The sequence below is a fragment of the Talpa europaea genome (assembly GCF_964194135.1).
Source record: "Talpa europaea genome assembly, chromosome: 6".
Classification (NCBI taxonomy): domain Eukaryota; kingdom Metazoa; phylum Chordata; class Mammalia; order Eulipotyphla; family Talpidae; genus Talpa; species Talpa europaea.
The window spans coordinates 29,334,328-29,406,416 of NC_140072.1; the positions used below are offsets into that span (position 1 = coordinate 29,334,328).

At 36.3% G+C, this 72,089-nt stretch overlaps 1 protein-coding gene across 3 annotated transcripts; it reads left to right on the forward strand.

Moving 5' to 3' along the window:
* Nucleotides 1-39,059: 39,059 nt before the first annotated feature.
* FOXN2 (forkhead box N2) lies at nt 39,060-59,091 on the forward strand (the record flags this gene model as incomplete). Of its 3 annotated transcripts, XM_084234533.1 has the most annotated exons (5): nt 39,060-39,596; nt 46,046-46,170; nt 47,916-47,980; nt 56,127-56,195; nt 58,568-59,091. In XM_084234533.1, the coding sequence occupies 5 exons, from the start codon at nt 39,060-39,062 to the stop codon at nt 59,089-59,091; spliced, it is 1,320 nt and encodes a 439-aa protein (XP_084090659.1). The 3 variants fall into 3 exon arrangements, with proteins under 3 accessions (XP_084090659.1, XP_084090660.1, XP_084090661.1); XM_084234534.1 differs by lacking the exon at nt 56,127-56,195; XM_084234535.1 differs by lacking the exon at nt 58,568-59,091 and having other exon boundaries at nt 47,916-47,964; nt 56,127-56,156.
* Nucleotides 59,092-72,089: the final 12,998 nt, after the last annotated feature.

The following is a 72,089-nucleotide window of genomic DNA, read 5'->3' on the forward strand; positions in this document are numbered from 1 at the left end:
CCTTCCTCTGAGAAGTAGTGGTACACCACTACTCTTATTCTCTCCATTCTTTATTGCAATAGCCCCAGCCTAGACTATTAAGCTGAGGATAAATGCCTCCCAGTCAATATATAAGTACAGACAGTCCTAAAAAAAGTGTGTTAGAAATGGCATAAATATACATTAAACAACATGAAGAATATGGATTTTTAGGTGAAGAAAAGTGCATATTAGCTTAGCATGTTTAGTGCATGACCACAGGGTGCCCAAGTACCTGAAACTGTTAAGGGGTGCATACTTTAAAAAGGGATTTGGCCATCTGCATGCACCAAAGCAAAGGAAGTATACTCTTAATGTAAATGTCTTTTAATAGAACTGGCATAGAGAGAAAGTCAGAGAGAAGAAAGGATTTCAAATAATAATTTGCCAATAAAACTCCCAAAATTACCCATCCCCCTCATGGGCAAATGCCCAGCCAAACAGGCTTGACCTGAAATCTTGCCACAAGTCTATGGTTTCTTCTGGCAAGAACCACAAGAAAGTGGGTCACCCATACACAGTTGTGGCAGGTCCCAGAAAGCTGGGACAGGAGAGACTCAACATTTAAAACACACCACATAATCCATCATGAAGTAAAGATAACAACTGCCACTGTCTCTGCCAAGGACTAGTTGAAGCCTCCCCATGTGTCTCTCACCCATGTATCACTTCCAAGTATCTCTTCTAAATGTCTCTACACATCTCTCCTCCATGTGTTTACAGCTCCCTTTATACAGTCACCTTGCACCTTCCTGGCTGTCCCCCATTCGGAAGGCTGGTTTAATGGCCTTCTGGGAGTTCCTGTCCAAGGCAGCTGTGTATAAGTGGAGGCAGGAAAAATTACTACTGCCCAATGCTCCTCCCATCTTTCACAGCGATGTATCTGCAACAAACATAGTTGTATTTAGGATATTGGGGGGGGGGGGTATGACAGCATAAAGAACTTGAAACCAAAGAGAAGTAGAAAGAAAATGGAAAATACCCAATTGTTCGAATAAGACAGAGCTACAACCATCCAAAAACTGGTAACTACAAAACTAATTAGACAAATATTTATTTTCTGCTATATGCAAACTAGTATTCTAGATGCTTGCAGTACATTTGTAAAAAATACCAGACTGCGTCCCTGTGAAGTTTACATTCTAATGGGGAAGCCAGAATTACACTAAACATAACATAATAAAGGAAACATCTAGCATGTTAGAAGATGATGATTACTATGGGGGGAAAAGTACAATAGGGAAAGGGGTTTGGGACTCTAGGACTCTGTTTGGGGGTAATTTGCAATATTAAATAAGGAGGAAAGTAAAATTTAAGCAGAGACACAGAGATGAGAAAGTTAATGAAGCACTTATTTGGGAGAAGAATATTCCAGGCAGAGAACAAAGGTCACATGGCAGGGTGTGTCTGGTATCATCATGAAAGAGTAGGTGTGTGGTGTGGTTAGATCATGTAAGACTTTGTGGGCTATTACAAGGACTTTGGCATTATTCTGTGTGAAATGCAGAAGCCATTGAGAAGTTTTGAGCTGAGAAGTAACATGAACTGAGAGATTATAAGAGGATCACTCAGGCTTGCTATCATAAGAAAATACTGCCTGGCGACAAGATTAGAAACAAGAAGTTAGGAAGCTCTTAAAAGTCATTTAGGTGAAAGATGACCATGGTTTTGGCCAGGGTGGTGGGAGTAGAAGGTGTAGAAGGGGGCAGATATTAGACATATTTGAAGATATAAGAGAAAGGGAGAAGTCAAAGATGACTGCAAGGTTTGAGGCTTGCACAATCAAAAATAGAATGAAGCAATTTCATGACATTGAGATTTGTAACAAATATACATTTTGGTCATTCAGGTTACCAAAACATACAGTCCTCATATGTATATTTGGTTTTCACCCAAAGTTCTGGCTCATAGCTTCCCAAAGCTCTGGAATTTCTTTAAGTGTTATTATTGATAAAGGTGTCTCTTGTGCTGTTAATAAAGGTTGCTTTGGGAAACAACTGAGGTTAGGGCTTGGTTACCAGGGAAACCAACTTGAATAGAGGGTGGGCTTTGGTCCCAACTCTGGATTTATTAGAAGGGGATTGGATGTAGAGGCTGAGTTCAATTGCCAACTGTCAATGAGTTGATCAGTTATGCCTTTGTAATGAAGCTTCCATAAAAACCCCAAAAGAAGGGATTTTGGAGAAGTTACTGGTTGGTAAGCATGTAAAGACTTTGGGTGAATGGTGCACCTGGTGAGGTATGGTGCCCCATACCTTACCCTATGCATTATTTTGATCTGGCTCTTCCTGAGTTAGATCATTATAGGTTGTAAGCAACATATAACCTAGTGAGAAAAAGGGGCTTTTCAGTTCTGTGAATTGCTTTAGCAAATTAACCAAACCTGAGAGGGCATCCTGGGAACCTCTGATCTACAGGCAGTCATTCAGAAGCACAGGTAATAACCTGGCTTTGTGACTGCCACCTGAAGTCACAGAGAGGGGAGTGGGGACCTCTAATCTATAACTGTATGGTCAGAAGCACAGGTAACATCTTAGGGTTTGCTACCAGTATCTGAAGTGGAGGGTGGTTTTGGGACACTGGTGGAATCAGATGCTATTTCTGGGAGACAGATACTGTAAATTTGAGCTGAATTCTTGCACACCCTGATGGTGTCTGAGAATTGTGTGTGTGTATACATACACACATGTGTATGTATATGGGTGTGCACACACACTCTTATTGGAACTGGGTCTAGGAACCCTACACAGATTGACCATAGTTACTAAAAATGGCTAACTCTATTGTAACAATACTATAGAACAAAAAGTTGCATTTGCTTTAATATTTGAAATTGCTTTAATACTCACTACCTTTCCTAAGCATTTACCTCATTTATCAAAAACCATTTTCACAACAGCAGTATTTAATTTTAAGTGAACTCTATTTACTAGATGGCCTAGTGCTTCAGATATGATTTATTTTACTCTTTCAGCAATGGAGAACAAAACAGTTTTCTTTTGCTTCATACATGCAGTCCTTTCAGAGAATTTCTAAAATTGAAGTAGGTTGACTTTTAAGTTACTATTTATTTAAAAATATTAGTAGCAGCTAACATTTATTTAACACTTATTCACCAGGCCAGGTGCTGAATTACTTTACATACTTCTGCCTCACAGTACTCCTCTCAGGCTGGAATTATTCTCTACTTTAGACTTGAAAAGGTTTAGAAAACATTGAAATATTTTACCTGAGCTAGTAAGTAGCAGAGAGCCAGGATTCAAACCTGAATCCATCTAAAACGAAGACTTCTAAAAACTGCTAACATTGTCACTCCACTTGAATACTAAGTAGAGAAGAGCTGCCAAAGGGATATAGAATTTTGGCACTTTCTGTCCTTAACAATTGTTGTAGCTTTAGGTTTCTTCCTTAGTCCATTCTGGCTGCTATGACAAAATACATATACTAGGTAGCTTATAAGCAAATATGTATTTCCCACAATTCTGGAGCTGGGAAGTCCCAAAATTTGAATCTGGTGAGGGCCCATCCTGGTTCATAAACTGCGATCTCACTGTTCACTCACATGTAGGAAGGGGAGGTAGATCTGTCAGGTCTCTTTTATCAGGGCACTAATCCCATTTATGAGAGTGATGTAATCATCCCAAAGATGTCTAGTACCATCATTTGGGCATTCAGAGTCAACATTTGAATTCTGAGAGAAAAAAGCATTCCATCTACAGCTGCCGTTTGTTACTGATCGGAATTGTTTTAAATGTGGCTGTATTTTAATAGAATTTCATTGGTCACATTATTAGCCCTAGTTTGTCCATGTTTAAGCAAAGAGAAGGAATCTAGATCAGTGATTTCCAGGTCTTTAAAAGTTCCAACTCTCTGAAAGCAGGACATATCTCATCATTAACAGGCAGAAGTTCTCAATGAGAAGGAAGTAGAAGATGATCTGAGAATTTGACAGATTCTGACATTACTTCCACTCATTTTATTAGATCCATGGCTTTCAAATTGTGTTCCACAGGAATAGTGGGTAGAAATGCCAGAGCTTTTCTAGCCATTCTCTGCCTTTTAGCATTTGCCTATTTCCAACCAGGGCAGGTCAGCTTCGATTTGTTTTATAATGTTGGGTTCCATTTAAGGTTTCTTCAAATAAAGCAAAAATCACAACTGTTCTACTTTGAAGGGCCTGAAAACTACTGTTCTCATTCAGTATTTCTCGTATTTTAGTAAGAATATGAATCATTTATGGGATCTTTTAAAATGCAGATTTTTAGGCTGTGGTTCTGGGTAAGGTCTGAGATTCTGCATTTCTAGTATACTCCCTGGCGATGTCCATGTTGATGAGTGTGCTTAGACCATACTTTAGGTAGAAAGGACTAGGATGATCTTTAAGGTTTTTAAAACTAATAGCTTTTCTACTCACCTCCAAAAGACTGCTTATGAAAGAGTTTCCCACAATAATCTTAAAAGTTTACTAAAGTGGTAAATTCTAGATTCTGTCTTCCTCCAAGTCTCACTCTATTGCTCTTTGATTTTCCATCTATCTTTCTCTCAGTGCCTCTTTTCACTCTCTCTCTCTAGGGACATGCATTTAAAAGTCTTTGTACAGGGCCTCCCCGGTGGCGCAGCAGTTGAGCGCTGGGTTGCAAAGCTGCCCTCAGCCTCTGCAGCGCCGGTTCGATCCCCGGCTGCTCCCCGGCCACCGGAGGAGGGTCCCACATGGCGCGCAGACCTCTCCTGCCGCCCGCTGCTCCCCTCAGCAGTGTACTTCGGTCCTTCTGCCTGCTCTGCTCCCCGCTCTGGCTCTGGTGAATTCTCTCACCCTCCCACGCTTCTGACTGTACCCAGTGCCTGTATGTATGTATGTATAAATCAATCAATCAATCAATCAATCAATCTTAAAAAAATAAATAAAAATAAATAAATAAAAGTCTTTGTGCATAGAGTGAACATTATATACATCAGCCAGTTCATCTCAGCAAGAGCTAACTACGGAGGGTCTGGGAAATTTGCCACAAGTGAGGTATTTAAAGGTAGTTACAGTGACACACTCTCCTAAATTTAGCATCTTAATGAACTTCTCCAGATTAAGGAGTAACTGTCTTGCACTCTTCCATTCTCTGAGTAAAAAAAAAAAAAAAAAAAAAAAAAAAAAAAAAATTAGTGCATACTTGAGAATGATTTTTTTTCCTATGTTAGAACCTACAAAGAGTTAGTTCCTTCCTCAAAATACTTCCTCAGCTGCCTTTTCCCCACATTATTGTTTTTCTACAGAGAAGGGGGATAGGCTATCCATTCTCAGAGTTTCTATTATCAGAGCTTACCCCCAAAGCCTTTACAAATCCCTACATCGCCACACCGAACGTCAATTGCAGGGATCAGCAAACTCTCTGCAAGGGTTTGGATAGTAAGTAGTTTTGATTTCTGGTCTACAGGTTTTATGTTGCAATTACTCTGTCCCTGTAATGCCAAAGCATTACAATGCAACTGCATTTTTAAATTTTATTTTTATTGAGATATAATTGAAATATAACATAAACAATATGCAAATAAATGTGTGTGCCTGGGCTCTGTTCAAATTTTATTTACAAAAGCAGAAGGCAGGACAGATTTGTTCCTCCCACATCCAGCCCAGATCATAGTTTGCTGACCCCTGATCTACATGCATGTTGAAACAGGACCAGTCAGATGACAGCTACTGAGAATTTGGAATTGGGACCCTGAGACTGAGTTAAGTAATAACTGTGGGCTGCTAAATGGGATAGTTTGGCAAACTGGGTGTGGGCAGAGGTGGAAAGCTAGGGCTACTCTTTGGAACAGCAGGCCACACAGCAGATAAGTGAGCAGAGAACCCAGATTGTAGAGAGAATGAAAGAGACATAAAAAGTCAAGAATAGAGACCAGATAATGACAGGAAGAGAGAAGGAGGGTTCTTGTAATGTTGACTGTGCTTCCCACAGTTCTGTCTCACATAATCCCTGACTATTTTTATATTTGTTCCTCCTTCACTTTAGCCAGCTGGCATGAATTTCTGTTTCTTGCAACCAGATAACACCCAACTCAAGCAACCTTTTATACTTCAGACATTCCAAGTAGACTGACAATTCTCCGACTTGAATACTCATGCTCTCACACAACTATGCTTTGCTAGTGTGGGCCCCACAACTATGCTTTGCTAGGTGTGGGCCCCACCACACATTACCATTTCTATGCCATAGTCTTTTCTTCAAATTTTGTCAACCACCATCTCCTATGGCTGTTGGGAGTTGGCTCCGATTGCTCCTTATGTAAAATTCCACCCCTGTACTTCCATTACTACAGTGTATTTTAAAAATTTTTTATTTTAATTGATCTATAACATTGTGTTCATTTAAACACACTACATTGTATTATCTGATTTTTTTGTTTGATATTTTAACTGTAGCTTTCATCTTTGTGCTAAGTACAGGGCTTGATACATAGTAGGAACTTAATATGTTTATTTAAATAAATGAAAAGGTACGCAACAGTAAATGTATCAGTATAACAGGAAGAAGTTCCAACCAGCCTGAAGGCTCAGGATCCTTAGATGTCCTTTTAGCTTCATGAGCCAAAACAAATATGCACTGATTAATTTGTTCATATATAAAGGACTATAGATATATACTCAATTTCCCTTTACAGTCAACTTTACTAATAGTATTGTTCAAACCTATATTCTTACTGAGTACTTTGCCTATTTTATCAGTAATTGAGCATGTTAACATCTCCCAGAAAAATTAATTTTTATTTCTCCTTGTATTTCTATAATTTTTGCTTCATGTATATTGAGGTTACGTTATTAGAGAAATATAAATGAAGAATTTTAAAAAATATTTCTGGCAAATTAAATCTTTATCATTATGAAAAGTCTGTCTCCCTTTATCTCAGTTAGAGCTTTTTGTCTGAGGTTTTTTTTTAAAGATTTATTTATTTATGCATACAAGAACTGGGGTACAGGCCAGAGGTGCGGGGCGGGGTGTGTGTGAGAGAGAGGATTCACCAGAGACAGAGTAGGGAACAGAACAGGCAGAGAGACTGAAATACTCTGCTGAGGGGAGCAGCAGGTGAGTCAGGAGAGGTCTGTTGCACTAAATGGGTAGCTCCCTGGCTGGCCGGGGGATTGAACTCGTGCTTCAGAGGCTGTGGATAGCTTCATAGTGCTGCACTCAACCCCTTGAGCCACCAGGGAGGCCCTTTTTGTCTGAGTTTAATCTAGTATTTATATAACTATACCAGCTTTCTTTTGGTAGAATTGAATGGCTTAATTTATTCTATTTCTTTAGTTTCATCTTTCTGCATTTTTGTCTTCAAGGTATACCCCTTGTAAACAGCATGTTGCTGAGTTTTGATTTTTTGTCCAGGCTATCTGCACTAACTGGTTACATTGACTGGTAGCCAGATTTATCAGACCTCCTAGTATTTATGTCCTTCTGTAGTTCCTGCCCCTTGAATCTGGGATGGGCCTGTAATTTGCATTTTCTAATGGAATATGACAGAAGTGACAATATGCTAATTCCAATTCTAATCCTCTTGGGTGGGACCCCAACCTTGAGTTTAAGAAGTATGCCTATCCCCCTGGAAAGACTACAAGGAGTGGCTGTTGGGGGAAAAGGATGTCCTAAAGCTAATTCCATACAGGCTTTGTGGACTCGCTTCCACTCCAGACCAAAGCCAAAAGACACTGGGAACTACAAATCCTATCACCACCAAAGGACAGGTTGCTGGAACCTGAGGGTGGGGTTAAGCAGCCAGGTTTGGTATAAAACCAGACATATGAGCTTTGGGGATTCCCCATTTTGGCTCCCCACCAGCTCGAAGCCGGGGCCAGCTCTGAGAGTGCCTTTGGGTTTCCGTGTCGGTGGATCGGGTATGACACATTAAAGACTTAATTTCCCTATTTTCTCCCTGAGTTGTACATTTCCTCAATTCCTTTCCCCTTGTAAATAAATCTTTTATTAACCTTTTGTGTGTGCCTGTAGTGGAGTATTAATAAGTCCCTTTTTAAGCGCGCAGGTGAGGACCCACAGCCAGGCAACCCGTTTTATATCAGGGCTGCTCCGTAACATGGCCATTTAGAGAAGTCCTAAAACTACTTTTACAAAAACCAAAGAACCCAATCAACAGTGAGGCTCCAAACACAGGATCTCAGTGAAAGCGTTCTAGTTCACATCCAGCTATAAGAGCCATCCTAGCTGAGGTGCCAGACACACCAGTAAAAGAAGTTTTCTGGGATGGCTCAGCCCCAGCAGATATCACCCACAGATGACAATGAGCTATTCCCTTTGTGTCCTATCTAAATTTCTGACCCACAGAATCATGGTATGTAAGAAAAGGAAATGACCTCAAGGGGCTTGCAGTATAGATTTCTTATTAATAAACTTGTTACAGTTAGACTAATCCATGATCAAAAAGTCTGTTAATACATATTATACAATAAACTCTTAAAATATAAATATCTATGTTTGAGTTCCTCTCATTTTTCAATCTAAACATGAAGACATTTTTTTTTTTTTTAAAGATTTATTTATTTATATTATACAAGCACTGGGTACAGTCAGAAGCGTGGGAGGGTGAGAGAATTCACCAGAGCCAGAGCGGGGAGCAGAGCAGGCAGAAGGACCGAAGTACACTGCTGAGGGGAGCAGCGGGCGGCAGGAGAGGTCTGCGCGCCATGCGGGACCCTCCTCCGGTGGCCGGGGAGCAGCTGGGGATCGAACCGGCGCTGCAAAAGCCGCGGGCAGCTTCGCAACCCAGCGCTCAACCGCTGTGCCACCAGGGGAGGCCCTAAACATGAAGACATTTTAAGTAACATATTTTCTAATGCATATTTTCCAGTAAAGTTTACTATTGAATATTTTTCTTTAAAGTTGTTTGAAAAAAGAAGAATACAAGCTTCACAAGAGACTTGGATCCTCCTTTTCCTAATGTTAAGCTCCAATTTTGTAGCGTTTTTATGCTTATAAACTTTCGAGAAAAGCTATTCACTTTGAATCATCATTATTTTTAATCACAGCTTTTTCTTGATAGGTGTTCAAAGTCCTCTAAAATGGCCTCTAAGTATAGTGTAAGTATGTATGCACTCTAAACTCAGGAGTGTGACAGATTTCTTAACAGACCTGAGCCACACACACAAAGATTATTTAAACTTGCTCAGTCTCTCTGGGGTGAGTCAATCAATAGAAAAAAAGAGCAGAGAGAACTTAGTGGATGAAGATGCAGTAGATTCCTCATTTGACTGTGCATTAGTTAGATAACGTTTCTGGATTTGTTTTCTTATGCATGATAGCTTGGGCTAGGGGATGACATCTCCCTGAAATATACATATATAACCTCCAGCTCTCAAATTCTGATTGTTCTAAGTACTGAGGAGGACCATTTGGTCATCTGATTTTAAAATAGATTAAATGAAAAATAGAAACTGAGGTTCAACATATCAAGTATAAAACAAGACTCAGGTCTAAGAAGGCTATGGATTTCCAGAAGCCACATTCTCTCAATAGTGCCTTCTTTCTTCCCTCTACCCACTTTCTGTTGTACTCCTCTAGGAACTTGCTTCAATTTGTCCACATGAGGGGGCAACAATGGTTGCTTCGAAGAGAGAAAGTGAAATAACATTTGGTTCATTGATGTACATTGTACATTTGCATTGTGGTCTCTTACTATGGGGTCCTTTAGGCCAGTGTAGTAAAAAGCAAATGGAACTAAATAGATCTTTTTGGACAAATCATATAAATGAAGCATTTTCATCTGTGGAATGAAATGTTTGAACACTTGCAATTTTGTTTTTACATATTCTGATGCCTTTAATTCTTCTGTATCTACAATGTCAGGAGCTGGACTTGTTTTGTAATTAGGCAGCTTGTTTCATACTCAGCTCACATAGGAATATTCAGTTGTTCATTGTTCAGGATGCAAATGAACTATTAGCATAAACTTTGTATCAGTTACTGTCCAGGTCTCTTTCATATACCTTTTAATTCATTCATCACATTTGATGGGTTATTATTCTGGTTTTTGGAGATGTGGATATATATAGATAATCAGAGATTCAATTTTCTGGATTATAATAATAGTAAAATGGAGACTTACTCTGTCACTTACCTTATATTTGACAGGTTTTTTCCCTAAGTCTCAGTTTCCTTATCTGTAAAATGGGAATTCATAAGAATTAGGATAAGACTGTCAGATTTGGAAACAAAACAACCAAGAATTATATCCCAAATGAAACATTCTTATATTAAAATATTATTCCACATTTATCTGAAATTCAGATTTCACTGGACATTCCTGAATTTTATGTGGCTACACTAGCTTAGCTTTAGAGTTAAGATAGAGCATGTAAAGGATTTATCCCAGTTCCTAGCACTTAAAGTGCTCAATAAATGTTATGTTTATTACCTTTTGGATCTTAGTACAAAAAATTTTTTTTAAGTACTCTATTGTCATTGTGAAAAAGTTTGACAATTTTTTTTTAAAGATTTATTTATTTATACATACAAGAACTGGGGTACAGGCCACAGGTGGGGGGGGCGTGAGAGGATTCACCAGAGAGAGCAGGGAACAGAAGAGTCAGGTTGACAGAAATACACTGCTGAGAGGAGCAGCGGGCAAGACAGGAGAGGTCTGCTGCGCCATGTGGGTAGCTCCCTGGCTGGGGATCGAACTCATGCTGCAGTGGCTGCGGATAGCTTCATAGGTTGCCTCTTAACCCCTGCGCCACCAGGGAGGCCCCCAAAATCTTTTTTTTTTAACCAACCACAAGCACACTGAACTCGATTTCCACATAAAATTTCAGTCAGGCGAGGGTAATACTACTTTTACTTTACACTGATGCTTCACCGTTCCCAAAACGCTCTAAAAGCCTGGCCAATGGCGGAACACTCTCGGGGACACCCTCAGAAACTCGCGCTGTCGGGGCGCAGCCGGTGTCAAGAGCGCTGACACAGCCAGCCGGCCGCCCGGCGACTCTCCTCACCGCGCCCCGCCCGCGCCGCCCCGCGCCGCCCCGCCCCGCCCCGCCCCGCCCCGCGCCGCCCCGACCACTCAGCGGCCGCGCCGCGCCTCGCCGCACTCCTATAGGCCCGCCCGAGCCAGGCGAGGCCTTTCCAGTTTCCCGCCTTCCCCAGCTCCTCCTCAGCCCGAAACCTGCACTATCCCACAACGTCTCCGCCCGGCCTTCCGTGCGGGCCCCGCCCTTCCGGACTTCGTCTAACTCCCCTCCCCCCGCCTCACGCCCCCGCCTTTTCACCCACCACGGTCCCGGGCAGTCTGCCGGATTCCGGGCCCGGCCCTCCGGTAGGAGGTGGAAGGGGACCGGGCGGGGCGGGCCGTGCTCTTTTTCTTCCTCAGGAGGGGTCGCCGGAGGCGGGGACTGGAAGGAGGGGCGGGGTTAATCTCCTTGGCGCCGCGTTGCCATGGCAGCGGGGGGCGGAGGGAGGGGGAGGAAGCGAGCGGGAGGGGGGATGTGGTGCTGCCGCGGCCGCCACCGCAGCTGCCGCTGCCTGCTCGTTGCCGCGTCTTCCCGGAGGCGACTGCTGGAAGCCGCCCGGAGCAGCTGCGGTGCTCTGCCATATTGTGTCTTCCTTGGGCCGTCCCTCTCCTCTCCGCTGCGCGGCCGAGCTGACGGTGAGTCCCGGGCGGAGCGGCGCCCTGCGCGGCCGGCGCCGGTGCTCCCGCCCTGGCCCGCGGGGCCGCTCCCGGGCGCTGAGGCGGCGCGCGCTGCCGGACCCGCGTGGGGCGCGGACGCGACTGTCCCGTGACGCGCCCGGACATTTTTGTCCTGTGAGGAATTGGCGCCGGCGCGGGGGCGTCCCCCGCGCGCGGCCCGGGCGTGTGTGGGCTCCCGGGGGGTGTCGAGCTGAGGGAGCGCGGCCGCGTGAGGAGTTAGTTTCCCCCGAGGGGTGCTGCCGGCCCGGGGGCGGGGGTCGCGCGGCGGCCCCGGCGCGGCTGCGGCTCTCCGGGGAGGCTCGGGGGTGGCCCGGCGGCCGGGGGGCTCGCCGCGGGGCGACTCCGCCGTGAGGGGAAGCGCTCCGCGCCTCTCGGAGTCTTCGCGACGCCCCCTCCCCGGGCTCGAAGCGGAGCGAGCCGTGCGGGGCGTGGAGTCCGGCCCCGGCCCGGGGCGGCCCGGCTGGGCCCGCCGTGAGGCGCCCGGGGAGGCGCCCGGCGCGGCCGGGAGTGAACTTCGGGCGGCGGGTGGACGGGGGCGGGTCCCGGATGTAGGGGTGGCGGGTCCCCGCACCCGCCGGCCCCTCCTCCGCCCGCGGCCCGGGGCCCCCGAGGGTGGCTGTCGTGGGTGGGAGTCGGTGTTCCGGCGTGCAGCCTCCCGGGACGGGGGCTGCCGCTGCGCTCCAGGCTTCGCCGCCGAGGAGGTGAGAGGTGCTGGGGGCGCGCGAGGCCCGCCGGCCTCCGGAGTTCGCCGTCTCGCAGCGACAGCCCGTCCGGAACCCCGGAGACGGGGACGGGCCGGGGAAAGCGCCCCGTGTGCAGAGTGCTGCGCGCTCCACTCTTGCTCAACTCCACCCCTTTGCAGAAAGCCCGTGTTCCCCCCGCAGTTCGCGGGAGTTGGGGTGTCTAACCCTTTGGGGCACGCTGTTGGGGATCGCCTTGGGTCTGATTGCTGCATTAAAAGCTCTTTAAGACAGCCCCTGTACTTCGTTTTCTCCTTTTAGGAAAAAAAGTGTTAGTGTGCAAAGAAATGACTAAGAGTTTCTTACACCCGACCTCGAGGCGGGGGGAGGAGGACAGTTATTTATTTCCAGGTTACTTTATGCTGTTTCTCCCGGCTTCTGATTGTGACAGCCACGTGGCCGGCCCAGTGTGGTAGAGTTGCCCTAGTGGCACTCTAAGGATCTAACACAACATTTATGTTGTGTTTTCCGGGGTAGACATGTGGAATAAGCTGAATTGTTCTGTCCCAATTGTGAGGTTTATTTCTGTTGCCTTGCAGTTCTTGTAAGTTACATATTGACATTTTGCCTTCCTCTCCCGTTTTGGTGATTCATCTTTAAAATCTCAGGAATATTAGGTACATTGAGGAATGATAGGGACTCCAATAGTATATCCTGGAGTTTCCCAAATCTAGAAAAACTCGCTTGTATTTCAAAGCTGTTAGTGACAGATTCTAATGTAATCAGAATCAGTCATATTCTGGAGGATTTCATTTTTCATTTCATTTCATTTTACAAAAATCTCCCTTTTTGTGTTTTACATAGAATTGTGACCTGATAAGATGTATTTGCAGTGAAAAATACTTCTTTAAGACTGAAATTGATACTTCTTTGATTTATGTGTATAAACGCTCTTAATTTTGGGGGGGGAGTATTAACAGTTAATATAAATGTTAACATGAGCAAATTTTATTTTCAGAGGGTGAAGTTTAATTTATAGAATATGTAAAAGTAAGAAAGGGTTGAAGATAAAATCTTCTGGACTGATGGAGAGTTTGGAAATTTTTAGAATTTAAGTACTGTTTGTTTACTAATGCATCATGTTTCATTTTTTGAATGCTTTCGTTGATTTGAATTATTTCTGTAACATGTTTTTATTTGAATCAGTTTTACTTGGAGTGCTACACCACAGGAAATATTTAGAAACTTGTAAGAGAATTGTGTAGAGAATTTATTAGAATTGTAATTATTCCATAATGGTTCTCAATCAATGGAGTTAAATAGAAAAAAAGATTGGAGAGACTTCCGTGTAAAAAAAAAAGAGAATGCAATTGAGAAACGACTAGGTGCTGACCAATGACAAGTGGAGTTGAGAAAGAAAAGTAAGTGAAGTGATGAAATACTTAAATAAAGCAGGAAGCACTGAAAACATAGCTTTGAAGTTGACTCTACTTCTAGTTATGAGACCCAAATATCCAACAAAACTTTAGCAAGTGGCATCCAAACAGGACTTAATCTTCTTTTGTGGCAGCTTATTGCTTAATTACTCGTGGGATGTGTGTGTGTTACTCTTAGATAGTCATTGTCGTTTCAGTAACTGGGTTTTGCATAAATGCAAAAGGTCCTCCAAAATCCAAAAGTAAAGTTTCTGTGACTCAATGCTTTGCTGATTTCTTAGGGAAGAAAAAGAGGTTCAAGATTTGATCCCACTTCTTAGGTTGAAGGAGACTAGGTTACAATGTGAGGATTTATGTAAACTGATGCAGGTAGGTGCTGCTGTTAAAATTAAGATGAGAAGGAAACTAGAGGATTTGAGTAGAGAAGAAAGGCTTCTCGGAGGAAGTAAGGCTCTTGCTAACCTTTACTATTCCCATTAGATTAATCTTCCTGTAGATGATATCACTTTAATGACCAAAACCTTTCTATCAAGCATGCATATCAACTTTTTTCCCAAGACTTAAAACTGGTCTCAGTCTTCTACCATCTTCCACAATGTACAGGAACTGTTCATTATTCACTACATTAACATGAGGTAGGAATTTTATTTCATTTTATCTTTGCTAATATAACTTTTTTCCTGTTGAAAATGGACCTGCACACATCCTTTTAACTGCTCACAATCTTCTCAAGCTTGAGATTTGGCTGAAATCTTTGTAACCCCACGTGCCTTAAAGTCAAAGAACTTTAGAGCTGCCCTCATCCCTCCAACTGAAAGAAAGTTCTTTGCCTTCTGAGCCAGCAGCATTCTATCCTGCTTAGTTTTCATTTAATATGTTTTGAGCAAATACCATGTGCCAGATACTGTTGTGGGAATTGAAGATACAGTATTCAGTAAGATAAATTACCATAATATGGTACTTGTTTTCTTTTTAGAATTTATCACCCCAAGTGGATTATAAAGACCCAGAGGAGTCTTATTTTTTCAGACACGTTATATGCAAAGTATTTGATTATTTTTCTGAGTAAAGGAAAGGCAGGACTTATGCCATGAGGCGGAGAAATGGATGGAAAGGTCTGTCTTTACAATGGAAGGATACCAAAAAACAACCAATTGTGTATGACCTTGACACATCACTTCTAAATTTAAATATGGCTTAGTTAAAAGAGAAAAAAAGATGGCATTTGAGCCTGCAAATGATATGATAAAATCTTTTACTTGAAGAAGGTTCATTTGACTGCATTGTACAGAACTAATTATTAACTGTGGGCATGAGAAGGAGAATGTGTTGAAAAGATTAGTGAGGAGATTTGCCCGGGGAGCATTATCAAGAAGATGTTTTATTAGCTGAGTATAAGAGTAGGAAATATCAAGGGTGAATGTGGTTTTTAGGCTAGAGACTAGAGTTACTGGGATAACTCATCAATATAGAGATGGCAGGTAATATAAAGAGTTTGTGAAAGTTAATGAAGTTTTGCCTTCATTCTTGACTAAGAATGATGCTCTGGGAAACTTAGAATTCAAGGGGTATTTGCTTTGATCATATGTAACTTCATAATACGATAGACTTATAAAATGACTATGGTATTTTGTTAATAACTTTATTTCCACTATATGAGAATCCTATCTGTCTTATTGCTAAATATAAAGACCAAAACAATGTTTATCATTATTCACTGCCCAGGGATTTTGATTTCATGTTCCTTATTTCCCTTGCCCTAACTAAAATTTTTATTTTAGACTAGTTTCATATTTACAGAAAAGTTGCAAAATTACTATAGTAATAAGGTTACTATAGTACATTGGTCACACTAAGGAAACAAAATTGCTGTATTACTATGATTAACTAAACTATGCAGTTTATTCTAATTTCACTGGCATTTCCTAATGTCCTATTTCTGTTCCATAATTCCAGTTTCTTGGTCTTTTCCTTATTTTTGGAGATGACAGTTCCTCAATTGAGATTTCTCTAGGATTTTCCTCTTGATTATACTGTGGTCATGGGTTTCTGAGAGGAAGGCAACAAAGGTGAAGTGCCCTTCTCATCACTTTATTTCAAGGGTACATACTAACAATATGATAAAATTGATGATGTTAACTTTGATCACTTACTTAAGGTATTTGTCTACCAGGTTTCACTGCTACTCTCCCACACTTTACTCTTTGGATTTTATTCTTTGGAAGCAAGTCACTAAGCACAGCCCATGTTCAAGGCCTTAAGCTGATTTTAATTCATGTATTTTTTTTTCTCTCATCCTCATTTTCTTTTCCTTAAATAAACATTTAAACTTGGACATGTATTTATTGAGCTTTCTGTAAGTGCTAAGAATATATTGATAGAAGTGAGCAAGAGATGTCATTTCTGCTCTTTTGGAGTGTGCCTGATATAAAAAAGAATTTATCCCCTCACCAATATAACTCGATTTCATTGACTATTGTAAACATAATATATTGCTGTAAGTCCTAATATATTACTAACATAGTCATTTAGAAGGTATTATCATAAAGGTTAAATATAGGTGCCATTAAAAACAACCGTCTTTGGGCCTCCCTTGTGGTACAGAGGTTAAAGTCTCAATGTTATCACACAATCCCTTGCCACTGCTGTGTGAGTTTGATCCTTGGCCTGGGAGCTAACCCACAGCGTGCAGCAGACCTCTCCTGACTTGCCCCCCCCTCCCCCCAGCAGTGTATTTCAGTACATCTTCCTGTTCTGCTCCTCACTGTCTCTGGTGAATGCTCTCACCCCCTGCATCTCTGGCCTAAACCCCAGTACTTGTATGCATAAATAAATAAAAATAAATCTTAAAAAAAAACAAAACAATCATCTTTTTGCTGCCAACATGGGCCATAATGGGAAATTACTTTGATTCTCCTCAGGTTAAGATACTGTTATGTTACCAGGACAGTTTAATTACTATTAATTATTTTCATATCTTAAAAAGTTTTCAGCTTGCATAAGAAAATACTTCCTGATTGTATTTTCTCATGTATTTGGTGGCTTTGCCATGCAGAAGCTTTTCTTTCTGAGAAGAGGCTTTAAAGGTATATTAGGAAAAACACGTCAGAAAGAGAAGAGAGACCCTGGGCTGTTATGATGAGAAGTTGTTTATTTATGGAAAAGAAAATGAGGTTAAGGAAAATAAGGATTATTAATGAAAGTTTTGAGAGAATAAATATTTTGGAGGGAAGTAACTTTGTATTTAGTAGAATGATGCCATTCTAACTTTGGGAATATTATTAATAATATAATACCAATTTTACTGGAGAATAAAATTTGACTAAAGACTTGTTGATTGAGGATCTTAGTTATTAATTTTTTTCTAATAAGCTGAGTTAGCTGAGTGCTATAAAGCACTCTAGCTGTTAATAGAGCAGCCCCGATATTGAACGGGTTCCTGGCTGTGGGTCCTCACCTGCGCGCTTAAAAGGGACTTAAGAATACTCCACTACAGGCACACACAAAAGGTTAATAAAAGGTTTATTTACAAGGGAAAAGGAAATAAGGAAAATGTACAACTCAGGGAGAAAATAGGGAAATAAAGTCTAATGCGTCCTACCGGATCCGATGACCTGGAAACCCAAAGTCACTCTCAGAGCTGGCCGGTCGCTGCTGGCGGAGAGCCAAAATGGGGATCCCCCAAAGCCCACGTGTCTGCCTTTTATATCAACCTGGCTGCTTAACCCCACCCTCAGGTCCCAGCCACCTTCCCTTTGGTGGTGATGGGATTTGGAGTTCCCAGTGTCTTTGGCTTTGGCCTGGGGTGGGGGTGGAGTCCACAAAGCCTGTATGGAATTAGCTTTAGGACATCCTTTCCCCCCTAACATTACTTTGAAGTTATTGAAATTCTTTCCAAAATGTATTAGTATATTTATACCTTTCACACTACATTGTATATCCCAGTGAGCAAAATTTGATATTTAAATCAGAATTTTCACACAGCGTAGTAGTGTACTTTAAGTTTCATATAGAATCTTGAAGCTAGAGAATTGAAGAAATGGATAAACATATTCCTATGATTTGTTTCTTGATCTTCTTAAAAGGGGAAATACAGGAAAAAAGGAATAGATTTCTTGTAAATTGAAATGTTACTTTTCTACCCTTCATCCCTCTATTCAACTCTTTTCTTAAAAGTTTACTTTAAATGCTACGTTCTCCTTGCTATTGAACAACATGTGTTAATCATAGCAACAATTACTGCTTTTAAGTGCCTACTGTGTTCTGGCATAGTATTGTAATAGACACATGAATATATAATTTAATTCCCTATAAGAACCCTATAAGTGTTCTTTTAGATAAGGGAATAGATAATAGGAAATTATGTATATATAGTACAGGATATTTGAGCCCAAGTCTGATAGACTTAAAAAAATTTGTGTTCTTTGAACTGTGACTTGAAGTCTTAGAAAAAAATGGATATTTGCCAGCATGAGATGCTTTCATCTTGATCTGTTCCCAAAAAGGAGTTAAGAATGCAAGGTAAGGACAAGAAATTATTATCTACAGATATCTATTCTCTGGTGGGAATAATACTAATACTACTATCTTGTTACAGTGAGTTAAGTAAGTGGTGTTTTTCCTTGGGACTCAAGGAGATTAAGTTCTTCTGAAAGATTACATAATTAGTTATTGATAGCTCTGCTTGACTTGGAAACCTTACTCTTTTACTTTTTCAGTACAGGATGTAACTATATTCATTTATGTAAACATTCATTTACTAAATGTTGTGGTCTGTACTGTAGCATACAAATGGATATATTGAGTTTTGCCTAACAAAGATTTTGTGGTGCATTATTTCTTAAATGGATGATAGACTTGATATATTATGACCAGCATTTCTTAAAAAAAGAAATATAATTGAATAGAAAATTGCACTAAGGGTAAAAGTGTTATTTTGCTTTAGTTATGCATGTATGTATATCATGGATCTCTTGTAACAAATTTTTTTTTACTTTAAATCTTTTTAAAAAATACTTTTTTATTCAAGTAGCATTGGCTTATGGCATATACATTTCAAATGTACATCATTATAAATGATCACCTATATATACTACGTTAACCACATTCTAATTCCATTCTTCATACTGTTGGGGGGAAAGGATATCCTGAACAAAAATCCTTAAATAGGATTTATGGACCCTACCCCCACCCCAGACCAGAGAAATCCAAGACACCAAGGACTATTGATGGGAGGATTGCTGGAACCTGAGGGTGGACTTAAGCAGCCAGGTTTGATATATAACCAAACATATGGGTCTTTTTAGGAACTAAAAAATAGGCTGCTGTACCAAATACTTTAGATTTTGTTTGGTCCAATGCTTTTTCTGGAGCTTCATGATGTACTTTTGCTAAAGAGAAAATGTATTTATATATTTGGTTCTGCCATACATTCTAGAAACAATATTAGGAATAAGAATTGTGGCGCAGCGGTTGAGCGCTGGGTTGTGAAGCTGCCCGCGGCCTCTGCAGCGCCGGTTCGATCCCCGGCTGCTCCCCGGCTGCTCCCCGGCCACCAGAGGAGGGTCCCGCATGGCACGCAGACCTCTCCTGCCGCCCGCTGCTCCCCTCAGCAGTGTACTTCGTCAGTCTGCCTGTTCTGTTCCCTGCTCTGGCTCTGGTGAATTCTCTCACCCTCCCGCAATTCTGACTGTACCCAGTGCTTGTATAAACAAAACAAACAAACAAATAAATAAATAATTAAAAAACATGCCTCTATTTAAAAAAAAAAAAATTTACCATATAATGTTTGTGTGGTACAAAATAGTGACTGTGAGCACAACTATTAATAAAAACAATCACAATTAGAAAAGGGTAATGCAATTTTGAGATGACTATCAAGTGTTCCTCCTGTGTTTTGGCTATTAGAATAATGTTAGAATGCTAGTAGAATAATGATAGCAGGTGCCACAAAGTTTATAGGAGAAAAATTTATACACATTTCCTTTTACTTGAGAAAACAACCATTATTTAATTTTGAGGACATTTAGGGACCAGTTAATGGAATATTAATATCACACAATATTACACAAATAGCCAGAGTTTACAAACTTTTATCTGTGGTTTGGTTTGTAATATTATTTCAAATTTGGCATTATTTACCAACATTTAGATATTGATACATTTCACACAAAAATGTAGCATCCTGTTATCTCTTGGAAAACTGAATATTGTGGCAACATTGATTTTGTGTTTTTACATGGTGGCTTTGGCTAAAACTTGAATGGCTGCTCTCTTTTCATCAATCTCTATTTTTCTCTGTTGTTTTACATGAGACCATTTTCACTCATTTGTTGCCTATCTGCTTCCTGTATATTAACCTTTTTGAATTACCTGCTATGTATTTGTGAAGTGCTTTAAAAATACAGTTTTTAGTGTGAAAAACCATTCTGCTAGTATTGGGGGAGATGGTTTGGAAGAACAGAATAAGGGTCTGCTTAGAATTTAATAGAATAGTGCAGGTGAGATGCCCATTTTTCTCAGCCCATAGCAGTTTGCACCTTTCTCAAAGCATTTACTATGTATAGCTTTCTATTACAGTTTTATGTGTTATTTCAACTAAATTACAAATACCTCATACATAATAATTGTGCTAGATAAATGCTGGTTGACTTTAATTTTATTTGTGTTTAAGATGTCCATGTTTGTCACAAAGATGATTTTTGTTGGCAGTTTTAGGTGCCTCTTTAACTGAAAAAAATCATACATTTTAAGTATTGCAATTCTAAGAATGAGTAAATGTCAAATACTTTTAAAGCATGTGTTACATGTGAGACACAGAACAGGTAGATACTATGTAATAAGATGGTATACTTCTAATTTTTTAAAGATTTATTTAATCATACAAGAACTGGGGTACAGGCCAGAGATTCAGAGAGTGAGGATTCACTTATTCCAGAGAGCGTGGGGAGCAGAACAGGCAGATCTGAGGAGCAGATAAGGCAAGAGAGGTCTGCTGTGCCATGTGGGTTGCTCCCTGGTGAGCGCAGGGATATAAAACTCTTGCTGCAGTGGCTGCAGATAGCTTCATAGTGCTGAGTCTTAACCCCTTGCACAACCAGGGAGGCCCCTACTTTTAAATTTTTTGTCTTTTTTGCAAAGCATTAGAATGAAACACTGGAAAAATTGATACTTGATTTGCCTGTAATTTTAAGTTGTTTTGAGCATTAATCCAAGAGCTCTTTTGTTACTATGCCTTCTACTCAAACTAGAAATTAATCTTAAATTAATATCAATTATAGTTTTTGATTTTCTAAATTTCATGTCTTGTATAATTTTGTTAAGCTCACTTTGAAAAAGAACCTCATTTTCTCTCTCTCCCATGAATATCTTTACATCTATCTATACATCTTTGTATGTAAGGTGTTATTCCCTATTTTAATTTTTTAAGTGAATTTTTTCTTTTAGTTGAGGTAAGATTGGTTTACAACACTGTTTTAGGATTACAAGTTCACATTTCAAATATATGTTACCATGCCGTGCCCACCCTAAGGTACTTAACTTCCCACCAGTCCGTTGGATTCCCTCTACCCTTTGCCTCCCATATCACCCCCCCCCCCATGAGATCTGCCAGCTTAAAATTTTAAGGGTGCAATACAGTATCATTAACTATAAACACTCCCTCCTATGGCAGATCTCTAGAATATCTTGCAAAATGGAAACTTTATGCCCACTGAATAACAACTGCGCCATTTTTTCTCCTCCTCCCCTGCTTTTATGAATTGGCTATTCTGTTTCTTTTTTTCTTGCTATAACTTTGAAATTCAGCCTCAGTATTTTCATTCATTTCTTTATATGAAGCTGGTTTTCTTGAACTGGGAGGATGCTTGGTTCAGATAACTCTTGAACTTCACAGAGTTTTCTTCCATTATTTAGTGCATAATTGAAAAAAAATGGTAAATGACTGAGATTTCCTGGCTCTCCTGCTCTCACACTTCAATCTAGACCATAATTTCCCTTCCTCCTTTGTCCTTATCATGCTCAATTCTGTTTCCATTCCCAGTATTTTAAGTGTAGGGTCTCTTTTGGAAGACAGTCCTGAGTGTCAGTTTTTAAAGGGCTCCAGTTTACTCCAGGCATATAAGCCTTACTGTGAATCCCCGGAATTAGCATTGGAGTAATTTCAGCTTCTCACATATTGTCTCTCCTTGCTTTCCAGTGAATACCTGTTAGCTAATTTGTGCTTCTGTTCTCAAGCCTTATGATACCTCATTGTTTCCCTGTACTTTCTTTCACTTAGACAATAAAACACAAGCCTGTGGCTGTTGGAAGATTGTTTCAATCCTTTGTATTTTGAGGCTCTGTGAAATAGTTTTCTGGTGTTACCTATGGACTTTGAGTTTGGTTTCATGTTGCCCTGTCTTTATATGAAGAGTCATGAATCAAAAGTTGGCTGTTGTCTTTCTGTAATCTTCTTCATAATTGTAATTTGGGACTAGTCATATCTTTCCCCCTAAAATCTTGGCAGAAAAACCTCCTCATTTTTTTGAAATTATTGCCACTTAATGCTGTCCACTGCTTTTACATGATATAAAGCTCTGAATCTGTTGTTTTGCCCTCATTATTTCTTCTTAGTTAAGACAGCATTTAAAAATCTATTAAAGTTCCTTTGGGAAACTAAAAGGGTCATGGGATTATCTTTCTGTTGCAAATACACGGTTTGTGCTTTGACATTGAATGCTTTAACTCTTTCCACTATTTAAAAGCTAACTTTGATGCACACTCAAAACTTGTAATGTTATAATGCAGTGTTACTTCAGTAAAATAAATAAGTAAGATAAAAGCCAACCTGCATTATGTATACCGAGGTCCAGTCCTAACTTAGAAAGAAAGAATTAGTTTAATAAATTGGTTGGTTAGAGTTTTGAGACTGTATTTGTTGAATTTCCTTTATATGAAGATACTAATTTAGAAATATGAAATCATTCAGAAAAGTTAATGGGAAATTCTCTTGAAGAATAAAACACTGAAATGTTATTTATACAAGGTGAAGATATTCACTTATCTTAATCAAATGCTTATGATGTGTTAGGAATCAGTTGCATGTAAGTAAATAACACTGAGACATACCCTTCTAAGAAGACATAAATTCAAGAGAACTGTGAGAACATTCAGAGTAGGAACTAACTTTCTGCAAGTATAAGGTAGATTTTAGAGTCATAATGGAGGCTTATTAATGTTTATTTTTCATAAACTTTTCCACTAGTGCTTCATACAAATAGTTTTTCTCCAATTAGTACTTCAAAATTGTAAACATCAAAATAATTTATTTAAAGATTTTCTATTGGGATTCTATATTCCATGTACATTTTAAGTGTAGAAGAGAAACTTAGGAGTAAAAAGATCATGAAGCAGAATGGAAAACATAGCATTAGCATTCTATAATTGAATGCTTAATTGTTCAGTAAATATTTTTATATCGTATTTCACCTTTTGACTTTTTGTCCTATATAGTTTGACTAAAATATTTCTCCTGTTTAGTTAAAAAGATTGATGATGTAGTAAAATTTGGATATCCTTTTCCCTTTGTCATTTCTGTTCTAGTTGGCAGCAAGTTAGAACCAGGTTGCACTTGTTAGAGTACTCTGTTGAGGATGCTGTGTCTATTATTTTAATTTTCCTTCTTTGGTTTTTTTATTAGTCTGCTGTAAATACTTTATAAAGTATAGAACCTTGGTGTTTATAAAGTGATTTTCTGTCTTTTATTTCTTTTGAGCTGTTGACATGATTAACAGAGAGAGAGGAAGAGAAACACATAAATGCGACATGGTAGGAAAGATTTTAAACCCCCCTAAAAGAAGTTCAGGTGGGAATTATGTGGCATTGTCATTAAGTTAGGCCTTAAATATTAGGGATTTGACTCAATGGAGGTAGGAAAAGTAGATGGTGTAGTTGTTAGAAAAGTAGGAACAAGCTTATAGAGGAATGTACAGGCAGTATTTGAATAAGATTAGTATAGGTTGGACTAACTTTGAGTAAAGGAACATTAATTTGAGAATCTAGATATTGAGTCAGATTATATTGATGATAATATATACTTTTGCCCAGTCTTTCTTTTGTGCTTTTGAAGCTCTCTAGGCAGGATGGCAGCTAGTATATTAGTGAAGAATGTGTCTGGACTCATATTCCCTAAGCTTATATCCTAGTTTTGCCACTTCAGGGTTTCTGATATTGAACATACCATTTGATCTCTCTACATCTGTTTCCACATGTAAAATGGACACTAATACTAGAAACTACCTACTGGCATTTTAAAGTTACAAATAATTAACACTAGTAAAATACTAGTAATGATTTTTTTTTTTTTAGGTAAGAAAGTATTAGCTCTGACAATCCATGTAAATGTGTTTGTAGATATACTCACACACACACACTCAAACACACAGGCACATAGGAAATGTACATAAATGTAGGAAAGGTGAGTCTCATGAAGGTATCTACAGAAAGAGCTTAGTAATTGAATTTCAGTTTTGAATAACATTTATTTTGCAAAACAAAGTCTGCCCATCTCATTTCATAGATGTCAAAATAAATGTGGTAGCAGAATTAGAACCAAGGCATGTCAGACAACAAATTTTTGAGCAGTAAACAAAATAGACAACCAGCTCAGTCTCATGGAGTTTTCAGTCAGTTAGGAAAGATCTATTAAGCCACCCAGATGTGATAAATGTTATTCAAAAGTATAGAATACTATTGAAAAATAGAACACATGGGAGGTTACAGATATTTCAGATTTAGCTCCTCTAAACTAAACCTTTCTCCTAAACATTAGGTTGTGCATACTTCAAATGCCCATTCTGCTTGCATAGATCTCACAAATATCTCAGACTCAACTGGTCAAAACAAAAAATAAAAAGACACACATACAAACTCACTACAAATATCTTTCTGCCTCCCAAACATTGTCTTTTTCAGTACTCCCTATATTATTAAGTGGAACTAACATCCAGATACTGATCCTATCCCCTGGTAGTAAGAACCAGACAATGGTTAATTTGAATTTAGGTTGTATTCCACCTACCTTTATTTAGAACCTTGATTGCTTGCTATGGTAAGCATTACTTTCTAAAACACTCTGGAGATAGTCTATTTAATAGCATAAGTATCTTTAATAAAAATTTTTAACAAATATATTTTATTTTAGTTAGTGTATATATATGGTTAGTTGAGTTTTAAGTCAACTTAATTCTGTGTTGAAATTAATGATACTTTTGTGGTGTTTTAGAATTACATAAAATCATTATAGATCTACCAGTACAGAGCCTTAAGTTTTACTTCTGCTTTACAAATTTGATATCGGCCTATTAGTGAGCTAAGATAACATTGTTTGCCTTTATTAAATTTATTTCTGATCATGAATGTACATTTTAAAGGATGTTTATTTTCAGTGGACAGATTGACTGTAGGAGATTTATTACATGCCTGACTAACTATGACTATATTCAAGACATTAAAAATCATTTTATATATAATTTTTTGTGATAAAGAATACCTCATATTTGTATTCGGAGAGCAACCAAATTTACTTTTATACTTTTTGGACATTAGATTTGTTGACTTTCATGTCTCTACCATACTTTTTTCAAGTGCAGTAGGAGGCTGTTTGACCAAAGTGCTGGTTTGCTAACTGGTTAGTACATGATCATATACAGCTAATATTACTGTACATTTAATTCTAGATGGTGAGGCTGTTAGTGGTTATTTTATTGATTTGTGCTATTACTTTTTCACCCTTTAACATTTTTTCTTTGTTTGTTTATAGCATTTTGCAATCGCAAAGGTTGAGAAGATGTGTTTTCTAAGCTAAATTTACTGAGAATTGTTTCTTTTTATTGTTATATTTAATACCTTGTAAGGTAAATTAATGCTATGTTTTAGATAATAGTAGACGTTTACAAATTGTTTTGTCATGAACTCCTTTTTAATATTGGTTAGAAAAAGCCATTTCCTTATCAGAAAAAAAGTTCAATTAGTATCTTTTGGGGTACTGCTTTTTGAAATTAGTATTTCTTTGTGTGCAAGGTAGGTTATATGGTAGGGACATGTTGGAAACAAAAGTATTTCATCTTTATAGAAAAATTATCAGATTCGCTTCCTGTTTTGAAGCAACTGTTTTGTTTTTTTACTTATAAAGCTATTGCTTCATTTTAACTTTCCAAAGAAACTGATGAACAGTGAGACTTTTTTTAGACAAATGCAGCAAGTGTGTAGAGGAAGTTTATATACAATGTTCAAATAGCACAAAATTATTTAGCTAAAATAGCATTTAAAACATTTACAGTGTGTCTGGGCAAGTTAGGGTAAACGGAAAGTGAATTCAGTGGAAGATTTTTTCAATAAAATAATTCCTCCATATTTTATGGTTTTCTTTTTTTAACATGAGTTAGTGAAAGGCTTTTTCCCCCACTCAATTTATTTTTTACTGCTATTTGAGAAACATTTTCCCTGTGAGACAAATGTTTGACCCTTTTGTATTCTTGCCCCCCCCCCCCCCCCCCCCCCCCCCCGCCCTTTTCTTGACTAGAAAATGCAGCTGCAACCATTTTTTGTTTAGAGACAATGGATCACATGCTGTGTCACCTAAATCTATGACCAAGAGGCAGTTTTATCCCTAAGAGACCATAATGCTTCAGTTGTCCTGGATACATGACATCATGTAGCATTATAATCAAACATACATCTTTTTGCAGTACATTTGGGATTGGAATCTACCCTCTAATCTCAACATTGGATTTTATGAGATGGACAGTATTTATATATAATAGATTCATTTAAACCAATGAATCTGTTGTTATTTTAATAGGAAAGGTTGTGAGTTTCTTTTGTATGTCTTACTTTTTTTTTGCTACCTGAGGGTTACTGAAGTTTTCAGATATTTTGAATTAATAGAATATATTTAAAGTTCTATTATTTGTTAGGTTTGTCTCAAGGTGCCTTGAAAATAGTATGTGCTCAATAAATGTTATATTTTATTTTTGCTATCCATGTGCTAAATTAACAAGAAGAAAATGATTTTCTTAAAAATGAGGATCTTCAGATTAGTATCTGTAAACTGCTAAAATATTTTGTGTTCAGCTTATTATAATAAGCTTCATATACTGTTGAATAAATCTAGGAACTATATAGTACTGTGGTTTTCAGTATTGAGAAATGGTACTTTGTTATAGATCAATAGTAAAAAATGTTGACTGCTGGAGAGCTTGAAAGTGAGGAAGAAGAGGGAGATTGGTTAAAAATTTCTTTTATTGTATAATGTATTTAACCAGAGACAAAGCTTAATTGCAAGGGAGTTTTTGATTAAATTCGTTAGGATTTTTATACTCTTCTGTATACTCTGTAGTAGATATTTTTCTCTACAATAAACATTGTTCAATCATCTGTATTAAGTGAATGACTGCTTATATTTTCCTTTGTTCAGGTTATTTTAGCTTAAGTTGAATTTTTTTTTTTAATTTTGGTTAGTTTTAAAGTGTTTGGATAGAAAAGCCATAAATCTGAGGTGAGACCTCTTCTGGTTGTTCTTTTTGATATTTATAAGATTACTTGATTTACTAATGGCATTAAGTTCTTGGTGAGAAGTAAAACAAGTTAATAAAAGTTTCCAAATGTCTAAAGGTCATATAAAAAGTTTCCAAATGTCTAAAGGTCATATAAAAAGTATTTAAAATACTTTAAATGTATTTTATTAAGTGTAACCAAAAAAAGTATTAATATTTCACATGCTTCAGGAATTCAGATGTTTAAAATGTGTATAATGATTTTGAATGAGAAGTAACTTTTATCTGTAGGCCAGATGCTGCCATATAGTTAAGGTTAATCATTCCATGCTTTAAGCACTGGACTGATTTTGCAAGTCTTCTTCCAGGCCCTTAATACAATTGCTCAAGTGTTGGTTTCAACTTCTCAGTTCTAGTAGAGCATAACAGATGGCCTGGTTCCTTTAAATTCCAGTATAGTAAAAGTTTCTTAGAAAAAGCAAAATTGATTTTCCTGGTTACCCTCTCCACAAAAAGAGGAAAGAAATATTTAATGACTAGCTTAGGGAAGTACAAGGAAAAAATAAACTAGAGTAAGTTTGCTTAGGGATATCAAGATTGACTATTGTATTTTAGTTTGATTTGAGTCTTTTTTCATGATTTTTTATTTCCTAATAGTAATTCATAGGTAATATAATGGGTTAAATATAAAATTTTAGCAATTAAAAATTACGTCACAATGACATAGTTACACCTTTAGGTAATACAATTTAGTGAGATTAAAAAAATTGAAAAATATACATGAAGAGATTCATTAATATAATTTGAAACACTTTTTAAATGTATTAAACACCTGAGTTAATTGTAGTTTTTCCTGTTTCTTGTAGAGCTATGTTACTTACAAAAGTACACATTGAAAAAATAATATATTCTTGAGAATTGCTATTCTGAGAGCCCGATTTTGAGGATCATTAAATTTATATTCATTAACCCACATTTTTAAAGTACTATAGATATAATGCTAAAATTCACAATGTGAATTCACAATGTAGTATCTTGCAAGTAGAGAAGAAATTATTTAAAAAATGTTAACATCTGAAATCTGTAAGAGGATAGTAAATTCTGAATTAGTTGGATACAAATGAATATAACTCTTAGTGTAGATTTTTATATTCCTGTCCTCTTTGGGTTGTAGCATTGTATTTGTCATTATGTATTTTCTTTTTGTTAATGAGAATATCATTGTTAATAAATATCATTAATAAATTTTAGAGGTAATTTTTTTTTATAAATTCTTTGTGTGTGTAGGGAAATGTTGGTATAAGCAATATCTGTTAATAAAGTACCTTATACTTTGGGGAGGGTGATTAATAACAAACTATAGAAAGGTTCTAAAAGTGTATATGGTTTTAAATTCTTTTAAGTTATTTATTAGAAATAACATCATTGTGATACTATTGCCAAAACAAGTAACGAAGTGCGTGGAAACAAATAGAATAAGGAAGTGAAAGTCATATCATAAAGAAAATGATGAAATTGCTTTTGGAGCACTTTTCTGAGAATTACTAGTTTTAGTTGACTGACTTGCCCATTTGTATCATTTACTCATAGGGGAGATCCATCCTTAATACTTGATTTTTTTTTTTTTTTTAATTCTCAAAGGTCAAGACATAACGTGTTGCTGATTTTGTACTCTAGTTTTTATATTTGAAAGACATTTATAAATCTACTTTTGGAAGGAAACAAATAATTTAAGAAATTAATAACAGCAGTAATAATTACATCTTAGCATTCATTGTGTACTTACTCTCTACCTCTGTTCTAGTACTTTATTTATTCTCAATTAATTTGTACTAACCTTCTTTGTGAAGTTGGTACTATAAGAATTCTAAATTGATAGTCCTAACCAACCTCTTGAGAAACAGAGCTGGGATTTGGACCTAGGCAGTATCTATTCACAGCTCCTGCTCTCAACCCTCTGCTTTGCTGCCTTCACATATCCTTATAATATCAAGAATAATAATCTGGGTTTTACTGTCATCCATTTTTTATGACATGAAATTGCTTATGCTTCATAAATTTAACTTTAAATATACTGCCCTATAAAGTTTCCATTTAGTATCTCCTAGTATTACATTATGTTCATTTCTTTGTAAGGAAAGAAGCTTTTTTTAATATACATACACTATTTTATCCCAGAATCTAACAACTGTGACAACAGAGCCATGAATGTAGGCCCAAAAGGTTTTTTCCTTGAAATTTCTTAGAAAAGGACCAGAAGAGGTTATTCTGAGTCGAATGTGTTTTATACTTCTTTCTTTACTTTTTATTCATATTGCTAGGCATAGAAATACTATTCTCGGGCCTCCCCGGTGGCGCAGCGGTTGAGCGCTGGGTTGCGAAGCTGCCCACAGCCTCTCCAGCTCTGGTTCGATCCCCGGCTGCTCCCCAGCCACCGGTGAGGGTCCCACATGGCGCGCAGACCTCTCCTGCCGCCCGCTGCTCCCCCTCAGCAGTGTACTTCGGTCCTTCTGCCTGCTCAGCTCCCCGCTCTGTCTCACCCTCCTGCACTTCTGACTGTACCCAGTGCTTGTATAAATAAATAAATAAATCTTAAAAAAAAAAAAAAGAAATACTATTCTTATAATCCATTATAACTAATACATTAGCTAACATTTTAGAATTCATAATATAATACAGTCCCTGCCTATCTGCAGGTTATTTATTTTGTATCATCAACTGTTAGACCACAACTGGACAAATAGGGGCTCCCAAGTAGTTGGGGAGAATATTGCAATTTTTTTTTTTGAGATTTTATTTTATTTTTATTTATTTATCAAAAAGATCTATTTATTTATTTATACAAACACTAGGTACAGTCAGAAACACGGGAGGGTGAGAGAATTCACCAGAGCCAGAGCAGGGACCGAAGTACACTGCTGAGGGAAGCAGCGGTCGAGACAGGAGAGGTCTGCTGTGCCATGTGGGTTTCTCCCTGGCTGGCTGGGAATCGAACCGGCATTGCAGAGGCTGTGGACAGCTTCACAGCACTGTGCTCAATCCGCTGCGCCACCAGGGAGGCCCAGAATATTGCAAATCTTATACATTAAATTCACACACCTTAAGGTAAACTCTTTGCCCATATCAGATCTTATTTACTATAATATTATATGAAGTTCTAATGAGATATATCTGACTTTCTAATCCATAGCAGATAAAGAATCTATATTGCCATCTTTGGGATTTAGACATCCAAAAATCTCTGAATATCAAAAATTCTCTCATAACCTATATAGTGGCAAAATATGATCTGAACTAAAACTATTGATGGGACTTTACCCCCTCTCCCTTAGTATGTACATTCTGCTGCAGAAATATTAATGTGTTTATCATGGAGTGCTGCCTCAGATCTCACTGACATAACATATTTGTAATTTATACATACTGCATTGTAAACCCCAAATATTTGAAACCTGCAATATATCTGCCTTTGAGAATTTTAGATACAAAATCATAGACCTTTATAATCAGGTATGGTAACTAAAGTATAAATGTGGAGTAGAATATAGAACTAAGATTTACCTAGTAATTAAAGCATAGCAATGTGAGGCCTTTAGGATGAAGCAATATTTCTCAAGTTGAATAATATATATGGGTTATTTGTTGTTAGATTTGTTTTAATTTATAGATCCCTTTTTGAGAAGCATCAACTTTGGTTCCTGAGTGACTTTTTTTAAAGCCTCTTTGTTTTTCTGTTTAAAAATCATAAAATATATCTTTAGTATGGATTGAAATGAAAGCACAAAATGAAAATTTGCAGAATTAATAGCCTCCAGAGCATATCCTTGGGACACCCTGATTTGAGAAACCCTGATAAAGTAGCAGATAGACCTGTGTTTCTATACTGAAACAACCCTATAAGCATCATTCTTAACCAGGTCTTTGTTTATAATAATGAGATTGAATCATAATTAAGGGGTTGAAATACTTTCCCTATTACTTCAAGAGTATGATTTTTAAAAGAGAAATGAGAAGAAATATTTCCTTTAAAAACTGCACAGATTTTGATACCTACTTTCCACCTCCAAGGGAAATGTCCTCTACTGACTTCTAGTTGGGAATTGCTGTCATAATGAGCAACTCTTAATAATAGGTATATACCAAATTTCTCATGAGTACTGAGGCAGAAAGACTTTAACTACTAGTGCTCTAAAAAAAAAAAAAAAAACAGTATAATGCACATTAGAGATATTGCCATCAGAAACTAGTGAAAGTATCTGTGTCTAACAGCATGGCAAACTATGTACCTGACCAACCTTTCAGCTGAAAACAACCTGAAAGGCCAAATAAAATCGACATATAAGTGCAGTGGCACAAAAGTAAAGAAAACTAAAGCTAAAACTAATTGGAAACCCAGTGAGGTAAATTGAGTACTGAAGCTATAACCTTGAAGGTATCTGCCAAGTCAAGTGAGCTGCTGTTTTCATGACTTTGTGGGTGTCTGGGATCAGGAAACAAGGATGTCACAGCAATATTACTGTTGTAATAACCCTAACACAAACAGTGCTTAAGATTGTGATAAATTGTGGCATATTCATAAAATGGAATATTAGTTACCTGTGAAAGTGAATGAATTATTGAAAATAATAACCAGTTTGATGTATGGGGGGCATGGGTTGGGGGGATGAGTTCCAGAATATAATTGTATAATTCATTATAAATCATTAGTAATTTTATATGATTAAAAACATGGAATGCTAAATAATATGATGTTTAAGGATCCTAACATGTTAAAATTATAAAGAAAAAAATTTGCTTAATCTTAATATAATCAGTTTTTTTAAATGGGCAAAATAAATTTAAAAAATCTGAGCAATTATAACCAAAATCTGGGGGAGAGGGAAGCTCTTAGTTAAACCTCTAATATCCTGCAATGCAACAGCTTATATTTTGGATAATACTGAAAATTCTGTGACTTAATATCCCTTCTCTTATTTAGTCTTGGTAAAGCATTTCCTGTAATTCTTATTAAGCAGCAATATTCTTCATCACTTTGGGAAATGACTTGAGAACTCCAATGTAAAATTTTGTTTTTCTTATCCTATGGTAGAATATCAGTGTAACATGAACATGATATGCAGATATCTAGATCTCTGTTAGACACCTTTGGGAGATGCACAGCCATGGGGACAAAAATGGTACTTTTAAATCCTGAGCCTTCTGCTAAAGATACTGCCATCCTGGCCATTATCCAGTGAGTGTCTATGAAAGAGTCCCATAGTTAGTATACTGAGTTTATTTGAACTCTCTACTTTTCAAATTATTGAGAGAAGAAATTCTGTTCTTTCTTGAAATGTAGATTTGGAATCGTACCACAGATGTTTACTTGGTTAAACTGTCTTGTACGTTACCTACTTTTTTGGGTAACAATGTCTTAATTTTAGAAATTGGCTTTTACTATATGTCCATTACTAAGGTTATACTACTCACATTCTTAGGAAATTAAAGTACATTTTTCAAGTCTCACATCATATTCTCTTGGCCTTAAACACTTATTTTGAGTGACATTTATTATGTGTAACTATTATATGTGGTTTTTTGAAGTATTTTTCTTAAAAGGTTAATGTATGGAAATATCACAGCACTAGCCCAGATTTCTTTACTCATTTTGCTTTGTAAAGCAAACTTCTGTGTACGTTATTAATGATCTGCTACTGAAAGGTTTCAGTTCATTTTAAGAAGTAGTTTCTCATGAAAGTAAATACATAAAAACAAGTTTTCTTGAATTTTGGTGTGAAATATATAGGCCTTTCTATTACATTTCATACTACATGTTCCTGAAAACATTAAAATTCTGCATAGCTGAGGGTCAACTCACCCGAAACATGAAACTTTGTAACCAGAACACTAACATAAATAGATCTTAGTGAGAATACTAGAGTATTTAAAAGGATGTTATAGTTGTTACAACTAAAGAAATACTACAGTTAATTTAGGATTAAAAAGGAAAAAAAATGAAAGTAGCTTGATGGAAGAATTCACATGGAAGGTTGAAGCTACAGGGTTGGAGGCCAGGGTAAAATGTATAGATTTGGAGAGAAGAGCTCATAAAGAAAATGCATGTGGTCAAACTGTTGATAAAGAACATGCATTGAATGAGACTTGTGTACAGTATTGTGTTTTCAGCAGCTCCTTCCTTTCCGCTGTTTGCCTATTTTGGATTCAACTGTTGTTATTTAGTAGTACAGAAACATGGACTAGATAAACCAGTGTGATTTTCACATTGTACTAGAATTATTACCCCTGTATAACTCTGCACTAATTGGGTTACAGAAAAACTTGGTAACAGTATAAGGCTGTAATAAGAATATAAGAGGTGGCTTCCTTTTTTGACTTGAGTCCTTTGATACTTCCATGAGCTTTTTCTGATCGATTTTTTGTAAAATGGAAGCACCACAACTAAAAATAATTTAGTACCGCCTTTTCCCCCTTGCATTTACTGTTTTAACATTAAAAAATAAACCTGGGCAGGGCCTCTCTGGTGGTGCAGGTGGCTGAGCACAGTGCTGTGAAGCTGTCGGCAGCCTCCGCAGTGCCGGTTCGATCCCCACCTGCCTTGGAGCAACCCACATGGCTAGCAGACGTTTGCTGTCTCGCCCACTGCTTCCCTCAGCAATGTATTTCATCAGTCTGCCTGTTCTGTTCCCCACTCTGTCTCTGGTGAATCCTCTCACCCTCCTGCGCATCTAGCCTGTACCCCGGTTCTTATATAAATAAAATAAATCTTTAAAAAAAAAAGTACCTTTAAAAAAATAAAAAGAAAAGAAAAATAAACCTGGGCAATAAAAAAGCAAAGAAAAGTACCAAGTTTCCAATATACACGATTGTTTACTTTTTGCATATTTTCTCCTTTTTGACCAGCTTTTTTGTTTACTTCATGGTCTTCAAGACTATATTTTTAATTTTAATTTTTTTATTTTTATATTCCCCAAACAATTGCAACCCCTTTATTTTGACCCCAATCCCTCCCCCCTTGCCCCCCTCCCCTCATAAAGTGTCTCTGGTTCATAGTTGTTTGTTGATTATGATTTTCACTTTCTTATAGATATTCTTTTTCCTGGTCCCTTATTTAAGTTTTCTAGATTCCTGCTATGAGTGAGACCATCCGATATTTTTCTTTTTCTTTCTGGCTTATTTCGCTGAGCATGATCCCTTCCAGCGCCATCCATGTTGCTGCAAATTGCATGTGTTTATCTTTTTTGAATGCTGAGTAATATTCCATGGTGTATATGTACCACATCTTCTTGATCCAGTCATCTATTTTTGGGCATTTGGGTTGATTCCAAAGCTTAGCTATTGTAAACAGTGCTGCTATAAACATAGGGGTGCAGGTGCTCTTTGGAGTTGATGTTTCTGTGTCCTTTGGGTAAATACCTAGGAGTGGAATTTCTCGATCATATGGAAGCTCTATGTTTAGTAGGTCCAGAAATCTCCACACAGCTCTCCATAGTGGTTGGACCAGTTTGCACTCCCACAAACAGTGCAAGAGAGTTCCTTTTTCTCCACACCCTCGCCAACATTTGTTGTTGCTAGTTTTTTTAATATGTGCCATTCTCACTGGTGTTAGATGGTATCTCATGGTAGTTTTGATTTGCATTTCCCTGATTACGAGTGATGGTGAACATTTTTTCATATGCCTGTTGGCCATTTGCATTTCCTCTTCAGAGAAGTTTCTTTTTAGCTCTTCTGCCCATTTTTTCACTGGATTATTTTCTTTGTTGTTGTTGAGTCTCATCAGCTCTTTGCAGATTTTTGTAATCAGTCCTTTATCATTAGTGTTGTGTGCAAAAATGTTCTCCCAGTTGGCGGGGTTTCTTTTAGTTTTTGTTATTGTCTCTTTTGCTGTGCAGAAGCTCTTTAATTTGATGTAGTCCCAGCTGTTTATCTTTGCCTTCACTATCACTGCTTTGGGTGATGTGTCTGTAAAGATGTTCAAGACTATTTTTTAATCACTACTACATATTAGATTGTATAGATATTTTAGTTATTTTTCTATAAAAAGGTAAATAAGTTGTTAAAATATTTTATTTCATAATTCTTGAATAAACTGCACGTGTGTGTCTGTGTGTGTGTGTGTGTGTGCACATGTGCCTGTTTTAAACCATTGCTAATTTTGGCAAATACAGATGTTATTTTTATTACTAATATTTGTGCTTACTACATCCCAGGTACTATGCTGCGAGTATATTATATTAAATACCACATTTTGTGATATTTTTGTTTTGCTTTCCATTTCTTTGATCATTAAGTCAAATATTTTCTAGTATAATTGCTTGCTATTTATATACTTATTTGTGTGAAAAGATCATTTGCCTATTGTGGTCGACTTAGTATTCTAAGGGGATCATGTTCTAAGTGTTCTGAAAGGACTGCTTAGAAACTACTCTTTTTTCTCCTTGAATATACAGTAACAGTTCAAACCTTTCTAAGACAACATCAGCCCTTTAATGTGAGTACTTGATTTTTTAACATTGTTTGGTTGTACACTTTGTGTAATCTTTGACATATTTTGTTGCCATAATAATGTTTAACATCCTAAAATAATGAGATTTTATTCCAAACTTGTAATTCAGAGGAATAACATACATTTGCAACCATCTAAATTAAATTTTGATAATAACAATGTTACATTAGTACAACTTATTGTTTGTTTCTTTTAAGTAGAATTGCTAAAATTATAAGTTTTTCAAGACACTAAAGTAGATGCTAATGGTTTATAATTTTGACTGTATTTTTTTTATTAGTTTTAGAACCTTCGGCAAGTGGCTTACTTCACTTCCATTTCCTTATTTATAACAGTGAATTTCAGTTTTCTGATAGTTATCAGTAAGGTTGTTTACTAGAATTAAGGATTTGTTTCCAAACTAAAGTCTCTTAAAGGCAGGTAACATTGCACTTGGTACAGAGTAAACATATATGTTGATTATAAGTTCATTTCAGTTTGAAATAATTTTATTTGAGTGACTACGTTTGCCCCACATTTTGTTCAGATTCATTAAAAACACAAAAGTCTTACCCCTCATGGAATTTATAGTTGGAAAGAAAGGACCACACTTGGACTGCGTAGTAACTGCAAAGTGAAGATGATGCATTTAAGACCCTATAATGTCTGTAATTAGTAAAATCTCAGTAAATTTTAGCCACTGCTATTTGGTATTTTCTAATTTCTATAAGTAATTAAAGATAAACAAAGATATTAGATGAAAAGACAATCGTGGACCATTAGAAATGAGCCATTCCCTTTTTGGACTCTGAGCGCTAAGTGTTTGTTTTATTTTTAAGAAAGCAAAATTTTATTCAACCAATTCGCATCCATCACATTTTAAAAATTCTTTATGGCTAGAGAGATTTTGGTAGTAAAGTGAATTATTTAATCAGTTACATAGGAGAGGATGTCAACTTTGAAATATATTGTGTGTACATATATGCACATATGCATATGTTTATGTATATGTGGGCTTCATAATTGGTTAAATGGAAACTAAATTTGTAACAGCTTAATCTCTTCTTTTTTGTATTGTATTGGTGTGTCAAGTCACAGATAGAGGTGTTTGTGAGATAGGAACTGAATGTAGAGAGAACAGTGCCAAGATTTTATGGAAGTCATTGGTATTCATAGATGATGTGTACATATTGTTGCCAGGATAATGTGGTGGCTAGAGTTTTGGTTCTGAAGTCATTTGGCCTGGGTTTAAATTCTGGTGTTTCCTATTGCTAGCCAAGCAACCCCAAATAGAATGATTAACCTCTTCAAATCATTTTCCTCATCTGTAAAATTGCATTAATAATAGTGTCTACTTTGTAGGGTTTAACTGATGGTTAGCTGAGATACGGTATATGGTGCTTAGCACATAGCTGTCTTCCAAAATATTAGCTAATGCTATTGATAATTGAGTGCTCTGAGACTACAGCTACTAATAATTGCCACAGTCCATATACAGTTTCCATTTATTTATTTTATTTTTAATTTTTTTTTAAAGATTTACTTCTTTATACAAGAACCAGGGTATAGGCCAGAAGTGTGGTGGGTGTGAGGATTTACCGGAGACAGAGCCAGGAACAGAACAGGCAGACTGACAAAATACATTGTTGAGGGGAGCAGTGGGTGAGACAGGAGAAGTCTGCTACGCCATGTGGGATTCTCACCGGCCACCGGGATCGAACCCATGCTGGAGAAGCTGCAGACAGCTTCACAGTGCAGCGCTCAACCGCCTGCGCCACCAGGGAGGCCCTCCATTTATTTATTTTAAAGATTTTTTTATTCATGCATACAAGCACAGAGCCATACAAGAACAGAATATAGGCCAGAGCTGCAGGGAGTTAGAGTATTCACCAAAGACAGAGTGGGGCACATAACAGGCAGTCTGACTGAAACACACTGCTGAGGGGAACAGCAGGCAAGACATGAGAGGTCTGCTGTACCATGTGGGTAGCTCCCTGGCCAGCCCAGGATCGCTTTCATGCTGCAGAGGCTGCAGATAGCTTCACAGTGCTGTGTTTAACCCCTTGTGCTACCTGGTAGGCCCTACAGCTCTTCATTTGACTGTACCCAGTGCTTGCATAAATAAATAAATAAATAAATAAATAAATAAATAAATAAATCTTAAAAAAATTAAAATAAAATAAAATTAACCAGTTTTTATGATTCTCAGAGTAACCTGCCAGCTATATTCTAAGTAAAATAAAACTTGATGTATTTCTCTTATTTCAGTTATATAAGCATGGGTAGGATGAATAAGATAATGGAAGATGAAGTTTTTTCACTAATTTCAGAAATGGGTTACCTTTATAAACCACTGAGAATGAATTAAACAGCACATTCGTTCTGTAGATTTCCTTTTCGTCAGTTTTTTCTCATGATAAGTTTTTTGAACTTTGAAGCATAGCAAAAGTTATTTGAGAAAATAAAAATAAAAAGGATAGTTGAAAGCTTTTTTCCCTCTTTTTGAAAATACTGTGACAATTTCTAACTTTACAAAGAGAATGTCTGCCTTTCATTGTCAGTACTTGATGGATGATATAAAATGTAGAGTTAAAAATACTAAAATTTACAAAAGAAGTAATAAATTTAGTGTAAAATATAATTTTGCTGATAATGAATTTAGTCAATAAGAAATTTATCTTTTTCATATGACATACTGTAAGAATATTAATAATGGTTTATCACTTCCTAGTAAATATTTTAGATTTGAGGAAAAGGTTTATTTGGAATTATTATTTAAGCATTATTTTAAATTTGGTTATTTTCAGTATTAAGCCATATGTGACTATTATAGCAAAGTCATAGATCTTTAAAATGGATAGATTATAGTCTTATAATTCAAAGAAGTAGTCTGTTCATTTTTGATGACAATAGTTATCACTAGGCAGTTACTGTGGCTAGGAACGTCGGTAAGTATTCAAAATATGTTTAATTTTGTTAATGTTACCTATGTATGGTGTTATAACACTGCATTTTATTTGTAGTCATTTAAAATATTATGAAATAAGTTTTGTTTCTTGTAACCTTTAATATCTTTGTTACAGATATATTGTGCTTAAATACTATGTGAGATAATGGCAAAATTTCTTTAATTTGAGGATATTTAAATACTTCTTTTCCATGAGCTTAAGAATCTTAAGTATTACATTGATTGATAGTTGTTTCCTTTGTTGCAGGATTGTAAGAGTAAATGGGTCCAGTAATTGGAATGACTCCAGAAAAGAGAGCTGAAACTCCAGGAACTGAAAAAGTTGCAGGATTAAGCCAGATTTACAAAATGGGAAGCTTACCTGAAGCTGTTGATGCTGCCAGACTAAAAGCCTCTCTAGTGGACAGTGATTCAGCAGATGATGAACTTACTAACTTGAATTGGCTTCATGAAAGTACAAATCTTCTAACAAACTTCAGCTTTGGAAGTGAAGGCCTTCCAATTGTTAGTCCATTGTATGACATAGAGGGAGATGAAGTGCCATCATTTGGACCATCTTGCTACCAGAATCCAGAAAAAAAGTCAGCAACTTCAAAACCCCCATACTCTTTTAGTCTTCTCATTTATATGGCTATTGAGCACTCTCCTAATAAATGTTTGCCTGTCAAAGAAATTTATAGCTGGATTTTGGATCGTTTTCCATATTTTGCTACTGCACCAACGGGCTGGAAGAATTCTGTTCGCCATAATCTGTCCCTGAATAAATGTTTTCAGAAAGTGGAAAGAAGCCATGGCAAGGTCAGTATTTATGAACCTTGCTGTATTTGGGAAGAATAACATGGAGTCCTAAAACTTTAGGGTAGTAAGATTAAAAGTATGTATTTCCATTAAAATATATGGAAGATTAAAAGTAGTTAAGCTGGTTTACTTCAGCTTAAGTTTAATTATAATTTATCATTTGCTTTCATTTGAGATGTTTAACTTTTTTTTTTTTAAGACTTATTTATTTACATATACCAGAACTGGGGTGTAGGCCAGAGGTACGGGGGGGGGGGGCGGGATGGACAGGGGTGATGAAGATTTACTAGAGACAGTGGAGAATAGAACAGGCAGATCTACTGAAAATACACTGCTGCACCATGTTGGGTTAGCTCCCTGGCCAGGGATCAAACTCAAGCCACAGTCTGCAGTGGCTGGCTATAGACTGATGGTACTGAGACTTAATCCCTGCCCTACCAGGGAGGCCCATGTTTTAAAATTCCTTCAGTGTTGCTATAAATCTAGCAGAATTATGTATATAACATTAGGTTTTTTTAATGTTCTAGTCTTTCAGTTTTTATAAAGTGTTCCTATCACAATATCAATATATTATATTATTTTTATTCACTCTGACAGTCTGTGTCTTATAATTGCAGTATAGAATTCCCTCTAATAACTGAGTAGAGTCGGCTTGTGTAACTAACAGGATATTTTGGAAATGATTTGAGATTAGGTCGTAAAAGACATTATGGTATCCATCTTGAATTCTTGGGTAACTATGAGAAGTCAGCCCTACATTACATAGACATGTTTATAGCCCTATTAAAAGGCCCATCAACGAGAAAATAAGGTCTCCTGTCCAATAGCTAGGTGAGTCAGCCATTTTGGAAAAAGATTCTCCCAGCCCCAGACTGTTTTCCTTACAGATGGCTGAAAGTGCTGGAATTTTGGAATTCTTTTCTAACATATATTATTAGATTTTATTTTTCAATTATAGCTAACATTTTTCTAACTTTAGACCTGTTGTGTTTACACTTACAGTGGGATATAAAAGGGGAACTATCTACTAGGTATTTAGGAATACAATACAGTAATGGAAGTGATACAGTGATACGAAAACTTTAAATTTGGTTTTGAGTAGAAGAATTGAGGGAAGTATGGTATGATGGAAGCCAAGGAAGGTAAGTGTGTGAATGAGCAACAGTGTCAAGTGTTGCAGGAAAATTGGAAATAATTGACTAAAATGTCAGCAAGACAAGTAACAACAAAAGGATTAGAATTTTAAATACATGAGCAGTAGTATGCTGGCAAATGTTTAACAATTAGTTGTGCATGGAAGTAAAGCTTTTGCAGGTATCCATGATACAAATATTTTGTTGTGACCAGTTTCATTGTGGCAGTATTATGTCCTTAAATGTGGAGTTGAGAACATATGTTTACAATCAGTAGCACACCACTGTATGTAAGAAACTTAACATAATTCAATATGTGAAAGAAAGCCTATTAGAAAAATGGACAAGAGGGGGCCTCCCTGGTGTCACAAGGGGTTAAACACCACACTGTGTAGCTATCCGCGCAGCCTTTGCAGCACGAGTTCGATCCCCGGCCGGCCAGGGAGCAACCCACATGGCGCAGCAGACCTCCTTACTCACCCGCTTCTCCCCTCAGCAGTGTATTTCAGTCAATCTGCCTGTTCTATTCCCTACTCTGTTCCTGGTGAATCCTCTCATCCCCCTGCATCTCTGGCCTGTACCCCAGCTCTTGTATGCATAAATAAATAAATCTTTAAAAAAAGAAAAATGGATAAGAATATGAACAGGCAATTCAGAGGCAGAAATATATATAACCAAAAAATAGGCAAAGATGCTCACTAATTAGGGACATACAAATTAAAAAAATAAGAAACTGATTTTCACTCATATAATGTAAAAAATTTTCAGTGTTTGATAATATCAAATTAGATGAGGGCATAGGGAAATAAATATCAGTTTCATTGATGAGGTAAATTAGTATACCATTCTTGAGGACAACTTGGTAGAAGTTATTAAAATTAGAAATGTGCCTATCCTTTGCTATAGTGGATCATATTTTGATTTCCCCTCTAATGTAACATTCATTATTGCATGCAAAGAGATGAAAAATCACTGTGACACTGTTTGTAGTAAAAGTTGCAGAATAATGTGCCCTGTGTGGTATTATTTGTGGTAGTGATCAAAAGGAATTGGTTCATAATTTTTAAGTATGTGCATTATTTATATATAATTAATCAGAATGTTTTTAAATGCTCAGAGAAAGAAAGGGATAAAGAAAGTGAGAGCCGGTGAGTGAGGGGAAAGAATAGGTCTGAGTACAGGAGGATTTTGATAAAGAGAAAGAAAGGTAATAAAGAACATGTGGATAAATGCATTCCAACATAATTGGATTATGTTGGAATGAAAGTTAGCAAACTCACCATATGACAAGCTAGGAAGGAACTAATAGGTGATGTTCTTCACAGAAATCAAGGGGTGGACCGCTATGCTTAAATAAATGAAATTTTGACAGAAAGTAGGATTAAGAATCTTGTTGATTTTTTTCTTTTTAATTTATGAAATACTCTAGTCAGTGCCTCAGAGTGATAGCATTTCTCTTACAATCTGTGGGAGCAAGTAAGATATTCTTCCATTAAATGTTGCCATTGAATTTGGCAACTTTGAGAGTACTCTTTTAATGAATAACTTATCTAGATGAAAATCTTAAAAAAAAGACAAGATGGCAAGGTCTAGGTCAAACTAGACCTAGACCTTGGTGATGGTACCCAGCATATTGGTATAACTTGTGATAAGATTTTTTCCCTCTGTAGTATAGTTAGTACTCTCAAAAGACAGACTTTATCTTAGTATTTGTCTGCCTCAGAATTTTAAGTTTTACAAGAGTTAGATATGGGTTGCTTTTTTTTTTTTTTTAATTTGCTTTGGCCTAATTTTTGTTTTAAGCATTAACATCCAAACCTAATATCTACTTCCCTAATTTTCTATAATGCCCAACTAAAACATACTGTGAAATTTTAGCTTGGAAGTCTAAAAATGAGAATATTCAGTACAATTTTGATCTACGCATTTGCTTGCATAGTGGTGATTTGCTTCAATAGCTAAATCCTAGAAAAAGAAGTCATGCTAATGATTAATAAAAGTTTATGCTATAAACAAAAGTTTTGAGTGCACATTTCAATAGTTTATTCTTTTAACTCACTGATGCTAAAAGCCACTGTAAAGGTAGTCAAGGGGGAGAAACTATTAAAATGTACAAGGAAAGTACCTAAAAACATTTCAGGAATAGTGATTGTTGTCTCTTCTCTCAGTGTTTTCTTCACAACTTAGATTAAAGTAAATCATCTTAAAGTTTTGCTCTTGGTATGTTCTTCACTTCTTCATAACCTCCAGTGATTCTTTACCAAATAAATCCAGACACCCAAGAGTTCCAAAATGCAAAATAATAAATGAGAGAATGCATGTTCCCTGTTTCCATTGCACAGAGATTTACCTTGTTATAGGCAAATTTAGTTTAAAATTAATAATTAAATTCTAAAGCTATTATTTGTGTTCTGTCATCTTTTTTAAAAATTTATTTATTTACGCATACAAGAATTGGAGCACAGGCCAGAGATGCAGAGGATGAGAGGATTCACCAGAGACAGAGTGGGGAATAGAACAGGCAGACTGACTGAAATTCACTGCTGAGGGGAGCAGCAGGCAAGACAGGAGAGGTCTGCTGCGCCATGTGGGTTACTCCCTGGCCAGCCAGGAATCGAACTCAGAGGCTGCGGATAGCTTCATAGTGCTGTGCTTAACCCTTTGTGCCACCAGGCCCTGTGTTCTGTCATCTGAGCACAATAATTAAAGGCAAAGTTTAAATGAGTTAGTTCAAACTAAATTCCTTTTTGCTGTAGACTCTAAAACATAGATTAGCAAATAACATGGTTTCTTCTCTTCTTACTGTTAGTTTATGACAGAACCAGTGAAAGGAAGTATTGACATAGTAACATAAACCAGACTGTTATTTGGAGACCTTACTCAAGATACTGCCCTAAAACTGTGTGTTCCAATTTGCTATTTCAAGGAAATAGCAATTCTATGATCAAAACAATTTATAATTCTTTAACAATAGAATTTAAAAGGTAGACTTGAACTAAACAGTTCTTAGGGGTGTAATCTCAGTAATAACAAGATAGCATTATGACTAGAATTTTTAAAATAATTGTCTTAGTCAATATATGAAAAGTATTTTCATGTATTTCTTTTCTGTATGAAACGAAATGGATTTGAGGACAAATGCTGTGTTACTAGCATTTTACAGTTTTATTTCTCTGTCATCAAAACTCATTTATTAATTGGTCCAAGTGACTGCACATGCATCTTATTTAAGAAGTTTCATTACTTAATCCCAAAATACATTAGTAAAACTTGACTTCCTGGGATAGGGAGAGGGTGGTGTCAAAATTTCAAATACTTGTTATTATAGTTCATATAATCTCCTGCTTCTGAAGGCCAGAAAAAGTTTCACTTAATTGTGTGGTTTGTTTCTTTCTATATTACAGAGTGACACAACACTCATTGTTTTTCTTTTCCTATACATTTAAGTTGCAAGATGTTAAAAACTGCTTTGCACTCAAATTGCCATACTTTTCCTCACCCAAGAGGTCATTTTAGATGCTTTAATTCTGATTAAAGAATGGGGAAAAAGTATATAAATTTGCCTTTATGTAGAGCTTTGGCTACTTCTATTTAGTTTTTTTATATCCTTTGTTTGCGAGATAACCTCTAACTGTGATTTGGATATCTTTTTAGTAAGAGTGTTTATAAAATTTTTTAAGTGCTCAGAGAATTTTGTTATTGTTGCGATTGTTAATTTTTTCCTTTTGCATTACAATCTAAAATTGACCCTTTTTTGGCGTAGAAGAACTGGGGTGTAGGCCAGAGGTGTGGGGAATGAGAGGATTCACCTAAAGCAGATTGGGGAGCAGAACAGGCGGATCTACTGAAATACACTGCTGAGGGGAGCAGCAGGCAAGACAGGAGAGGTCTGCTGCGCCATGTGGATTAGTTTCCAGGCTGGGGATTGAACTTTGGGCCATAGTACGCAGCAGTGGTAGTGCTGAGACTTAATTCACCCTTAGGACACTAGGGAGGCTCCCTAAAATTGACATTTTTTAAGAGGGGATTTATTTTTCTTCATGACCTAATCAGTGATTGCCATTTTTTCCAATTAATATTTGGAAAGTATATTCTACAAGAATTCATTGTGTTAGTTTTACTCCTAGGTGTTTCACAGAACACTAACTCCTCAAATGTTACTTGGGGGAAAGAGGATCTGTGTCAAAACTTTGGGAAACTACATAAAACAGGTTTAATTGTAAAACTTAATCTGCTAATGTAGCAGAAGGGAGATAAAATACATAGCATTTATAAAACCTATTTGAAGATCTTTCCCCTGCATGTTAGATAATATTAATAAGATTCTTTAGTTGTCTTCAAGGTATTCCTGCATATTAGGGAACTGTGGATCAGAGAAATCCTTCTTCAGTCACCTTTCACTTGCAATTTTAGCATGTAGTATTGTTTATGGTTTCTCTAGGTTTCAATAATGATACAAATGCTTTCATTTTTAGATTCTGTTGATTATTTCTGTGGAATCTTGGCTTGTGTGTTTATTGCCATATTATCTAGAAGCTCCTCGGTTATTGTTAACTTTGCATTCTTCAGGGAGCTTGATCTATTTCTTTCCTTTTTTTAAGTTTTACAGGAGTCATTTTCATACCTCAGTTGTTGTCTTATTACTCTGAGACATTTGCCATGTTGTTCTTTAAATAGTTTGCTTTTTAAATTTAAGTCTGTTTTAAAAAGGGATGTAAAACGGTAGTGTTAATGCCATTAATACATAAAAATTCTTTGCCTCATTTTATATCGTTTATCGCTTTTAGGGAGATGATACTGCATAGAAATTTGAATTTTCCCTTTTATTCTTTGTTTATCTATAGAAGTAATATTAATGGCTAATATTTTTTGACTGCTTAGCATGTTGAGGTTGACCTTGTACAGCCCCCCATGCTGTTGACTGCACAACTTAGAATAATATCATTCTTACAGGTTATGATATCCTGGAATTGTACAGTCTTGTGGCTTGAATGTGCCAGATACTGTGCAGAGAGCATTGTACTTAATCCATATAACAATCAATCAATAGGTACCAGCACTATGCCTACCTTACCATGAAGGATAATGGCCCAGGTAGATAGAGGTTAGTTAGCTTTGGAAGAGCTGGAGATGAGAACACAGTCTTCTTTTCAGGGGTCTTCATCGTATCATGCATGGGTAGCAAGTTTACTTCATCTTTTGCATTGTAATCAAAATGTGCCATAGGGGTATTTTCCCCCCTTAAACATTTATTTAAAACATTCAGGTATATTTCTTAAAGTTCTAGGTTATTAATTCTTGCATATTTTATTCTAGGTTAATGGAAAAGGTTCCTTATGGTGTGTTGATCCAGAATATAAACCCAATCTTATGCAGGCACTGAAGAAGCAACCTTTTTCCTCAGCTTTAACATTTTACACCCCTCCTGCATCTCCACAAAGGTATAGGATTGTCTGTATAAGTGTCAGTAGTGATTTATAAGATTTCATTGTTGAGATGGAGAAACTTTTTAACAAAGCTGTTAGGATTATTTTGTTTCTTTATTGCATAGGGGAATATTAATGAATAAGACATTAGCCTAAGGCCTTTTTATTTATAGTCTAACTTTTGTTACTAGGAAACAAGAATTTGATAGTTAGAACATAATTTCTGGAAAATGTAGTCAAGCCAAATAAAATGTTTGACAAGTAAAATAATGCTTTGGCTTTTTAAAATTTACCTTGTTTTTGATGGTAAGTATGATTATAATGTATTTCCTCAGTTTTTGCTTTCAAACTCTGATTCCTATTGATCCGTATAGCTTTCAGTCAACTCTATTAATGTAAATGATATGACCTCTTTGATTTTATTTCTATCCTAAAAAATTATCAAAATCTTTTATAAAATTTTGACTATATATGTATTCAAGCTGAAAATGCCAGATTTGGTCAAGGCACTTTTAGGGGTTATCTATGATTCATTTGCTTCTTGAAAAATTTCAAAAGCTTTTAAAATAACAAGTGGAAATTTTCAGGAATACCTATAAGTAGGGAGAAGGTTGTCATGAACTCCCAGCTGTAACAATTATCAGTACTTCTTGTAGTGGTTAATTTTTAAAGTAATACTAGATAACTTTTAGAGGAGTGGTTGTAACTGAAATACAGAGGGAAATGGGGAGATAGTCTAGTAAAAAATGGTAACATAGAAACTATTGTAAGTTCTGCTCATGGTCACATATTTATTTTATTTGAGTATGCTAATTTTCAGTTGAAGATCAAAAGAGAATTGACAAATACACCATCAAAAATACACAACTGTGCCTTTGATATGTTTTCATGTTTATATTTGTTAGCTTTATCATTTGCTTAGATTTTAAATAAAGATGGTTTTGTGGCTTGAAAATAATGACTACATATTTTAATTTTTTACTTTAAAACATCCCCTTATTTTTAAAAACATTTTTCTTTTTCATTATTTTGCAAAAAGACAATTCCATCTGACATACCTTTATGTAGCCCTTTCATGTCATAATTGGTAAGGCTGAGGAAGAGAAAGATACAGGATGTCTAAAACTGTGAATAGAAAATAGATTGTTAATTTAATTAGCAGAACAGGATTTTTTAATGCTACTACAAATTCCAAAGAACAGAAATAGTTTGTTCCAAAATGTTTTAGTATTTGGAATTTTAAAAAAACTGCTAATTTCTTTTCATGAACATATGAAGTTTAATTTGACATTGATGTTTATTGATAATATCAGGAACTTACGTGTTTTCCATCACTACCATACAGTCCTCCTTAAACAATTGTCTTGATGAAAGCTTTCATATATGTTAACACCTATATTAATATCCAGTCAAACTTAAGCATCCAGTCCAAAATCAAATAGTAGCTGTATTATCTAATGCTCCATGCATTTAAAATGCATGGAGCAATCCTATGTCATCACAGCAATCCTATGTCAAATTATTCCTGTTTTAGATAGGAAGAAACTAAAAGATTAATTATTTTGCCTAAGAATATCCAAATAATAGTGATTTAATCTTGGTACTTACGCTCTTTTCTGCTTTGGTAACTTCTCCCTACACATGATAATATTAGCAAAGAAAAACATAAAAATAGTTTGGTTTTATTGTACAAATTAGTTGGTCTTGTGACTAAATTCTGGAAGAAGGCAAACATATTTGTCTTACCTTTCTTTTTTCAGTGGCTCTTTATCTCCTCATTACTTAAGCTCTGTACTCAAGCAGAACCAGGTGCGAACCCTCAAAGGTATGTATAAGATCAGTATTTTAAGTCATAAAACTTTATGTCAAAAGTCAGAATTTTATTTGTTTAATTTTTTTTAATTATAGAAGTATTATGTTTATTGTAGATTTGGAAAATGAAAGCATTTATAAAAAAAGACTAAAACTTCCCCTTTATTCTACTGTTGACATTTTGATATAATTGTGTTGGTTGTTCTTATGCTTTATGCATGAGTAGATGAATAGGTATACATACATGCATTATATACACACATGCTTTTTCTCTAAAACTGGGCTCATTTGTATATACTCTTATATCCTTTTATATGTATTTTTCCTTGAGAATAGGAAAATACTTCTTAGTAAGATCATCAGTTTCCAAGTCTGTCTTAGAATAGAATAGAGTTTAGCTAGCTATAGGCAATAGGCCATATCTACTCGTTTTTGTATGAGCTAGGTATGTTTTATATTTGTATATAGTTGAAAGATAAAAATAATACTTTGAGGCATGTGAAAATTTGCCACAACAGCAGAGTTAAGCTGTTGTAACAGACTTCTATATTGTATCTTTGACCAACAAAATTAAAATAGTTATCTTACCCTTTATAGAAGTTTGCCAACTCCTGGGTTAGAATATGGTTCAGAATATTTTATAGATTTTATTTAAGTGTAAAGAACTTTGAGAAGGTGATAGGTTTATGTTTAAAAGTATATAAAATTAAAAAAATAAATAAAAGTATATAAAATTTCTGAATTAGTACTCCCCCCCCCTTGAAGTTAATATTATAGATTAGTGGTCAATTAACAAGGTTGTCTAGCATTGTTGCTTTAGAGCCTAGAGACATTTCTGCAATCTTTAAAAATAGAAATTCTCAGACTAAAAGCCAAAAAGAGCTATTTTTGCTCTTTGAAACTACACTAAGATGAGCCTAGAAAGCAGAGAGTGATGATGGTCTGTTAAAATAAGGGAGGGAAAGAGTGTGAAAAAGCTTAAGAGAACTCTGCAAAGATGTTAAGCAGATTGAGAGTCAGCCTCAAATAACATTCTGACTTTGCACAGGCAAATATCTATTTTCCTGTTACCTGCACGGGTAAATATGCTGTCTCTTTACATTTAGATATTGCTAAAACTTCCTTTATCTTTTTATTACCTCAGTAGATTCTGATCCTTAGTCTTTCAAGTTTAGTTCAAATACACATTTTGAGAACATTTTCATTGTGAATTTGAAGCTTTATTTAGAATCTCTTGCTCTTGTTCCATTCCGTTCAAATTCTGCTTATTCCTTTGGGGAACAAAGACTTCTACAAGTTCTTCCTTTTAGTTTTACCCACAATTTTTCCTAACAAGCATAGGTATTTCTCTTTTATTTAACAGTATATATATTATGCATCATCTCTCCAGTGTTGCTATTAGCTTACTTCCCTGCATTGCTAGACTCATGAGTCTTAGGTCTATTCCCCTTGTAATAATTAACTTGGCAGGGATGGTTGGTTGGTATTCTGGATTAAAACACATGCAGATCTGTCCTGGAATAGAATAAAAAATTCTCATAAGTTTTAAGAGAAATTCAGAAACTTAAGAAATTTATGTTTGAATCAGGTTGTTTTAGGTGTATTCATAGATTTCTGTGGAAATTTGTTTCTTTTCTCAAATTATTACTAGGGGAAAATTTGAAAAACACTAAATGTGTTAAATAGTCAACTATATCTTCTACAAGTACTTGTTGAGTTTCTATAGAGTGCTAAGTGCTATAGTAGGTGCTTTAGGATATGCAGAGATGAAAGACACAGGTCCTGCTTTCTTTACAACATGTGTACAGCAGAATGTTGACTAGATTGATGCAGAGTACACTGGGGGAAAAGAAAGTGAGTGGCAAATTAAGTTTAGAGGTATGTAGGTAAGGAAAGACCTCTTAGAGAAGCTATTATTCTTAAACTTGGCCTTAAAAGTTGGGAGGACACTTAACCTCCAAGGGTAGAGGTTTTGGTGGAAGCTGATTGCTGGCAACAATAGGTTGATGAGTATGACTGAAACCTATGAGTGTGGAAGAATGCCAGGTAGTCTTGGTAAGGTGCTGTAAATATGATCATTTAGCATGGACTAGGCAATGGAGAAGTTTTAAGCAGGAATTTGCCAAATCAAGGAGCACTTATCTAGCAAAATAAAGAGTTTGAACTTTCCTAACCATAACATTAGTTAACACTGAATTCCTTACAATGGTGCTTTGTTACGGTATCTTCTTAATCCTTACAGCTCTTTAAGGAGTAATCACTCTTTTACAAATAAGAAAACTGAAGTTTGGATTAATTAACTTTCTCAAGGTCACAGAACTAGTAAATGGTATGGAAGGAATTGCTTCAGAGCCTACCAGATATGAGGTATTGGGGAAGGTCCTGAGGGGCTTTAACAAATGAGGCACATTAGCAGTTTCTGTGTTTTAAAAGCTCATTTTGGTGGCATTGTTGGACTGAATTATTAAGATCCAATATTAAATTCATTTATCATTTCATATAATTATATTATTTTATTAGAGATACTTTTAGGCAAATAAAAGTAATAGGAATTAGACTTAGGAACTCCAGAAACCATTATTAGCCAAAACAGGTAGAGCGGTTTGCTTATAGTATAGTTGTGTCTGTTGTCCTGCTTATAGTGACTAATTCATATGCCAGTAGCTATTGTGTTGTTGGAAAAGTCGTGACATATTTTACCTTTGAAAAACATAGAAGAGATGTGTCATGACTTGTTCGACAACCCAGTATTTTTACTGTATTATATAATATGGGAAGAGACATGAAATCTCATTCTGATAACAAAAAAAAATTGGTTTGGTGTATATCTAGAGTAAATTTATCCATTTAAAAATATTTACTGAGCACACTCTTATGCTAAGTGCCAAGGATATGTCTGTGAACAAAGCAAACAAAAATCGAACTCACGTTCTATTTAGTAAATTGTAGTATTTATGCTTAAGCTAGTTATACTACAAGCAGATATGAAATTTAGATAGTTGATAATGTTAAACGCTAATTGAAAATATAAGTTCAAATTTAAATAATGCAAATTAGCATTATTTGTATCTTAATTGAAATGAATAAAACTGGTGGTCCAGACAGGTTAAGGTTGTTTGTTTTTTTTTTTTAATTTTGATTTTTACTTTATTATTTTTTTTTTTTAGATTTAAATAATAGATTTTATTTTTATATTCCCCATACAATTGCAACCCCCCCATTTTGACCCCAATCCCTCCCCTCCCACCCCCCACCCCCCAAAAAGTGTCTCTGGCTCATAGTTTTTTGTTGATTTTGATTTTCACTTTCTTATAGTTATACATTTTCCTGGTCCCTTATTTGTTAATCTATTGAAATTGTTCCCTAAAGAAATTGTTCTTGGGCCTCCCCGGTGGCACAGCGCTGGGTTGCGAAGCTGCCCGCAGCCTCTGCAGCGCCAGTTCAATCCCCAGCTGCTCCCCAGCCACGGGAGGAGGGTCCCACATGGCGCGCTGACCTCTCCTGCCGCCCGCTGCTCCCCTCAGCAGTATGCTTCGGTCCTTCTGCCTGTTCTGCTCCCTGCTCTGGCTCTGGTGAATTCTCTCACCCTCCTGCGCTTCTGACTGTACCCAGTGCTTGTATAAATAAATAAATAAAATAAATTTAAAAAAAAAGAAATTGTTCTTCAAAGAATCAGTTTCTCCATTTGTTATGAACCTGACATCATGTAAATGTTATTTTTAATAGAGGCAACAAATCCTCTTATAGTTAATAAATTACTGAGTAACACAGGTTTTGCCCTCTATCTGAATGTAGAATTTTCCTCTTATGTATTATTTGATAGGTTATTTTTTTTTAATTTTTTTTATAGAGGCATGTTTTTATTTATTTGTTTGTTTGTTTGTTTGTTTGTTTTGTTTATACATGCACTGGGTACAGTCAGAAGCACGGGAGGGTGAGAGAATTCACCAGAGCCAGAGCGGAGAGCAGAGCAGGCAGAAGGACCAAAGTACACTGCTGAGGGGAGCAGCGGGCGGCAGGAGAGGTCTGCGCGCCATGTGGGACCCTCCTCTGGTGGCCAGGGAGCAGCTGGGGATCGAACCGGCGCCGCAGAGGTTGCCGGCAGCTTCGCAACCCAGCGCTCAACCCCTGCGCCACCGGGGAGGCCCTGATAGGTTATTTTTTAAGTGTTGAAACACTATTACTATTAATGTATATTATACTGTTGCGTTATTATGCAACAATTACATGGTATTTTGAGCATTCCTAAACTCTAAAAATAACCTATCAAATCGTACCAAATAGGAGTGTTCTACTTTCATGTAGTGGGGAAAACCAGTAACCATTTGAATTCTGCTTCTACCGTTCTCATATTCCTTGAGCAAATGAACCGATAATCAGAAAACAGAAACTTACCAGTTTGTCTTATAACCCTCACTTTCACATGACTAAAAGTGGTGTCCTTTCAATTTTTTTCAATTATTGTTAATAGTTCCCTGGCATTAAGGCTAAGGAAAGGTAAAAACCAGGAAGAACAAATTAACACTTATGACAGAAATTTGTTTGAACCGGTCACTTAAGTCAGTAGCATGTTTTGAACTCCAGTCGAGACTATGACCGATAAAAGGGAAATGATAAAGACTTTGAACTAAGTTTTTGTTTTTAATTACTATTTGGATGGCTCCAATGAGAAATGATTTTAAGCTGGAGCAAAATACTTAAGTAGTGTTAGAGAAACATGTACAAAACACTTTGTAAAAGAATAAAATAAACTATGAATTAGGTATTTAAATAACTAATAGTATTTTTTTAAAATAAAGAGCACCTTTAAATAGATAAAGTATTTATTATTGAAAAAAATAACATTATGAAGTGTTTTCAGTTGTGAAAAACAACTATGGTTTCATTCTAATTATAATACCCAAACAGATTAGGTACAAATGAAAATTATAAAGTCTACCCAGAGAGCTTTTGTTGCATGAATTTCTAAAGTTTCTACCTCAGACAAATCATTGATAATCAAGTATTCTTGATAACCAAGTGTTTTGGGTCATTTTTCTAACATATATTTCAATGTTAAACTTTTCTTAGAGTTAATTGGCAAGGAATTGTGGAAACTGTTTACAATAATTCTAAACCAAATGAATCAGATATAGATAAAATTATTTTGCAAATAAAATTTTTATTTCATATAAGTTAATTTCATGGGGGTGATTTTAAATTAATTTGGCTATAGTGAGTTCTCTGTAAGAAATTCTGCTGTTAACAGAAACAGCACCTAATTTTGTTATCACTTTAAATATTTAGAAACTGAGAGGAGAAATGCAGTTCTCTTATGTTGGGATAAGCTTCTTATCAGTTTTCTTTGGTTTCAGGGTACTGTATTTCAGAAATGAGACTCCTTGAATTATAATGGAAGTTTATTATAAGAAGTAAAGTTAGGGATAATACTTTTTTTTTTTTTTTAAGATTTATTTTTTTATACAAGAACCGGGGTTACAGGCCAGATGCGCGGGAGGATGAGAGGATTCACCAGAGACTGAGAGGGAAACAGAAAAGGCAGACTGACTAAAATACACTGGTGAGGGGAGCAGCTGGCGAGACAGGAAAGGTCTGCTTGGCCATGTGGGATTCTTACCGGCCAGCCGGGATCAAACCCGCGCTGCAGAGGCTGTGGACAGCTTCACAGTGCAGTGCTCAACTACCTGCGCCACCAGGGAGGCCCAGGGATAATACTTTTTAATAAGAGGATTTTATATGTGCCTCATTTATAGATTATAAATTCCCTGAAATCATTTCTTCATTGTAATGTGTTTCAATTTTAGGTTACCTTTCTTACCCCAGTTTCCTTGTTTTTCTTTTTATAAATAAAATTGGAAACAAAGTAGACCTTTTTTTACTAAAAGAAAAATTGTCTCATGGAGCAGGAATCTTTGGTAGGGCTTTTGCATAATGCCATGCTCACTGTGCCCTGTACAAGGACATCTGGCTGAGGCAATGAGTGGGTTCTTGAAATACAACCCACACTTCAGTCTTCAAGCTGTGTGCCTTGATAGAGGGAAGCATTCACCTGGAGGCAGAGTTGCCTTTTTTCCAGTTCACACAGAGATACAATATGGGCTAGAGGCAGCACCTTTTTTTCTTCAAAGACATGTGAGAAAACTAAACCTTATCAAACTGTAGTCAGTTTTCATTTTAAAAGACAGGAATTAGAGAGATTTTTGTTTTGCTAGCCTCTTGGCTATGAACTATGGGAATTATTCATTCACATTCTTTTTACTTGCTGTTCTTTCTGTCCTAAATGCTGTTCCTTTGGATATCTATATGGTTTCATTCACTTCTCTCTGAGGTCTTTGCTCAGCCATCGTCTTTGTCCTTGAATCTTCCCTAACCCCTGTATTTAAAATTGAATCTCTTTATCTCCCTTTCTTTTAATTTTTCTCCCTAATGTTTATCACTCACTTTCCAACATCCTGTGTTTTAATTAGTTCATTGTGTTTTGAGAGGTTAGGTATTCTACTGTTTTGTTTTCTGTTATATTCCCACAACCTGGAATTGATGTCAGGCTCCTAACAAGACCCTTAATTTATGAAATGAATAACAGACTAGAGAATTTCTAGTATTGTCTGTAAAATTTCTACTCTAATCATGGGTGCTTGGTAAGTGTTAAGGGATGATGGTAAAATACTGATTGAAGACCTGGGTTCTAAATGTAGACAGACAGGGTTCAAATACTACCTGCATCATTCCTACAGCCTCCTCTGTTTCTGTTTTCTTTAACATGCAAATGCTTATAGAACCCACATTATAAAGTTATGAGGCATACCTTAGTAATACTTAATCCATGCCAAACCCATTGCAAATACTCAATGTTAATTTTGTCATAATCATCATAATCTAAGGAAAGGAGAGCAAAGATGTTGTAAACTTATTCTTTAAATATCTATCAAGGACCTACTATTATACCAAACATTGTGGAATATAGAGGCTAGGACATGGTTCTTACCCTATAGAAGCTGAAAGTGTAATTGGGAAGACATCCATGTAGAGACTCTGTTTTATAAGGTCACATTTTATTTAAAAGAAAAGAGCTATAGGCAATAACTGTCCTGGCAATAATTAATGTGCTTCCTCATCACAACTGTCTTCTGATTTACAATTATTCTGATTTATAATTCTTAAAATCAGTAACCATAGTATTTCCTGTTTACAGAGTTTATGGTCAAGTTGGGGAGAATACAAGTAAATCTCTTTGTGGCTTTGTTATTTAAAATAACTATAATTAGATAATGCAAGTGAAATGGAAGAAATAAACTTTTCCAACTTGGAGAAGAAATGGGAGGTTTCATATCTGAGTGTAATTTTAAACGTATCCTTTATAATCTATAAAATTTATAAGTGTTTTCTAACTTTTCCTCACAATTTATATCGTTACACTTTTATTTGACTAAGTTATTCAGACTAATAGATGACCATGATGGAGAGGATCTTTTAGTATAAATACACATGTTTTAATTACCTTATCTGGAGTAGAACATAATTACCTTATCTGGAGTAGAACCTGATGATTTTACCAACCTTTTAAGGTCTGTTTTTCTTACGAACTATCCATAATTATGTGTGACCTCCTGAGTATTACATAAATCTGTAGTACTTATAGGCTCATACGAATAAAGGTATTAATACTTTTGTCCTGGCAATAATTATTTATTTAGCTTTTATAAACTCATGATCTAGACAGACCAATTACATATGTCTGTGTGTGTGTGTATGTGTGTGTGTGTGTTAGCTCCAACATATAATTAACATAGTACTTCATAACTGCAGATCACAAAATAAGCATTTTTTTAAAATTTAGCCTGTATAAGTTCAGGTTTTTTCATTCTGAATAATTAAAGAAGAGAAATTTTATCTCTTTCAATTTTACTTTTTACAATACTCTTCATAGAACTGTCCATAATTTTAGCAAAAGCAGATTGTAAAATAATCTCATTTTGATTAAAGGTAAATATAAGATGAATATGTGTATATATATATATATATATATATACATATATATATTTTAGTAGGAGAACATACACCAAAATCTTAATATTGGTTACCTTTTGGTACATTCAAATACTTATAATAGCCTCTCTTCTGCAAAGAACATTAATATTACCATTCCTTTCCTTTTTCAGAATCTGATATTGATGCTGCCACTGCAATGATGCTTTTAAATACTTCTATAGAACAAGGAATTTTAGAATGTAAGCAATCCAGTCATGCTTCCATTTTAAACATTTTTGTGTGTGCCTTTTTAAATGTAGTTTAGAATGCAAAACTATTACAAACAAATTACTTTTTGTTTTGATATAGTTCTCATTGAGAGAGTGTAGTTAGCCCTGTGATCTTTTTACATTGACCAAAAAATGAAGAAATAAATAGCATATTTTGAAATTAAGCTTGAAGATTTAAAAGTGCAAATGAAAGCACAAATAATAGGAAGATATATTTATAACCTTGGAATAGGAAAAACCTTTAAGATCCAAAGTGTATGCTAGTGGAAATGCAAAATGGTTCAACTGGTATGGAAAGCGTGTGGAGGACCCTCAAACTACTAAAAATGGAGCTACCGTATGACCCAGCAATTCCACCCCTACGAATCTACTCAGAGGACACAAAAACATTAATTTGAAAGGATACCTACACTCCTGTGTTTATTGCAGCACTATTTGCAATAGCTAAGATATGGAAACAACCGAAATGCCCAAAGTCAGAGGTCTGGATCAAGAAGGTGTGGTATATATACATGATGGAATACTAGTCAGCAATCAAAAAGGATAAACTCGTGCCATTTGCAGCAACATGGATGGAGCTGAAGAGATTATGCTCAATAAAATAAGTCAGAAGGAGAAAGAAAAATATCGATAGTTTCATTTATAATAGGAATATAAGGAAACCAAACAAGGGGCCAGTGGAAAAAAAGACAAAACTAGCAAGCAGACTACAAATCAGAAACATTCAGCAGGGGAGGAGGAGGGAAAGGGATCAAAACAAGAGAGGGAAGAGCACAAGAGACTATGATGATGATTCATGTGTGTCTTGGTGGTGGTAATTTTATGGGGATTACACTTGAGAGGAGAAATCAGACTTGTACATGAACAACAATGTGAAAATATATATTTAAAGAAAAGATCCCAAGTTCAAAATCTATAAAGAAAAGATGGGTAAATTTAATTAAACATCAAAATTTTAGAGTTCTGACAACAAAAGATATCTTTAAGAAAAATAACAAGCAAAACACTGGGAAAACATTTTATTTACTACATATAACACATAAAGGATAAATATTGGGGCCTCCCCGGTGGTGCAGCGGTTGAGCGCTGGGTTGCGAAGCTGCCCGCGGCCTCTGCGGCGCCGGTTCGATCCCCGGCTGCTCCCCGGCCCCGGAGGAGGATCCCACATGGTGCGCAGACCTCTCCTGCCACCCGCTGCTCCCCTCAGCAGTGTACTTCAGTCCTTCTGCCTGCTCTGCTCCCCACTCTGGCTCTGGTGAATTCTCTCACCCTCCCGCACTTCTGACTGTACCCAGTGCATGTATAAACAAAACAAACAAACAACTATAATAAATAAATAAATAAAAGCATGCCTCTATAAAAAAAAAAAAAACTAAAAAAAAAAAAAGAAAAAAAAATTAAAAAAAAAAAGGATAAATATTGAGTGTATGTATATGAAAGGATCGTATAAATGAGAATAAAATAGTTCAATAGAAAAGCTAGCAAAATATGTGAATGGGTAGGTCTTAGAAGAGTAAATATATATGAACAACACACATTTGGAAAGATAAACAACTTAGAAATCAGGAAAGTACAAAACAAAATACTATTAGTATTTTATTGTCTATAAACTTAGGAAAAATTAAAATGGTTGACTCATAGCAAGAATCTAGAAAACTTAAATAAGGGACCAGGAAAAAGAATAACTATAAGAAAGAAAATATCAAATCAACAAATAGCTATGAACCAGAGACACTCTATGGGGGTGGAGGGCAGGGAAAGGTGGGGTTGGGGTCAAAATAAGGGGGTTGTAATTGTATGGGGAATATAAAAATAAAATTTAAATAAATAAAAAAAATGGTTGATAATATTAGGTGTTAAGTATGGGGCCTGAGTATTGTCATATACTTATAGTATATTAGTATACAACCATTTTTGAGGGCAATTTAGAAATACCATTTATCATTTTCTTGGTATGTCTCCTAGAAAAAATTTGCCCATGTGAAAAAAGACTTGTAAAAGGATTTTCATTGTAATTTTATTTGTATTAGTGAAAAATTGGGAACAATATAAATGACAAAAAGGAAATGCTTAGCCAAACAGTGTACATTCATATTGAGGCAGTAGGTGCAGACAGCGCAAGTACTATATTTTCTGTGGAAAGGTCAGGATATATTGTTAAGTGGTTCTAAAATGTTTCAGATTAATACCTACAGGATGTAGTTTGCATAAGAAAAGAACCTATAAAACATTACTAATCTAAACCATTTATTACTCAGAAGTAACATAGTTGTTTTAAATGACCTGATAATTATTTTGGGGGAATGCATTTGACCTATTGATGGAAGTTCCATTTTCCACAGGTGAGAAGCCTCTTCCTCTTAAAACAGCAATGCAAAAAAAGAGAAGTTATGGCAGTGCATTTAATCATCCCAGTACCGTGCGATTACAAGAGAGTGATTCATTAGTCACCAGCATCGATCCAAAAGAAGACCATAATTACAGTGCAAGTAGTATGGCAGCACAGCGTTGTGCATCCAGGTCTAGTGTATCTTCCTTGTCTTCTGTGGATGAAGTATATGAATTTATCCCAAAGAGTAGCCATGTGGGAAGTGATGGTAGTGAAGGATTTCATAGTGAAGAAGATACTGACGTTGATTATGAAGATGATCCTCTTGGAGATAGTGGCTATGCATCACAGGCTTGTGCAAATGCCTCTGAAAAAGGGCAGCCTGGCAAAAAGATGCAAAAACGGTCATGTCAAGAAATTGATGAGGAGCTCAAAGAGGCAGCTGGATCTCTGCTCCACCTTGCTGGAATTCGTACATGTCTGGGTTCCCTAATAAGTACTGCAAAGACACAAAATCAGAAGCAGCGGAAAAAATAGAAGTACTTATTAGTGTGAAATTAATTTAAAGTGAGGCAATACTCTTCTACTTAGTTCTTTACAAGGGATATCAAAGCCATAATGGACTTCCTTTTGTTTTAGGGTGGGGGAGGGGTGCTAATAACTTGTTTCTTTCAAAACATTTTTGGTTTCTTTTGTTTTAAAATTGCTGTTTAGGATCATGCCCAATCATAACTATGATGTGAAGTCCTAAAAGCATAATTTTTGTGATAAGTGTCTACAAAGTTTAGAAATTTTTATATAAGAAAATCTCCAGCTTTTGTCCTAAACTTGTAGGGAAAATCTTTTATTTTTATTAATATGTCAAAAATATAAGAATTGAAAACTCTATAACTTTTTTTCATTTTCTTTTCCAATCTAAATTAGTTAATGATCCAGCTAAATTTTTTTCTGATGTATTTCTCACATATGCCTCTCCTGACACAATCCAATAGGATGAGATTTAAATTTTTGTTTTAAATTTTGTTTTAATTATTCTTGTTGAAGCATCAACATAGTTAAATAAACATTGGAAAAGGTCATAGGTACCTAGAAAGTTCCATTTGGTTACATAGGCAGGGAATACAACAAATTCTAAGATTTGGAAAAGGCAATTTTGCAATGTAATTTAATCTAAGAATGCTCTAATTCCTATTACAATGTTATCTTTATTATTATTACTATTTTACTTCCCAGTTGTTGCATAACATTTGTTGGATTCTTTTATTCTTTTCCAAATTGCTTTGCAACCATTGTTTAAATTTTAAATGCCAGCTGTCTTCGTTCAATATAAACTATCCAATGGAGAATATAGCCATAATATGTTACTGAGTTAATACCCATTTTGACACACTTTTGCAGTAAGAGAATCTTTCCTTTGCTTGTTAAATGCACTGCATTATAAAGAATCTTGTAATAGGAATTGAGTGTAATCTAACATAAACATTGTGAATACTTATGTCATCACAAATAAAGGTAGGTCATTCAGGAAAATATATCTGTCCAAGTTTTATGTTAATTAAATTTGTATGCAAAAATAACTTCAAAAAAACTAACAGGATACCTTCACAGATTTCAAAATTCATAAAAATTAGATTTTACGCAGTCTATCCTCTTGATGAGGCAGTATAATTAATACCTATTATGTGCCATTATTCCATGCTAGAAGATTTTATTACTGTTCCAAATATGCATTGACTATGGTATTTTTTAAGTATTCAAACAAATCTGCCTGAATAAGAAACATTTTCTTATGTCATTTGTAGAGTGTATATCATAAAGAACAAGGTATACTATTAAAACTAAATTTATTCATTATATGTATTTTTTACAGTGGTGAAAGCAACTTTCAAAAAATCCAATCTTATCTCATTCTACATCCTTTTTCATAGACAATGACCTTGTCTTAATTTGTATGTTAATTTTATATTTACATACCATATATATGTACATACGTACAGACACAGGATCATGATTTTGGTTGTTACCTTCAACTGTTTCTATGACTATAATGCATTTTTTGGGTGGTTTTTTTTTTTTTTAAAGAGACAAATATTTTTATTTTAACTTCTAAATTTTATTTGGGCAAAACTGTCAAATGAGAAGCATAATGAGAATGTCTTTTAGCTGGCAAAACTTTAAGCCAGGGACAACCACATTAATATAATCTGTCTTGGTTCCATGTTAATTGTAATTGAAACTGGATAGCCACATTAATCAAAATTGGTGCTGTTGATATATAGTTATTTTCTAATTTGTTGATAATGAAAAACTGTTCTTAAGTATGCAGGATGAAGTATTTGGATTTTCTTATTCTTCATATCTAATACAGAAAGGGCTACCGCAAGTTAGCACCTTTTACTGTAGGAAGTGAATATTTAACACCAAAAAAATTGCTCTTACCACAGTGTGAACAGCAAAAAGATCATAAATATTGTTATAATAATAATATTCTTAAGCTATTTGCCATGGTAGTGTTTCAATGATCTGGTTCCAGTTTATATTGTTCTACTGAAATTCTGTACCACAAATGTTCTCTCTTGATTTCTATCCATTGTGTAATTATTCTTTATAAATAAAGGAAAATGAGCTAAGATAAGGAGGGGGAGAGTTCACAATTCTAATAGGAATCTCAAGGTGATTTTGTTTTAATATAAATAACAGAAACTTTATAAATTTTTTTCTCTCTTTCCTGTACTCTTCCCACAAATTTAAAAGTTTATGTAATATTCATTACTAGCAAGGACTATAAGGACTTTTGGATTAAGAGCTAACAGGAAAAAGTTAAACAATGTTTTATTTGTAATTTATATACAAAATTCAGTGCATCACTTTTATTTGCTATTAGGTAGCTATTTTGAAGGGGAAGAACCTTTTTAATTGTGGCCCCCATTACTACTTTCATGGATATTATGACCCTATTCTTCAGGTGTGTTGAGATTAAAAACATGGCTAATAACCACCCAATTAAGGAAGTCATTCTAAGTCCTATGAACTGGAAGTTGTATTTCCAAGAATATATCAATATAATTTTTAATGTAACAAAAACAATTTGGTAATCCCAGAAAGGTATTATTTTCCAATATATCTTAAAACTGTGATTTAAGCTTACATATAATTTGCCTTACATCAAAATATAAATTGTACTTTAAAACCATTCTGGTTTTTAATATATCCTTAGTAAAAGTTTTGACCCATCACAATCTTCATCTTTTGCCACCCCCATTAGGATCAGTGTTTCTTGAATATATATTTTTGAAATTTATTTGTGCAATATATTGCTAAATTAGTTAATATTTTACTTTTCAAATTCAGAGAAATAAAACAGTACTTGTATTCATGGAAAAGATAATTATGGTGGATCACCTCCTTTTTTCCAACTTTGAACCTTTCCCTGTCCTTACAGCCAGCATGACTTAATTTTGATTCCTTTGTAAATAGTGAAATTTAAAATCTTTTCTTTTGCTACTTTGAGGCATTATGTAAAGGGTTCATAATAGATGGTCAGCTAAATATATGTTAGTGCCAATTCAAGGCAAGAGGAAGTGTTAAGGAGAAATTGTATGAGTCTTGATAGACCAGGAGGCCTTTGTCTGCAATTTAAGCAACAGATGTGAAAACTTCACAAAGCTGTAAAGACCATTGTCTTAACTATTACAGTAACTTAATCTTTTGTGAAGAACATAGCTATTTAATTAAGAAATTTTGAGGCTTTCTGGTTTACATATATTTTAGCTTTTAGTTCAAAATGTGAAGCTTTGAAAGTTTATTTCAATATGTTAATGATGAAGACAAAATATTTATTGAAAGAAAGACTAGGGTATTTTAATGTTAAACCTGCCATTTTTTTTCCTTAAAGCACATTCTTTGCATCTAACTGCCAGTGCCATTGTCAAACTTGTTTTTAAAATTGTACATTTCTTATTAAACTGCTTAATTTTAAAGTATTATGTTGCCACCATATAGTGTATAAAATGTATAATTGCCAATTCATTGTAACTATTATTTATTTTTAAATGAAAGTATAAGATTGTTTTCTGATTCAAGAAATTTTAGTTACCCTCTTCTAATGTAGCATAAAAAAATTGCCCTGAGTTTCAGTTATAACTGCCAGTAGATAAGTCACAAGTGAACCACTTCTCAGTTGCCAGTCTTTGCTCATATTAAAAACAACTGAACAAATACTTAGTTTTTGTATCTAATCTGATTATTAAAATGTTTATAAAGTTTATTTTTACCAAAGAGATGCAGTTCATTATGATAAAGTATTGCAGAATAAACTTTGTTTTATAACATTTTTGTGGTCTTCCTGTTCTTTTGGGGTGGGTAATGTAGACATAGGTGGCTCATCCTTCACAAATTCACACGCACATAGATTTTCTGTTGTTGAATTACAAAGTTGGAATCATGCAGATGAAAATGTTTTGGTTTGACAGTTTTTAAAGGTTTTTAAGTATTGTTTTTCTGGTTTTTATATGTCATCTTATTCATTGAAAGCAAAAATGGTGTTAAATAATCTTTCTGGAGTTGAGATTTTCCTGTTTATAATATATATGAGATATTTTGAAATACAACTAAGAAGAATTGAATAGCATATGAAATTATTGACCATTGCTAAAACCAATAATATTATTTAAAAAATACCAGTAATAACATTTGTTTAAAAATTAGGAATCATCTACAACCAATATCCTCACTTAACAAAGTCCTCCCCTTACCTTCTTTTGAAAGTCTGTGCTGGTAATTTAAATGGTATTCTGTACAGAGTTGTTTGATTGAGATGAGTCAGGAAATTGTCATATAGATTTTAAACTACTACCACTGTCTCTGCCCTCCTCCCAAGCATCCCTTTGAAATGGTAGTTTCAAAATCATAGCCATTTGGGAGACGTGTATTTGTTCTTTGAAATAGTTTTATTCTTGCTATTGCATCCACCATTTTCTATTTCATACTAGTTCTGAACAGTAAAGAAATACCATACAGCATTTTTAGAAAAATAGTAAAATAACAGCTTAAAAACATTTGCTCTTTTCCTCAGGAATTTTACGACACGCCAATTTAATAGTTAATTTTTTTAATTGGAAATAAATCTTGCAAAAAGTACAACAACTTACATGTAAAATGTCTTAAAAATCTTTAAAGACAATTTTAAATTTTGTGAGTAACAGTGTTATGCTCTGTGAAAATTAAGAGAAATGGAACCTCTCAATTGAAAATTAAAATAGCCACATATAACACACAATATGACTCATTTTAGAATAGTTTGTGTTCCAAAAGTTTGTTTACAAATATGTTGTTAGAAAAGTAGGAGCATTTTCCAGTGAATTTTGAGGGAAATTATAAATGTTTTGCTCATAATGTAGTAGGCAACAAAATTGTTGGGTAAGTAGACTTATTCCCATGACAGATTTTCCTCAACTTTAGGATTTTGATTCCAGTAAGAACTTAAAACTCAGTCTGGGAAATTTTAATGAAACTAGAAGTTAGGCAGAAAAGAGAGATTGTAGAAAATAACTCTAAGGATTAAGGATAATTTTTTTTTTTTTGTGGGACCCTCGCCAGTGGCCAGGGAACGAACCGGCACTGCAGAGGCTGCGGGCAGCCTCGCAGCCCAGCACTCAACTGCTGCACCACCAAGGGAGGCCCTAAGGATAAATGTTTTAACAAAGATACTGGAACAATTAGATATACATGTGGAAAATAATGAACCTCAGTTCTCACCACATTTAAAATTTAATTTATAATCAGTCATAGACCTAAATGTAAAAGCTAACAGTGTTTTAGGAGAAAATCTTTTTGACCTCAGCAGGCAAAGATTTCTAAGAACACGTAAAGCATAAACAATAGGAGCAAAAGATACAGACTGATCATCAAAAAATCTTGCTCTCCAAAAAGGAGATACCATTAAGAACATGAAAAAGGAGACAACAAACTGGGGGAAAATATTCACTATACACACACACACACACACACGTATATATATCCACTATATATATCCTATATATATATATAATGTAAATATATAAAATCACATTTATCTGATGAATGTAGAATATATAGAATATATTCTAATATATAATATTAGAATATATAGAGTCCCTACAACTTAAGCACAGCACTGTGAAGTGTCTGTAGCCTCTGCAGCATGGGTTCGATTCCCAGCCAGCCAGTGAGATACCCACATGGTATGGCAGGCATCTCCTGTCTCGCCCGCTATCCCCTCAGCAGTGTTTTCGCTTTGTCTGCCTGTTCTGCTCCCCGTTCTATCTCTGGTGGATTCTCTCACCCCCAGCACCACTGGTCTGTACTCCAGCTCTTGTATAAATAAATAAATCTTTTTTGGGGCCTCCCCTGGTGGCGCAACGGTTGAGCGCTGGACTGCAAAGCTGCCCACAGCCTCTGCAACACTAGTTTGATCCCCGGCCACCAGCGAGGGTCCCATATAGCGCGCAAACCTCTCCTGCTGTGCCCACTGCTCCCCTTAGCAGTGTATTTTGTCAGTCTGCCTGTTTTGCTCCCTCTCTGGTGAATTCTCTCACCCTCCCGTGCTTCTGACTGTACCCAGTGCTTGTATAAATAAATAAATCTTTAAAAAATAAATAAATAAATCTTTTTTTTTAAAAAGATAAACTGAATAAAGAACAAAGATTTGAACAACCATTGCCAAAGAAAATACATGCATCAGTATTAAGACCATGGAAAGACACTCAACAGCATTAGTCATTAGGGAAATGCATTAAAATATCACAATGAGATACTACTACACAGCCAACAGAATGTATAAAATTAAGGAGATTGTCAATACCAGGTTTTCTTAAATGTGGAGCAATTGGAAGTCTTGTTGCTGGCAGGAATGTAAAATTGCACAACCACTTTGCAAAATAGTTTCTTAGAAAGATAAACACATTTACCTTAGAGACCAGTGTATTAGCTTCCTAGTATTGCCACAGTAAAATACTGCTGACTGGATGAGTTAAAAAACAGAATTTATTATTGGGCCTCCCCTGGTGGTGCAGCGGTTGAGCACTGGGCTGCGAAGCTGCCCGCAGCCTCTGCAGCACTGGTTCGATCCCTGGCCGCCAGCAAGGGTCCCACATGGCGCGACAGACCTCTCCTGCCACGCCCACTGCTCCCCTCAGCAGTGTATTTCGTCAGTCTGCCTGTTCTGTTCCCCTCTTTGGCTCTGGTGAATTCTCTCACCCTCTCACGCTTCTGACTGTACCCAATGCTTGCATAAATAAATAAATCTTCAAAAAAAAAAAAAAACACCAAAATTTATTTTCTCCGTTTTGGAAGTTGGAAGTCAAGATCAAGGTGTTGGTGGATTTGGGTTCTTCTGAGGCCTGCCTACCTGGCTTACAGAAAGCAGTACCTTCATACTGCTTTCCTTTATTCTTTAACTTGGCACCCAGCAACTTCACCCTTAAGTATTTACCCAGGAAAAAAATATAGAAATTTGTTTATGAATGCTCATAGCTCCAAATTGTAAACTACCAAAATGTTGATCAGTAGGTGATTAAACACATTATGGTGAATTTCTACTATGGAGCACTACTCAGAAATAAAAAGAAACAAACCGCTGATACTCCTAACAATGTAGATGAAGCCAGTCTTAAAACAATACATACTGTGTGATTCCATGAAACGGAATCTTAGGAAGATGACATCAAATCTATAGTGACAAAGCAGATCTGTGAGTGCCTAGGGCCTGTGGTGTAGGTGGGCTAGGATGGATGGGGGTGAGGGATAAAAACTATACATAAAAAAAGGGAAGAAAAGCTCCGTGGTATTCTAATTTCTTTTTTTGCAACAGAAAACTAATTTGAGCATTTTTGCAGAGTGAGGGAGATATTAAAATTTTGTTAGTAAGCAATAGATAAATTAAAATTTGACAGCTTCTATTTCTTTCACAGCTAAAAGCTGAATAAAGAAACTTCAAGTCATACTGATGACTTCTATAGACCATGAGATAGATTGGCAAGAAATACTTAAAAAGTTTCTGAAAGGAGATTGGTGAGTATAGGGGAGGCAATTGCTAGAAGTTGTGAGGTCAGTCTCCTGAAAAGAACCAGGTGATGTATAAGCCTCTTGGCACCTTGGTATGAGAACTAGAAGTCAATCAAAGCTCTGTGCAAATCTCAGGTTTAAAAATGCAGGTTATTTTGGGTTAAGAGTATTGAGGACCCTGAAGGTAAGGAGAAACTTCTGTTCTTGCCCAAGTCCTTAGCCTCTCCATTGAAGAAGAGATCAATATATTACAAGCTTCTGCCCTTTTCCTAATGAAAGATGCAATCACTGCTCTCCCTTTTATGACCTAGAAGAATATAGTTTTGGTGGGTCTCACCCAGTTCTAAGTTTATCAGTAAACAAGTCCTCTCTGTCTAATTCTATCATCTTTACTCTCAAAGTGTCATGTGAATTCTCTCCCTCTGTCCTTGCTGCCCTAAATATTCCTGGTATGCTCCATTATTTTTTAGAAATTACAACTATGTGAATGCTCTACACAGTTTATTAAACTCCTTGTTTTTCCTTTGCTTACCCATCTAATGCATCTGATGCTGTTTTGATTACTTGCTATTACAGCCCAAGAAAAACCCAGAAGGGTGATTTATTTTGTCACAAAAAGTTAAATTTTTTAAATTAAATTAAGAACTACCTGAATCTAATTTAATAACCTGTGATGGATTTTTCTGGAATGCTATAACTGCTTATTGAGTGTTTCTGCTTGACAAGCATTTAGATATTGTTTGTTTTTTCACTTAATCTTCACATCAACGCTGAGGTTAATGAGGAATATGTTATAATCTATAGATGAAGAAATCCACACTCAAGGAGTTTAAATTATCCATTGTTACATTGGCCAGTGAGGGATTTAAAAACTAAGTCTGATTCATAAATTTGTTTTAAATACTGTGGTCAAGCATGAATTAAGGTGCACCAACCTCTGCCTTAGCGTTCAACCTAACAATGTGCCATGCCAATGGGTTATTTTGATCTGAGGATACTGATAACATCAGCGCCTGATGAACACCAGTGGGTTATTTTAGCTGACAACACAAAAGAGAGCAGTTATTCCAAAAATGCATCAGTAGTCTTGTGATTGACTGCCCCTAGAGTGCCTCGCCCCCTCCCAGAACTGAGAATGAAGAAATTCTCCCCACATTCATTCCTCTGTAAGTTTCCTTCACTCACCACTCAAAGAGACGGTTTAAGAGTACGAACTATTGTTCTCCCGTGGTGACTTCCTTTGTGGAAACAATCTTATGATTCAGAGTCTGGCCCTGTGAGTGTGAGCAGTATGACCTGGTTAGGTCAATAACAACCGGGTTTTAGTGCATCTAGGTTATAGGAATACCCAGGCATAAGAAGGCTGCATGGCCTTTCATTCATTTATTCAACAAGTCTCCACTGAACACTTATTAAATGCCAATCACTGCTAGCATCTTGTGGTTTGGCAATGACCGAAACAGAAAAAAAGTTGCTGCCCTCAGGAAGCTTACATTCTAGGTGACGGTGTTGGAGAGCAAAGTAAATAACCCTTCTGGGTCTGCAAAAGCTAGACAAACAAATGATCAAACAAACATCTGACAGATTGATGAGAAAAAAGTGAGAAGTTTAATAACATGCTGTTGACTGAAATAAAATTTTTAATAATAAAGAGTTTATTGAGTAATCAAAGTGAGAAATTGAATCTAGGAAGAAGTCCAAGAGATTTTATTCTGTAAAGACTGTTTCAACAATCATAAATTTGAGGTTAATTTATATAGATAGGAACAGTGAGTCATTAATGTGAAAAATGCAAGTATCCTTAATGGGAAGCAGGGGGGGTTCTGGTTTTTGTCTGTAGGTTTAGATCTTTGGATTTCCTAAGTTATCTTGTCCTAAAAATAAAAAAGTGGATATTATCAATGCATAGAGGAGGGCAAATGTTGGAATTTAATCACTTTCCTCATTTCTGAAGAATGCACTTCCCTGCTTCCTAAAAAGAGCAGCAAAGGCTAGGTCCCCATTATTTAAATCTTTAACTGGCTCCTAGGTCATTAATGCGGGTTGAAAAGTTAGTTTACCCCCAAGCAGCAGATTCCCGCATGGCTGCTTCACAGAACAGAAAGCGAGACTATTTTGATATAAAGCCTGTGCAGATGGCTTGCTCTCTTGCCTGTTAAAACAGGGAGGGGCAGTTCCCAGAACAGTCACAATATGTTCACAATGTGTCTCTCCATTATACCTGGGAGAGACCCAGCAAAACTGAGTAACTCATCCATATGTCCTCAGATGTCATCTTAAATAGCTAAGATGGGATGGGCAAGCGAGCAGGGCAAGGTCAGTTAGGGAATTTACCGGGGGAGGCACAATAAAGACAAAAACAGGCAGATTTAAATCTGCCTCCTCCATTAAAAAGAAATAAGGTGAGTGGGTCTTCACAGGACAGTGATGAGGATACCCTTAAATGATAGAGCTTCTCCTTTATACATGTAAATGTCTCTATCAAAAGCAACCTCTACTACTAGAAAGCCCTCTCATGAGGTAAACCTCTTGTCAATGACATATTTTAGGGTAACAGATTTTCTCTCCCCTATAGAAGATTCTGACAAAATAAAGATTTGACATCAAATATCAGAAGTGATAAGTGAAATGAAAACAAATAAGGTGAGGAAGAAGAAAGATGGGGTGACAACTGCTGTTTTAGTTAGGGTGGCCCACTTACCAAGGTGGCCTTCAACTGGGTTAAGAATGACTACAGGGGTACCTCCCTGGTGGTACAGGGGTTAAGTCTCAAAGTTCGATCCCCAGCCAGGGAGCTAACCCACATTGGCACAGCAGACCCCTCCTGTCTCACCCACTGCTTCCCTCAGTAGTGTATTTCAGTAGATTCACCTGTTCTGCTACCCACGCTGTCTCTGGAGAATCCTCTCACCGCCCCCTACACCTCTGGCCTACACCCCAGTTCTTAAATGCATAAATGAAAAAATAATCTTTAAAAAAATGACTGCAGGATTAAGATACATAAGTATCATGGGAAGAGCCTTCGAGATATGAAACATTGAAGGCAAAAGGAAAGGCATTCGCACTTAGATGTGTTCAGGCTATAGTGCCTGAAGCATCCTATCCAAGGGAAACACTGATAGGAACAGAGGCCTGAGGAGTATCACACAGAGCTCTGTGGCACCACGGTAAGAATTTAGGATCCAAGATTCTGGGAGTAATGGAATCCATGTCCATTTTTTCAAGGCTCACTAACATATAAACAATGTTAAATGGTTAATAGAGTTCAGACCCTAAGAGAACAAAAGAGAGAAACAAACTTATCTAAACTTTTCTAGACTTGTTTCTGCAGACACCGCAGAGCCTGAGGTTTCTTGACTAAACTTAAGGTTTAGTCTCCCAGGTCAGTTGGGGTCAGGAGACAAAAATACAAAGTCTTTTTATACTTCTTCATGTTTGAACTGTCCTGTAACTAGCCTATGAACTTAAACCAAGTTCATATTTTTTTACTCCTAAAGAACTTTTAAACTAAAAATATTTAACACCATTGTTCTCAACTGCAGTCCCCAAAACCTATATAACTGCTACTGGAAAATGAGTGAAATCTAACATCAGATCAGAGCCTTTTTCACCAGTCCGGCTATCCTCTACGACAAATGCAAACTAAAGGGCCTTTAATACAACAAAAGAGAAAAAGAAAACAATTTATTCTGACCCACAGGGTAAAGGGAGAAGGTCCAGTTACTAACTGATGGTGTGAGGTGGAGCTGGAGGTACAGGAGATGGCATGGTGAGCCAGAGTCTGTTGTTGATGAGCTGCTGAGGTTGAGGACACACACACACACACACACACACACACACACACACACACACACACACCATGAGGCATGAAGGTGAGTCACCTAGTAGGACAGATGCCTTTCATAGCACCTCTGATGAAAACATTGGAGCCCTGTGCTTAAACCACTTTTAAAGGCTCACAAAGAGCACCTCATACCCTCCCTGGCCAGCAGCCCCCTAGCTTAGGACAATCAGGGCAGAGTTCAGACCAAGGGGGTCACCCTTCCTGCTTGAGTCATGAGCAACTTCAGGGACAGAGTTTGGCCCTTCTGTGCATCAAGCATAATAACCTCATTCCCTTTTTCAATTAAAAAAAAAATAAATGTATATCTAACCCCTCCAAAAAACCTCATCATAATTTGGTCTATATCCATCAAATTAAAAGGTTATTACTCAGTAACACTATCATACCATGAGATTTGGAGATTGTTTATAGCAAATCTTAAATACAAATTCTTAAGCAAATACCTTCTGACAAAACAATATGTCCTATACACTATACCTGTTATAGTTACCCTTCAAGCCAAAATAACTCCAAACCCAAGAAATGTATAATCCAGGAAGAAAAAAGGGGTAGAGTAGGGTAAGTGAAAAAATTATTATCAGGCTTTTCCACCCTCCCGCCATTAGCATTAATGATGGATCCCTGCGGTCCTACATGCATGCTTGATGGTGGATACCTGGAGTAGGATGTGGGCATGCATAGGTGGGCACACCTGGGCTGAGACTAACCATATGAGTGGTGTATGGGGACACCAGCAGAGAAAGAGTAGCAGAACCAGAGTAGCAGAAGGAGAGCAGAACCAGCAGAGAAGCAGAGACCATGAGAGAACGCCAGAGCCCAGACGGAGTGAAGATTCACCAGGGGCTGGCAGGCCTCCCAGCCCCTGGCCCCCCTGCCTTGTAAAAAGCTCAATAAAAGCTTGAAAAGCCACCGAGAGCCCCAGGACTCTACTTAACCTGTCTGCCCGGATCACAGAGATCCTGCACTGTGCCTTCCTGGCACTATAGGTAGTTTCTCTAAACTGATACTGATATTTCTCTATTCTATTAAATAATTTCATATGGTAACTATCTTATACTTCTAATCAGTATAAGGGTCAGCCTATATTACTGAAAAGTTTATTAAAATGCATATGTATTACTTTAAAATATATTGGAGCTAAGCCATCCCAGTTTTTTAGCACATTAAGGGAATAAGGAAGAATAATTTTATAATTAGCTTGACAGGTTTCATTAAGTAATTCAAGCATTCTCTTAAGATCTTGTTTACAGTATTAAATCTCTTAATAGGTAGAGTAAAAGTAAATATAAAACTGAATCCTGATTAAATTACAGTTCTATCAATTCCACACCACCATAATTTACTGCTAAGAAGCAAACACTTTAAGAACCCAAATGTTTGGTATGTACCTGCTTAAAGGGGCAAGAACCACATCAGCTGCCAACTTTTCCCCTCACATCTATTAAGATTTTCATTTCAAAGAACTACCACCCACTTTCTTCTTTCACTTGCATACCAGTGTGAATTCTTTTTCTTTTCTTTCTTTTTTTTTTTTTGGTGGGACCCTCCCCCGTGGCCAGGTATCGCTGAAGAGGCTGTGGGCAGCCTCGCAACCCAGCGCTCAACCGCTGCGCCACCAGGGGAGGCCCACCAGTGTGAATTCTTAAAG